Source organism: Cervus elaphus, chromosome 8 (genome assembly GCF_910594005.1).
Source record: "Cervus elaphus chromosome 8, mCerEla1.1, whole genome shotgun sequence".
Taxonomy (NCBI): domain Eukaryota; kingdom Metazoa; phylum Chordata; class Mammalia; order Artiodactyla; family Cervidae; genus Cervus; species Cervus elaphus.
The window spans coordinates 53,853,313-53,925,401 of NC_057822.1; the positions used below are offsets into that span (position 1 = coordinate 53,853,313).

At 39.8% G+C, this 72,089-nt stretch overlaps 1 protein-coding gene across 5 annotated transcripts; it reads right to left on the minus strand.

Annotated features, from left to right (window-relative positions):
* Positions 1-26,886: 26,886 nt before the first annotated feature.
* NABP1 (nucleic acid binding protein 1) lies at positions 26,887-42,094 on the minus strand. Of its 5 annotated transcripts, XR_006342439.1 has the most exons (8): positions 41,502-42,094; positions 41,068-41,206; positions 38,192-38,263; positions 36,432-36,507; positions 35,735-35,807; positions 34,063-34,506; positions 33,438-33,482; positions 26,887-32,153 (listed from the first exon to the last, which is right to left on the minus strand). XR_006342439.1 is itself a non-coding variant. In XM_043910532.1 (6 exons), the coding sequence occupies exons 1-6, from the start codon at positions 41,590-41,592 to the stop codon at positions 34,337-34,339; spliced, it is 621 nt and encodes a 206-aa protein (XP_043766467.1). In that variant the 5' UTR covers positions 41,593-42,094; the 3' UTR covers positions 33,160-34,336. The 5 variants fall into 5 exon arrangements, 2 of the variants coding, with proteins under 2 accessions (XP_043766467.1, XP_043766468.1); XR_006342440.1 differs by lacking the exon at positions 33,438-33,482; XR_006342438.1 differs by lacking the exon at positions 26,887-32,153 and having other exon boundaries at positions 33,160-33,482.
* Positions 42,095-72,089: the final 29,995 nt, after the last annotated feature.

The following is a 72,089-nucleotide window of genomic DNA, read 5'->3' on the forward strand; positions in this document are numbered from 1 at the left end:
TTATTTAATTGGCGGTTTGTTTTTTAGATTCCACATTTAACTGAAATCACATTGCATTTGTCTTTTTCTATACGACTTATTTCACTTAGCATAATACCCCCAGGTTCATCCATTTTGTCACAAACAGCAAGGTTTCATCATGCTATGGCTGAGTCATCTTCATTGTGTAAATAACACGCACCACATCTGCCTTCACGCACTTTTCAGTGGACACTAAAGCATCTTCCATGTCTTGACCACCGTGACTGTGCTGCCATCAACACTGGGGTCCATATGTCTTTCTGAATTAGTGTTTTCCTTTGTCAGCAGTGGAACTACTGGATTGTATGGTAGTTCTATTTTCAATTTTTTGAGAAATCTTCATACTTTTTATCATACTGGCTCTACCAATTTACATTCCTACTAATGGATAGGTAGGCTCACTTTTCTCCACATCCTCACCAACACTTGTTATTTGTTGTCTTTTTGATAATAGGCATTCTGAAAGGTCCAAAGTGATGTTTCATTATGTTTTTGATTTGCATTTCCCTGTTGATCAGTGATTTGAGCAATTTATCATGGTTTTTCTTTTTCCCCTATCTGTATGTCTTCCTTGGAAAAAGTTTATTCAGGTCTCTGCCCATCTTTTTAATCAAATTATTTTTTCTTTTGTTGTGTGGGTTCTTTATACATTTTAGATATTAACCCTTTATTGGACATATGATTTGCAAATATCTTCTCCCATTCAGTAGATTACGTTTCTGTTGTGCTGATAATTTCCTTCACTGTGTAGAAACTTTTTACCTTGTTATTTTTTCTTTTTTGTGTTTTTTTTTCCCATTTATTTTTATTAGTTGGAGGCTAATTACTTTACAATATTGTAGTGGGTTTTGCCATACATTGACATGAATCAGCCATGGATTTACATGTGTTCCCCATCCTGATCCCCCCTCCCACCTCCCTCCCCACCCAATCCCTCTGGGTCTTCCCAGTGCACCAGGCCGGAGCACTTGTCTCATGCATCCAACCTGGGTTGGTGATCTGTTTCACCCTAGACAATATACATGTTTCAATGCTGTTCTCTCAAAACATCCCACCCTCGCCTTCTCCCACAGAGTCCAAAATTCTGTTCTGTACATCTGTGTCTCTTTTTCTGTTTTGCATATAGGGTTATCGTTACCATCTTTTTAAATTCCATATATATGTGTTAGTATACTGTATTGGTCTTTATCTTTCTGGCTTACTTCACTCTGTATAATGGGCTCCAGTTTCATCCATCTCATTAGGACTGATTCAAATGAATTCTTTTTAACGGCTGAGTAATATTCCATGGTGTATATGTACCACAGCTTCCTTATCCATTCGTCTGCTGATGGGCATCTAGGTTGCTTCCATGTCCTGGCTATTATAAACAGTGCTGCGATGAACATTGGGGTGCACGTGTCTCTTTCAGATCTGGTTTCCTCAGTGTGTATGCCCAGAAGTGGGATTGCTGGGTCATATGGCAGTTCTATTTCCAGTTTTTTAAGAAATCTCCACACTGTTCTCCATAGTGGCTGTACTAGTTTGCATTCCCACCAACAGTGTAAGAGGCTTCCCTTTTCTCCACACCCTCTCCAGCGTTTATTGCTTGTAGACTTTTGGATAGCAGCCATTCTGACTGGCGTGTAACGGTACCTCATTGTGGTTTTGATTTGCATTTCTCTGATAATGAGTGATGTTGAGCATCTCTTCCTGTGTTTGTTAGCCATCTGTATGTCTTCTTTGGAGAAATGTCTGTTTAGTTCTTTGGCCCATTTTTTGATTGGTTCATTTTTGCATTTGTTTACTTTTGCTTTTGTTACCCTTACCTAGGGAAACAGATTGAAAAAATATATATATTGCTACAATGTCAAAGAATGTGGTTTCAAGTTCTACATTTAAGTCTTTATTTTTACTTTATTTTTGCAAATGGTATAAGAAAGTGATCCAGCCTCATTCTTTTGCATGTAGCTGCCCAGTTTTCCCAACACCATTTATAGAAGAGACTGTCTTTTCCCCCACTACATACTCTGGCTTTCTTTCCAGTAGATTCATCAACCAACTAAGCATTGGTTTATTTCTGGCCTCTCTATTCTATTCCATTGATCTGTGTGTCTGCTTCTGTGCCAGTACCATACTTTTTGATTACTATAGGTTTGTAATATAACTTAAAATCAGGAAGTGTAATATCTCCAACTTTGTTTTTCTTTCTCAAGTTAGTTCTGGCTATTTGGGATCTTTTTGGGCACCATAACATATTTTAAGATTATTTGTTCTAGTTCTATAAAAAATACCACTGGTACTTGGATAGGGATTGCATTGAATCTGTAGATTGCTTTTGATAATATGGATATTGTAACAATATTAATTTCCAACCTATGAACATGATATATCTTTCCATTTGTTTGTGTCATCTTCAATTTCTTTTATCAGTGCCTTATAGGTTTCAGAGTACAGGCCTTTTACTTCCTTGGTTAAATTTTTTCCTGGGTATTTTATTCTTTCTGACACAATTATAAATTGTATTGTTTTCCTAATTTCTCTTTCTGATTTTCTCTTTCATTTCTGATTTTATTTAGTTGAACTTTCTTTTTTTCTTCATGAGTCTAGTTAAAGGCTGACAAAGTTTACCTTTTCAAAGAACCAACTGTTAGTTTCAACTGTTGCTCTTTTCTATTGTTTTTCTAGTTTGCTTTTTTTGTTGTTGTTGTTCTCTATATCTTTTATTTTCACTCTGAACTTTATTATTTCCTTCTACTAACTTGGGCTTTTTTCTTCTTCTTTTCCTAGTTCTTTCAGATGTAAGGTTAGATTGTTTGAGATTTTTCTTGATTTCTCTCTTTCTTATATAAACCAAATCATTGGGTAACCAAATAGTAGATGAAGCATGTTTCTCTTTATACAAGTATTGCAGCTAGCTAGTAAACAAAAAAGGGATAAAACAGTAATAGAATACTACCATTTTGCAACATCTAATAAACTATAAAACCTAGAAATCAATTAGAAATGAATTATAAATGGTTAGTGCCATCAGAGAAGAGTTGAGAGAAAGAGAGGCACCCAAACACTTGATAAATTTGACAACACACAAATTTTAAACTTTAAAACACCACAAAAGATGTCAAAATATAAATAAGCTGGAAAAATTTTGTAATATATGTATTAGAAAATAAGATAATTTCTGTAACACTCAAAGAACTCAAAAATCAGTTTGAACAAATAAAAATGCCAACAAAAAAAGCAGATGAAAACATGAAGCATCAGTTACCAGAAAAACAAATACAAGGACATTTATTTCAGCTTTGATAATAATAGATAAGTCTTGGAAATACATGTCCATCAGTGGTAAAAAATAAAAACATGGAGAGGAATGTATAAATTAAATAAAATTAAAAGACATATCAACTGATCACAATGTGTGGACATTATTCAAATGGTGACTCAAGTGAAAATCTTTTTTTAAAAGGGATGACATTTATGAAGTAATTGGAAATTTGAACATTGACTGAATATTTGATAACAAGGAATTAGTGTTAATTTTTTTTCCTGATAATGTTTATGTTTTTAAAAGTCCTTATCTTTTAGAGACTAAAATATTTATGGATGAAATGATATGATATCTGAAATTTGCTTCAAAATAATTAAGGGAGAGAGAGGTGTAGATGAGCCATGAATGGCCGTAAGTTTATAGACGGTGGAGTTGGGTACTGACTACATGTCGGTTCAGGAGAGTATTCTACTTTATTGTATATTCAAATTCTCATAATAAAATGGAGTTTTTAATGTTGTAAAAAACAAAAAAGAGAGAGTCAAAGAAGAGACAGTATAGTTTGATTTTTAGAGCACAGTTTTCAGAGTCCACTGCAGAAATTCAAATTTTAGCTCCACGGAGCAATTATCTCAGCAGGCACTCTCTCAGTTTTCTGATCTATAAACTGGAAGTAATAATAATACCCACCTCACTGGATTGTCCTAAATATGATCTTGAGATAACACCTTAAAACTGGTAAACAGAATATGTCTGATTTTGAGTTCAGAAAATCATGGCATAGATATAATTCTTCCTAGTATGTACACTAGTTCTAAATTGTTCCCATAGCATTTTTATCAGTGTAAGTAATCAGAATCCCACAGTAAGAAAAATTCCACACAGAGACTCTATTATTCTTGCTACAGGGGGTCATGATTGTGCAGGCCCTCACTCAAGTAGTTTCTTGGACAAAAAGCCAAGAAGCCAACAGCCAGTATCAACTTGCCAATCAGGTGAGTGAGCCAACCTGATTGGAGCATCTTGATTGCTCCAAGATTGGAGCCAGCTGCATCTTCCAGCCTCAGTTAGGTCTTCACACAGTTGCTAGCCAGTTAAGAACTGACTCAACTTCATTAGAATCCCTAAGCCAGATCCATCCAGCCAAAACACTTCTGAATTCCTGACTGGCAAAAATAACAAATGCTATGAGTGATAATAAACGTCATTTAAAGCCACTAAGCTTTGGAGTAATTTGTTATACAGTAATGGATAAATAATAGACATATAAAGATATGTGAACATTAAGATTCACTGATAAATACAAATTCAGCTACGAATTTCTAGTTTACATAATTCTTAAAGGGAAAATATGTTCTGGAGTACACAACAGAGAAGTTCCTTTACAAAATCATCAGTGGTCATGATTAATATATGGACCAATTAACAGTAGATTAAGTGTTGGCTCAAAAAAAATTATCATCTTGGGGCATATTATCTACTTGTTTGAAACAAAATGTGTTTTTACAAAGTAAATATTTGATTAAAACCTTTACCTATAATGTAAAGCACAAGATGTAATATAGATTGTCAGCAACAAACTGCTCCTCATGGCATGTGTAATTTGGGTTTGTGGTCAATTTCTTTTTTTCTCAAGTGATCTTAGTATTCTTGTTGGGACCATCTGGCAATACTATTTCCAAACATGCATTAGAAGTACCAGTATGGAACTTTACATGGAGCTATGCAAATAAGGTCAGGGATAGTTAGAGCTATAAACTATAATTGACAAAAGACTTTGGTTGAACAGAAGGTCTTCTATTTGCCAAGCACTGTGTTAGATGCTTGAGACAGAAAATTCAGTCAAGTGTGAATTTTTAAAAACTCAGAGTCTGAGAACTCTTAAGTAATAAAGTTATTGATACAAGGGACTAATCAATTCAAATGGGGAACCAAAATAAAAATCAGGGGCCACAAAGAACTAAGAAGACAGGGGCCTGTCAAGAGTTATGTGAGTTCCTTGCTGAAGAGAGATTGGAGGTTCAGTTAACACCATCATGATGCCTGTTAGTTTTAGATTTTTCTCTAATATAATTACAATATTGGTTTTTGAGTAAACTCTACTTTCAATTAACTCTCATTCCATGGGGTGGGTTCTATTATTCTTAGTATTTCCAATAACTATAGAAATTGTAATTGTAAAACATTTATACAGAAATATGTATGTCACACTATTTTAGTTGCTTAGTCGTGTCCAAGTCTGCAGCCCCATGGGCTGTAGCCTGCCAGGCTCCTCTGTCCACAAAATTCTCCAGGCAAGAATACTAGAGTAGGTAGCCATTCCCTTCTCCGGGGGATCTTCCCGACCCAGGGATTGAACACGGGTCTCCTACATTACAAGCAGATTCTTTACCAGCTGAATCACCAAGGAAGCCCACTATAGTTAATTTTTTAAACCTTTAGAACACGAAAAAAAAAATTTTAAAGAACTAATTTAGTAGATGTACATGCCCTAAACCTACTAATTTCTCTCCTAAGGAGATATCTTGAAGAAAAACTTCACACATATGCGCAAGAAGAAAATATACTTGGCTGTGTTGTTTATAATAGGCAACACTCGAAAGTTTAATGGGGTATTAAAGTATAATTTCTTTCATTGCTTTTAATTTTAGGGTTTGTCTAGTTGTTCTCACTTGTTTATTTTTCAAATTATCTTTAGATTCAATTTGTTTAGCTCTAGGGGAAAAGTTCTTTGGCATCTTTATTGGTTTTGCCTTAAACTCACATACTAACTTGAGAGAGTTGACATTTCTATGAGGTTAAGCTATTCCATCCAAGAGTAAAGAATATCTTTCCATTCTTTTTAAGTAATTTGGGTTTTTTCTTTCATATAGTTTGCAGAGCCATTCCTCTCTTACCCTTAGATCATTGGCATGGGTGGCGTCAAACCTAATCAGACTGAGGAGAAAGAGTGGGCACATGGCCCAGGTTCTATCCACCAGAGCAAATGTCGGGTTCAGGACCAGATATATGACCCAACCTGGACCAATGAGCATCATCAACTGGAGAACTGATTCTGTATCTATAAGGAAAAAGAGACACTCTGCTAGGTTTGCTGAGGTGATAGAATGTAAAGCTCCAGTTGTTTGGAAAGAGCCTAAGAACAAAGTCAAAACCAAGGAAAAGACAAGACAAGGGATGGGATGAATCAGGTGTCTGACAACAATCCTTGTACACCAGGATCCAGCCTTGCCTGATCATGTACCTTGGAGTCAATATGTTTATTTTTCTTTAAGACAATTAAACTTTAATTTTTATTCCATGTAACTGAAAGAGACATCATGACTAATATAATACATTTTAAAAAATTATTTTGGAAGTCCACGTAGAGCATGATTCCATTGTTATCAAATCATTTCTGTTTTCTACTTTGTTCACCCTCATTTAACTTTATCTGGATCAAAGTCTTGAGGTAGGGGAAAGACATAGTGTGAGATGACCAAGCCCCTTTCTCCTTAGAGAGCGCTCAGAGGAGCAGTCCACACACATCGTTTTTCTTCAAACTGTTTTGTCTCTACAGCTCGACAAGAAGGCCTTTGCTTAGATTGTGTGTGTGTTCAGGCGCTCAGTCATGTCTGAGACTCTTTGTGACCCCATGGACTGTAGCCCACCAGGGTCCTCTACCCATAGAATTTTCTAGGCAAGAATACTGGAGTGGCTTGCCATATCCTCCTCCAGGGGATCTTCCTGACCCAGAGATTGAACCCGTGTCTCCTGCACTGCACGCGGATTCTTTAACACTGAGCCACTGGGAAGCCCCTCTTTGCTTAGAGAGATGTAGTTAAACTTACAGTAAAGGTTTCAGCTCTGGAAGAAATAGCCTGGTCCTTTACAGCTATGGGACACTGTCACACACATAAGACACCTGACAACAATGTCTGTCACACCTTTTTTTTTCTGAACATAAAAATCAGTCTTCTGGTTATCATTTTACAAAGCAAAGATATGCTTTGTATTAAACACATACAAAGGACAGAAGGTATGAACCTGGAGCTACTGTTTCTAAGTAGTTTAAATGCATGCAGCCCAAAGCTACAAGAGATCTTTAATATACCTGTCCTCGTTTCACACATTCTGCTGCTTCTGACTTGCACCACAAAACACAAAGAGCCCAGCAACATAAGAAATCCAGCAAACGTGCAGACAGCATTTCCCAGCAGGGGCCTCAGCCGCTCACAGCATGGGGCTCTGCCTCTCAGAGATGTGGAAAGCCTGTCACAGACTAACTTTCCAGCTGATGCTGCAGCCTTCTCACATTCTGGATAAGCATTTTCTATACTCTTATTTTCTCACATGAATTTCACAGGTGGTTCATATGAATCTGGCACAACCTAGTCATCTGAAATTTCCAATGAAATGACATTTCTATCTCTGGAAACATGAAGTAAATGTGTAGATGTATTTGAGGATTTTGCCTTAAATATTATGCAACATATTCCAGTTATATTGTATCTTGGCAATCATAACCTTGTTTTCTAAGTTGTAGATTATATAACATGTACTCTAAAAAATGTATCAGAATCACTAAAATTTACTTCCATCCATTCCTCCTATTTTAAATTATTAAGGATTTATGATGTACTCAATTTCTTGAATTTGCACTAGAACTAACTCTATTCCATTCTTCCTTTTTTTTCCCTCCCCTTTCATTTTCCTCTCATTTTTATCTTCTCCCTCTAGTAGTCCTTCCTTCTCATTATGCAAGTTCCTTCACTAGGCCCTGGATTAGTGTTTCGTGTGTGTGTGTGTGTGTGTGTGTGTGTGTGTAGGTGATAGAGTTTAATCAATCATCAAAGGTACATAATCTGTTATATCAACCTACCCTAAGGTAGGTTTGCTTACTGAGAGATTTAGGGTGTCTTCATACATCTAGAGGGATTGTGGAATAGGCAAATCAGGAGTCTATTTGCAGCAGAAAAAAAAATAATTTCTTTAGGAAAAAACTCATTCTAAGGGGAGAGTAAAGAAGCACAATTTAGTGGTAGGGGTGAGGGTGGTGAGTCCTAGAAAAAAAAGGCTACAAGAAGAGTGAGAAAGCAGGTGATGTCACCATCACAGTTGAGTAGGAGACCCCAGCTTCCACCCCCCAACAAAGATCAACAATTAAACAACTATCTATGAACAAAAATAGACCTGAGGGAGCTTGGAAGTCCACTGAAGAAACTTCAGCAGCACGGTGGGACAAAACATCTTCTGAGAATAACCACACACACAAGAGGAAGAAAGAATAGCTTCATTTTCCCTGTATCATCCCATTCTCTGGGCCTACACTGCAGAGCACCAAGAGGGAACTCCCTGGCTCAAAAGAGTGCTTCCCACCAGGAAAGTGGGAACAAGGTGAGTGACTGGCTTTTGCAGACTTCCCTCTCTTGTAAGAGGGTCATACAAGACCCTCTTAGGTCTCAATTCACCTAGAGCCTAACAAAGCTAAGATATCTAGAAAGTGAAAGTGAACTCTTTGCAACCTCATGGACTCTATAGTCCATGGAATTCTCCAGGCCAGAATACTGGAGTGGATAGCCGTTCCCTTCTCCAGGGGATCTTCCCAACCCAGGGATCAAACCCAGGTCTCCCACACTGCAGGCAGATTCTTTACCAGCTGAGCCACCAGGGAAGCCCAAGAATACTGGAGTGGGTAGCCTATCCCTTCTCCAGCGGATCTTCCCGACCTGGGAATTGAACCTGGGTCTCCTGCATTGCAGACGGATTCTTTACCAACTGAGCTACTAGGGAAGCCTGAGACAGCTAGAGACAGCTAGAAATAAGGAAGAAGAGCAGAGGCTAACAGAATCAGACATGCAGTGAGATCCATGAAGCGGGGGGGAACCATGCAGGGCAGGTTCCCAGCAGCTGGTTCTGCAGAAAACCCCAGCAGCAGTTTCTTTTCCTAAAGAAACCCCAGTTCCTTTTCCTAAAGAAACCACGGCCTCAAGGCTGCACAGGCCCCCCACATGTCTCACCACTGCGGTTCCCCAACAGGGTTTTCCACTTGCAGACAGCAGCTCCCCCCCTCTCCCTCTCCAGTCCTTCCGGCTCCCTTCCCCAGCAGAGCTGGGATCAGGACTGGTAGCCACACTGGCCTCTGCTGCGTGTGAGTGTGAGACAGTAGCCTCCTCACCAGCCATTGCCCCGACAACAGGACTGCGTTGGGACTACCCCCTCCCCCGCCCCGTCACAAGCTGTCACACACTGACAGCCAGGATCGCCAGCCCTGATTGCGGCCCGACCTGGCCTGCACTGCTGGCTTACCTGCAGCTCGCCCCTCCAGCCGTGCCCCTGCATGCCCCAGCCAGGCCCCATCACAGGCGTCACTGCTGTGTGCACGCCCACGGGGACACCTACCGCCCTAGGAGAGCACACTGGCCACCAGGGCCCCCACAGCTACTAGCGCACCCACAGCCGGCACCAGCACTCACTGCTGGCCCTGACTGCAGTGTACAAGCCTGCATCCAGCCCCTACCACGACACGGCACCTGAAGTGACCCCTGCGGTCAGGTGTATGCATACCACCAGTGCTGACCACCGCCGATGCCCTGCCCTGATGAGTGGAGGCCCCGCTAAAGACCCCAGCGGGCCTTACAGCCCCTGCAGAACTCCCGCAGTGTCTGCCGAGGACCACACAGCTGTCAGCGCCATGGACCCAGCATACCAAGCCAACAAGACGTTATAGCTCCCACCGACCCAGAATCACCACAAGCACCCACCTGTGGTGTGGCGATCTGTACCACTAGACCCCAGCTTACAGCATGCTCCAGCATGCACCCACCCTGAGGTATAGTTCTTTCCACACCAAAGTGAGTCTATAAAGTCCTAAAGAGGGGACTGCTTCTTCAAATGTGCAAACACCTATGCAAGGCTATGGGGATCACGAAGAACTAGGTAAACATGACACCACCACAGGAACCCCGTAAACTTCCAGTAACTGACCCCTCCCCCCATGGAGGTACATCCATTTCCTGACAAAAGATTCAAAAAAACAAAAACGGCTGTAAAGAAACTCAGAGAGCTATAAATGAACAGAGGCAGACAATTTAACAATTGTCCATTTGAAATTATCATTTGAAATTTGCCAGTCAGATGAGGAAAGAGGAAAAAGAATGAAAAGAAATGAAAAAAGAAAAGAAATAATCCATGCATTACTGGCATGTCAGTGGAAGAAGAGACAGAAAGGACAGAAAGCTATTTTAAAAAATAATGGCTGAGAACTTCCCAAAACTGGGGCAAGATCTGGACATATAAGTTCATAAAGCTCGTAAATTCTCCCAAAATGTAAACCCCAAATGATTTCCTCCAAGAAACATTATAATAAAACTGTCTAAAATAAAAGACAAAGAGAGAACTTTGAAACCAGCAAGAGAAAAGAAACTTGTCACTTATAAGAGAATCCCCATAAGTCTATGAGCAAATTTCTCAGCAGAAACTTACAGGTCTGAAAGAATGAAATGATAAATTTAAAGTGCTGGAAGAAAATAATTCCAACTAAGAACACTTCACCCAGCAAGCATTGTCCTTCAGAATGAGAGATAAAGGCTTCCAAACAAAAGCTGAGGGAGTTCATCACACTAGACTTGCCTTTCAAGAAATGTTGAAAGGAGTTCTTCAAGTTGTAATGAAAGGATGCTAATTAGTAACATGAAAACATATGAACATATAAAACACACTGGTAATGGTAAATATATAGAATACTTCAGTACTGTAATATGGTGGTATGCTAATCACTTTAGTATAGAGGACAGAAGTATTAAAAATAGCTTTAATGACAATAATTTCTCAATAGGTACACAACATAAGACATGTAAATTGTGACATCAAAAACATTAAATAGACCATTATACTTGTAAGATATAAACCTCAGAGTAATCACAAAACAAAAACCTATAGTTGATACAAACAAGATAAAGAGAAAGGAACCATAGTATATCACTCTGGAAAATATTCAATTCACATTGGAAGACAGAAGGATAGGAAGAAAGGAACAAAGGAATTAAAAACAATCAGAAAAAAAATTAACAAGATGTCGTAAGCAACTCTTTACTTATCAAAAATTTAAAAGTAAACTAAAGTATCTAATCAAAGGGCATAGTGTGGCTGTGTGACTTAAAAACAAACTGCTGCCTACAAGGGGCTCACTTCCGCACTTCAGCTCTAAGGACACACACAGGCTCAAAGTGAAGGGGTGGAAAAAGATTTTCCATGCAAATAGAAACCAAAAGAGAGTGGATATAGCAAAGGCTATACTTAGATAAAACAGACTTTAAGTCAAAGACTGTAAAAACAGAAAAGAAAGTTATTATATAATGATAAGGAGTTATTTCATCAAGATGTATTACAATAAACTATAGAAATATATATGCAACCAATGTCAGATTACCTAAATATATTGAGCAAATATCTAAAATATCTAAAGGGAGTAATGGAAAACAATACAGTAAGAGTAGGGGCTCCAAGACCTCATTTTCAACTATGGATACATCATCCAGACAGAAAATCAGTACGAAAATATTGCACATGAACTGTACTTTAAACCAAATGAACCTAACAGACATTGAAAGGTTGTTGCTGAATCACGCAGAGAAGCCGGGGTTCTTGGCCTCTGGAGGAGAAGAATTCAATCCAGGGCCAGAGACGAGGCTTGATGGCTCAGAGCTTTTGGGTAATAAAGTTTTATTAAAGTGTAAAGGAAATAGAGGAAGCTTCTGACATAGACATCAGAAGGGGCAGAAAGAGTACCCCCTTGCTAGTCTTACCAATGGAGTTATATACTCTCCAATGAATCCAAAGAATGTCTGGAGGTTGTAAAGACCTCACCAGACCTACTCCCATAATTTACATTTTAAGATAACGGAATTAGCCAGAAGGTTTAATCCAGAGACTGTTCTCAGGCAGGATACATTATTGTTATACAATCTAAGGAATGTAGAGGAAAAAAAAGTTTGTCCTTTCTTCCTCCTTGAGAATTCCAGACCCCTCTCTCCTTGGGGACCCCTAGACTTCTTATCAACCTGCCTAGGAAATGACTCTCTCAACATGTACAGAACTTTCCATCCAATAGTACCAGAATACACACTCTTCTCAAGCACACACTGAGCATTCTCCAGGATAGATCATATATTAGGACACTAAACAAACCTTAGCAAACTTACAAAGGTTAACCGCATGCTGAGTATATTTTCTGACCACAATGGTATGAAACTAAGAATCAATAATAAAAGAAATACTGAAAAATTTCACAAACATGTGGAAATTAAACAGCATACTCCTAAACAACCAAGGTGTCAAAGAAGAAATCAAGGAGGAAATTAAAAATTTCTTGAAACAAAAGAAAATGGAGACATAACATATCAAAACTTATGGGACACAGCAAAAGCAGTTTTAGGTAGAACTCCTCGTCAGAAGCTGAGAAGGGCCAAATAGTGCCTGTAATACAAGTCATTATTATCCCAACATCCAACACAATACCTGACACATAGTAGGTGTACACTGAACATTTATGGAATGGATGAGTGAATAAATGGATGAGAAATGAATGAGTGAACAAACTAGAAAATATCAAAGTCACTGAAAACACATTTTCAACTATGAAATAAACTTCAAAGACTGTCTTTAAAAATGTATGCAGGGAATGTTTGTGAACACTTAAAATGCCAATCAAGGTGACAGAACAGTCTCAAGGAGGCAGAATTGGCATTTGATTGTAAGTAGAATCCTAATCAAGTATATCAGACTCATGTTTGAAAGAAAACCACATGAATAGAAGTTGATCAACCACATGAGCAGGCGGGCGGGGGGGGGGGGGGGGGGGGGGGGCGGGCGGGAGGGAGGAACAGGATCCCAGAGGAAGAAACATAGAGGAAAAGGAATTCTGACTGAACACTACAATTCTGAATTTCTGGTAACATCATCCCCAGTGTACCTCAAACTGTTCCAGCTGTGGTACATTTCTTGAATCAAATCACTCCTAATATTTGCAGTCCTTGCTCACCAATCTTCTGCCAAACCAGGTATTTTTATTTCTTGATAGTTACTATGCTTCCTGAAATTTGACAAATTCATACATAGGAGACAAGACTCTCTGAGCCAGGTTAATGGCACTGTCTCAGGGTGCTGGCAAAATGAGATTTCTGAGCCCTAGGGTTGAGGAGTAGCAACACCCTGATGGTAGTGAAACCCAAAGAGTGAATGCCACAAGCTGTGGAAAGTGGTTGGTGGCAGGCTAATCTTCTAGAAGTGTCTTCTCTTCCCTGCCAGTGCATTTGCCAATATCATCTGTCCCTCCCAGAGAGCCAGAAGAGCACAAGAGGAAAATGGTGAACACTTAGCAACCAGTGGCTTGTAATAAACACAGAAAAACATCTTGGGGTCCCTTAAAAACGTAAAAAGAATTGTTAAATCTCTGGATTTTTCTACAAAGAAAATAGAAGCAGAACCAAAGAAAATCCATGTTGTATCTATTCCTATGATATGACTCTATACTTTGTTGGGCCTGTGTCTCTGGGAAACTTTGTTTACACCATATTTAGCCCAAATCTAATAAAATTCAAATTCACTTACTATTTGTTTCAGTGCATCTCACCAAATCACCAATTACCTCCAAATCACCAAGGTCACCTTGCCCGTTGATTATCTTGCTATCTCTGAAACATTTGACATTGTAGATCACCAGCTCTTAATGGAAATTTTTTTCTCATTAAGCACAATGATAGGACAACATGCTGTCTCTCTCCCTAGCTCTTCAGTGGCTCCTTCACTAATTCCAGCTTTTCCTCCTTATGCTCAGTGGAATTTGAGTCTTCAGACCTCTTCTCTATCTTTACTCCTGGTGAGTCCTGACCCATTCTGACTTGTTCCACCACACTCAACCAATATTAGGTTATTGAGCAGTCCCTATGTGGTATGCTATCTTCTTCCTCACTGTGACTCAAGCTTCACCCTGACTCATGTCTGGAACATTAGATTCATGCCCTTAACAGAATTTCTGGACATTTATGTGTTGATGGCCTACCTTCACCTCCAACAAGGCACAGTAGTAAAAATGCAAATCAAAATAACTTAAATATAAATGAAAATCATTTGTTCAAGCCCAGGTGTAGAGTAAATTTCAGGATTCTGGCTTCTCTTCTGTCTCCACCTCAATTCTGGCTTGTTCCATAGGTTACATTAATACTCAAGCAGACTATTGGCCTTAGCACCCTCCTCTTAGAACTCTCCACACCATGAGAGCCAAATGGAAGAAGCAAATGTGCAGGCTGAAGCCCAAAGGGGGAAAAAAAAGATGAGTCAGAGGCGCAAAGGGGGGAAAAAATAGATGTACAAGATAAATCACTACCTTGTTCACCCATTGGGACTACAAGAGCAGAAATATTGAAGGCAGGAGGCTGGGCAAACTGGCACAAGTTGTGAGACCCCACGCTATGGCTTGAATCTTATTTCAGTGGATCTAGAACTTCCATAGCCATTCTGTTGTCAGCCACACTGACAGCCCCACCTTGCTCCTACCAAAACAGGCTCTCTTGGTCCTGTGACGTTCTGTTCTGACGTCCTGAGCCCTGTTCTCAGTTGTGGCTGAGTGTAACACATGTACAATAAATCATCTCTCCCGCTGGAAAATCCTCAGGTGGACTTTCTCATGGTAAAAAATGGTTGCAGCAGTCCCAGGACTCAAGTGTACATCTCAGATTACAGAAGATAACCTCTCTTCCACAGCCACTAAACAGAAGCAAGTGGCTTTATCCTGACTGATGAACAGGGTCAGCATCTATCTCTGAATGGTCACTGTGGCCAGAGAAACGCTTTGAAGCTGTTGGTTAGGCCATAGCTCCAGGCTCCTTCCTGACGCTTTGAAGCTGTTGGTTAGGCCATAGCTCCAGGCTCCTTCCTGAATCAGTTACTGGGGTAAAGGGATGTGATTATCATGATTCTGTTCAGTTCAGCTCAGTTGCTCAGTCGTGTACGACTCTTTGCGACCCTATGGACTGCAGTACGCCAGGCTTCCCTGTCCATCACCAACTCCTGCAGCCTGCTCAAACTCATGTCCATTGAGTCAGTGATGCCATCCAACCATCTCATCCTCTGTCATCCCCTTCTCCTCCTGCCTTCAATCTTTCCCAGCATCAGGGTCTTTTCCAATGATTATCATGATTAGCTTAGGCGAAGCAGAGCCTTTCTCTGGAGCAAGCGGTAAGTCAGTCCCTCGAAGAGAATGGCTGCCAACTAATGGGAGAAGGGTAGAACGGATGCCAGAGAGTCAGTCAAGAGTTTTAGCTACATCTTGTTTATTTGGAACCCACAGAGAAAGAAGAATTCTGTACAGTCAAGTTTCCAGACAGCTACAGGTTTACTGGACTCCTTATATATATTAACCGACTTGAGTGACATAGTTCAAAAGTATATTCTTCATATCTGCTATTATTAACAGAAGTATACTGAACATAAAATTAACCATTTAATGATGACTTGAGGTCATGATATTGAAAATTTATTATTGTACCAATTACAATACAGGGACTGATCCCAGGAATTACTGAACTGTGCGTTACTGTCCATGAAATGATACAGAGCACTACACACTTGAACAAATTGTATCTACTTTTTACAACTTTTCTTTCTCTTCCTTTTCTTTCATTTGCTGCTTCTAATCTATAGTGGAATTGGGAACCACATACTGAAGGTTTTAAAACTGCATATAATTTAAAGTAAAAAGAAATCACCTAGGTGGAACTATGCCAGAATGCAAACCATGGTTGCCTGTAGGTAGGGGCATTAACTTGTTTTATGCATCTTTGTTTCCTCATTTTTTCCATAATGATTAAGCATAACTTTTATGATCTCTCTCTCACACACACACAAACACACACAAATACACTTACATGCCACATACACACCCCATACACACACACACACACACATGCACAACTAAAAGTAAATAGGATATGGATGTTGCCTTAAAATTCCCCAAGTGGAAAAATGTCCCAGCTACTAATTCTTCCAGCCTGTGACAGATCGTCTAGCAGATTTCAGGCCTTGTTGTTGATTCTCTGTTGCCTGGTGTGTTCTGGGTCAGGGAATATATACGCTTGAGGAGAAGAGATTATAGAAATGTCAAAACATACCAAGGGGAAGGTCAGCTACCTACCCGCTGTGAGGCTTTGACCCAGCAGCTCCCCACCAGCAGGGACCGGCCCCCAGCCTCACAGACAGGGAAGACCAGTTTCGCTGGTGCCTGGGGCTGCACGGTTAACGAGGGTGATGACTCAGCGCCGTGCAGACTCACGCCCGACATGTGTGCTCCTTGCCCAGAACATCAGTTTAGTGACAGACAATGAAAAAAGATCTGCTACTCAAAAGGAACTTCTCTCCTGGCATAGAAACCATACGGGGAGCCAAAGTATATTTAGAAAATTGATTTGGTGGGCATAAAATTAGAACAAATTATGAAGTGCCATAAGGTTAAAATAGGCTGGTACATCCATCCATCAACAGGCTGGGATCACAGCTGCCAATCACACCAGACTGTCTAAGGCCTCAGACCATTTCAAACAATGCTTTTTGGACACTGCCAAACTTTGTCTTCATGGCTCACCATTTTATTTGTTTCATTACCACATAACCCCCTTTCTAATGAGCCATTCTTTCTTTAGATGAGCTAATAGAGTCACAAGCTATGGATAAAGATTATTGCTCTTAAAGTTACTTATCATACTTCCCTCTAAATATAGCTCTTTGAGAGTAGTTTTCAACTTCCAGGGCTACCTCATGGTTATCCCCCACTCTACATACTACATTCAGCTTCTCAGAGAACTGAAATCCAAATCGAAAAGAATTCAAATAAACATAAAACCAAACTCACTGTCTTACCCACAGCTCCTCCACCAAACCAAATCAGTTCTCAAAACTAAGTTATCTTTTTAAAAGCATAAAAGCTCTTCTTTGACTTTTCTTTCCCTGTTGCCCCTTATTCTTGAGGTGGCAAGTCTTGTTTACTCCTCCTTCTCAATGTCCTCCCCTGTCCATTGCTTAATTTCCATTCCCATTGCCCCACTTTTTTTGGAAAAAAAAAAAAAAAAACTCAACCTTAATTACTGCCAACAGTCCAGTAATTCCTTTCCTTTTCTTCCTATTTCCTCTCTTTTCCTCTCATCTGCATATTATCACCCTATTAATCTTCTAGAAACTTTCTCAAAATATTTAAGGACTCTTCATGACACAAAGAATGAAGTGCAAATGCTCTGGACTAGTGGTCAAAGTTCTCCCAAGTTTGGTCTTTATGTTTAGCTTCGCTTTCTGTAACCCCTCAAGAAGGATCTGCATTTTAGCCTTTGTACACTCACTGCGGACAAATGAAAAAGTCAAATACAGACAGTGCTTATGTTTTGCAAGGCAAACCTATAGAGAAGAAGTCTTAGAAATAAACACCAATAGATACAGTGTGCAGATTTTCATTTTAACCTAGTCAACTTTTTAAAAACATTTCCTGTGTTTACGTTCACAGACACATACACACTTTCATAGAACCATGGCAAGTTACCAGGTGATCAACAAGTATTCACAGCTACAGTCATGCTTTTGAAGGAAACCTAAACTTGTCCAGTGTAGGCCTTAATCCAATAACAACTTCAGACAAGAACTGCATAACTCATATTGACTTGTGACCTACCATCATTCAGAAATATCCTGGAACGTAACTATCTCAGACATTTTACATGATAGAAATTCTGCTCATTTCTAATGCAGGATGTGACCTTGAGGGACATAACACGATCCATCAGGTTTGATCACCTTTCAGTAAGAACCCAATACAAAGTGATCTGAGCAATAAAGGGGATATTTTGACTCATGCAACTCAAAACATGGTAGGGTTATACCCAAGTATTCAAATATGAACACAGCTCAACTCTGCATTTCCTCATGCTTTATTCCCCAGTAGATCCTTTCCAGAAAGAAGGAAAGATAGTCACCAGCAGCTCCAGTCTTAGCAACCCCAGCAAAAAGATGGTGTCACTTTCCCAATGGTGTCAATAAACATGCTAGGGTGGATTCTTCTCGGGTCAGCCTGTGCCCATTAATGAACCAGTCACTGTGGCAGGGGAATACATTGTCTTGATTACCCAGGACTGTCTCCCATACTCCCGCTTCCTGCTGAAGACACAGGCTGGGGTCAGCCCCACTGTACTACATGGATTGAAAATGGAGGAAATGTGGTTATCCCAAGGAAAATCAAGATGCTGTTGTCAGAAGAAGTGAGAACAGATATGAAACAAACAGGTTAATACTAGGAGTAGATTCTTGCATTCATGGGCATGCCTATTATCTACTACTATCATATATTCATTAATGAGTCCTGCAACCTTATAATCAAATTTTAAGATTAACTTTAGTAATTTGCATCAATATTTTTAATATACATACCCTCAACCCGGCAATTCTATTTCTAGGAATAATAGCTATGCTATGAAGTGTTTTCCTACATGCCCTCCACTGGCCTGTGTACATTGCAAATGTTATTTTATTTATTAATACAGAACTCTAAGATGGAGTGGTATTATCTCTATCTTTGAGCTGAAGAAATTGGGCTGTTAAGGTACTTACACAAAGTTGCACAGATAATAAGAGATAAAGTCAGAAGTCTGCCTTCAAATCTTTACCACTATTAGTTATTTCTCAGCAGTCTCTGTGGCATATAGTCTCATGAATTTATTCTAAGCAAAAATATGACAGGTGAGAAAAGATGAATATCCCAAGAGGTTATTTATAAATATTTGTCCACAGAACTCAAATGTGAAATAAAGTTTCAATAAATTATATCAACCTAGATGTGTCCCCTCATTATCTGTAAATATATACTAAGTTTCTACTTTATAAAATGATAAAAGATTAATGACTCTTAGGGGGATGGCTGTGAAATGACAATTTTGTTCAAACCCGCTATCTAAGCCACGGAAGCACGCACAGTCAAGGTTAATCAAACACAATAAGGCCTTGTGCATTGTTCATATCTATCACCGTGTCAGTTTACCATTTAGGAAGAAGTTGGATACTTAATCTCTACAACAAATCAAAATATATCTTTATATATTATAGCTGTCTACTGTCAGGCCACAGAGAGTTTTAGGCTAAATTATTTAACCTTGATGACACTCAACACTGGAACATTCCATCAGATGGAAAAGTGAGTGGCTTGGAAACCCAGAGAGCTACTGGTTTTACCTCTCGCACCAAAGAATGAGAAGCTTCTGTTAGCAGTCAGAGACATTCACTCTGCCCTAGTCCTCAAATCATAGCAAAAGATAGGGCAGGACAGCAATGGCCCTGAAGCTCACAAAGAGCCTAGACCACTCTAAGGATGGCCGGAAACATAGCCACATTGGTCTAGGGTTCTGACAGTTGCCTGGACTAGCTGGCATGAGGGGGGAAACTCAATACTTAGAACTCCGTAACACACAGAAATTTTTGATGATCAATTAGTTTATAATCCCCCCCTTCTATTTACCATACCTCTATTTCTCATTATCCTCAGGAATATATCCCTGGTAAATAGAGCCCTAAAACACTCCTGAAAAGCACATGAAGGAGAGGCTCATTTGCACAAGAGTAATGATTTAGTCCTGTGAACTTTTCATTTGCATAATCCCCTTTCCTCCCCACCTCCACCCTTTGTAAAGTTCTTTGATATTTTTTCCTCCAAATGACGTGGGTTGGGGAAAAGAATTAAGCAAGCATCAAAGTTCTCGCTCCTGTGTTCTCAGCTATTACATTAATCTTTAAGGTTTTTCTCTCTCATTTATTAAAAATCAGTGACTCATCCAACTTTACACATAAATTCACATCAAAGTTAATTAGAATCTTGGTAAGGCTAATGTTTGTCTCTTCCTTTATTAATTCCTAGAAGCTTGAATCAAGGCTTTGCATGTGACTGTGGAAGAAAGGAAAATAGAAGCCAGTGGAAGTAGACTGACCTGCCAATGCTTCACAGGCAGTGTTCGCATGGCTGGGTTCAGAGTCGGGCCCAAGGTCACTTGCTCTGAAGGAGGACCAGGCCTCCACGTAGCCCAGCTGATGGTCAGGACAGCCTCCTCTGGAACTGGGGTGAACTCTGACACCAATATGAAAGAGGGAAGATGGCGGTAACAATTAAATAACGGAGGACAGAACGTTGCCTGCTGAAGAATTTTTCTCTCCCTCCTCTGTGATCAGAAAAAGCAGCCAATCGTTCTTGTATATTGACTTTCTCTTCTTCCTTCCTATAAAGTTAAAATTATATATATATATATAATGCAACTTTACAGAACTTCTACAAGAAGCGGGGGGAATAACTGCAAGGGGTAGGGGGGGTACAAGATGGAAATGATTATACAGCAAGACATTTCCACATTTGGAAACGCATACCAAAAGCATTTCCATACCTGAAAACAGAATATAGAATACATGAGTAGGACAGGGGGCTCAACCTAATGTACTTATTAGTGAGAAACTGACAGCACCTGCTCTGGGATTTTTTTGCATATTAGTTTTGCTTTTAGGAGGTTTTCATGAAAATCACATAAAACAAACTGAGAACACAAACTTTCTTCCCAAACCATTCTTGAAAGTCTTCCAAAGCATTTTCTTATTTTAAAAACTTAGTTGCTTTATGTATTAACATTCCAAAGTCTAAAGAATATACAACAGGAAAGTAAAAATCTCATACTAGTGCCCCATAATAAGAGGCTTGAATCATCCACAGATAAGACACGTTTTTGTCGTTGTTCAATCACTAAGTCGTGTCCAACTCTGTGTGACCCTATGGACTGCAGCACACCAGGCTCCCCTGTCCTTCACTATCTTCTGGAGTTTGCCCAGATTCATGTCCATTGAGTTGGTGATGCTATCTAACCGTCTTATCCTCCGCCATCCCCTTCTCCTTTTGCCTCCAATCTTTCCCAACATAAGGGTTTTTTTGTTTTTTTTTTTTTTTTCCCAATGAGTCAGCTAAAGTTTTAGGGCATAATAAACTTATTTCACATTAATACATTTGGAACTACTCTTTATAAAGCCATATCATTCCATGCTATATGTAAGGAGATAATTTGAAGTCCTAGAAAAACTTAAAACCCAAAGAGTTAATACTGAGCTTAACCCACACTGGAGGACTGATGCAGGCACTTCAGCTCCCACCTGAGAGTTCCAGCAAACTCCACCCCAGCCCAGCGGCCACCACTGCTCTGGGTGTGCACCTGCTCCCCGCTAACCCTTGGCCCACCAACGAACACCCTACCAGCTGGCAGCCCCCTGAATCCTTGGTGAGTACTGAGGATAAAAAACTTCTCCGTCCTTTGGCCTGAGGACAGGCTAGAGGAACCTGTCTGACCCCTTGCTAGAGGAATCTCAGCAGCGCCCGGTGGTGATAACAATTCAGTGCAGCAGCACGTCCCCTTATCTCCTCAGCTCTCTCCTTCCCCAGGATCCAGCCAGCAGTGAAGGATACTTTCTGAGAACAATCATGGCATTGTATTCAGTGCTTCCTACCTTAACCCTGAGGACGAAGACTTTCTTCCAGGTCACTTTCCACGTGCTCAGATTCTTTCCTCCCAGGAAGTTTCTGACCCTTTCCCACCACCTTCCTCTCCCCTTCAAAACAAGCGTCAGGCAGTCTCACCAGCTTGTCCAGAGCTGATGCTCCTGAGCCCCAGCTTAAGCTTACTTCCCAGGAGGCTCTTCTGCCTCCAATGAACAAGAAACCCAGGCAAGCCGAAACCCCAGAGGAACTGATAGTTCCAAGGAAGAGCCCAGGAAGAGGACAGGGAAGGTAAGAGGCAGAATCAAGAGCACTTTCAGTCCTACAGAGAGACAGCCACAAGATTGCTTTGGATCACTGGGCACTGGGAAAGACTGAAGGCGGGAGGAGAAGGGGGCAAGAGGGTGAGATGGTTGGATGGCATCACCGACTCAATGGACATGAGTTTGATTAGGCTCCGGGAGTTGGTGATGGACAGGGAAGCCTGGCGTGCTGCAATCCATGGAGTCAGAAAGAGTTGGACACAACTGAGTGACTGAACTGAACTGAATGGATGCTTCACTCCATTACACAGTATGGCTAAAATGTAGGGCTGGGGATGGGCACAAATACATTGTCACACAAGAGAAGGTAAATCAGACTTGGGTTTGAAAATTTACATAGACAAGTTCAAGTACTTGTGGCAATTCTGCCACATTTCTACTCGTGACTGTTTAGTCTCTTTGAGACATGAAAAGGTTGTTTTCTAGCATCCTTTGGCCCTTCCTTCCCTAGATGCTACATTTAAACTTTCTCTTCACTTTCCAATGCTGAACCCACCTGCTCTTAAGAATCTACTGTTGTTTTATATGAAACAAAATGATAACCATTAAATTTTGACACATCCTCTGTGCAACACTATTTCAACACCAATCAATGAGACATCTGTTGTGATTCAATATGTGTAACAGAAATCATCAAGAGGAGCCAAGTTTTATACAGGGATAGGATCTAAAGTCAGCATGTAAAATCAAACCATGTAGCAGCTAAAGTTGTTAACCCCTTAATTTAGAGTGCATAACGTTATGTATACTTGCCCTACTTGGTAATATATATCACTTTCAAATGATTCCATTTAACATAAGTGACATGAAGAACATAATTTTCAATATTGTTTAATTTTGTAAGAAAAGAGAGTGAGAAGCTGGTATTCTTCATCGAGTTCTGAATGAGGTAGCTTGTTTGCATTTAGAGTACACATTCTATTAAAAAACAAACAAAAAATGAAACCGTGTCTTTAAGGGCTAGAATCCCACAGAGCAGCAAGATGTTGCTCTCTGAGAATCACACAAGAGCTGAGACAGCGCAGGGGAGCAGCAGTTGTTGGTGTCATGGTGGATGCACTATTAAAATGAATACTTTTGTCTTTAGCTCACTTCTCTTGCTTTTACTGTTGTGGAGGCTGTTGGTTTGCTAAGCCAAGCACTTTTAGACAAATTCCAATAAATTAAATGTATATGTATATGTGTATGAAATGCAACCCCACTGTAGAGGAAAAAACATATATCAGGTTGATTACCCAGTAGAGTTTACTTATTTGCCTATTTAAGCAAAATATGAAGTTTGACTCCTTTTTACTGGGCGACTAAATCTCCTACTGCCACTGCTGCATGCAAAAAAGATGCCCATATTTACACACGAACACATAGCATACTGCCACCACTGAGGGGGCAGACTATGACACATCTCCCTCCAAAATCTCCAGTCAAGTTTTCATCAACATTGTCCCACAAGTCGTCAAACACCCTGGCATCTACAACCCTCATCCCACCTTGCCTTGTGGCCAGATGTCTCATCTACTTCCTTGAGTCCCTGAGACACTTATGTTGTACCCCCAGTGACTGTGCGCGCTGCACTCCCCTGGGGCCCCACGCAGCCTGCCCTGGGGCCCACGCAGCCTGCCCTGGGCCTTGGCCCTGCTGCCCTCGCCATGACCAGCGCTTTGGCCTTCATCACCTTTCTGCCCCCAGCACTGTGCTAGTCTCAGCTGTTGCTGCATTTGCTGAGGGAACAGTTCTGCTGGCTGCCTCTCCCCACAAAAGGCAAGAAACAGAGGAAAGCAAAACATTCTTGGCTACCAGTCAGCTCTCTCCTTCAAGAGTTCAAGGTCTGAATTTCTGGGTTATAAGGAATCAAAGATACCACCTTAGGAGGGAAGAAGGGACCTTGTCAGCAGAGGGCATATTTCAGGTTGGTTGATGATGGGAAAATCATTAACATGAAACAATAACAACAAACAATCACATAGCACTTAGAAAAAACACTCTAGGCATTAAATGCTTAGACACACATTAACTCATTTCGAACAATTATTTTGGTCTCTTTCAATGCTAAGAACATGTTGGCCTCCTAGCCCCACCCTAAACTTTCCAATAGGAGGGAAAGGCCTGTCTCTGTAGTCATCAGCAAGAGTGACAGTTCTGTCTCCACAGTCAGGGAACACCCAGGCCTCCCTGTCCCTCACCATCTTCAGGAGTTTGCCCAAGTTCATACAAAAAGTAAAATGAACCCTTATATACCTGTCCTAACTTCAATAATTATCAACATGTGAATGATATTGTTTCATCTATACCTACAGGACTATCTTGAAGCGAATTGCAGACATCCTATTATATCATCTGTAAATACCGCAGTATGTGTGCTAGTTATCAACTTAACACTGTGCAGCTCCAAACCCACCCTTCCTTGTTCCAGGGTGTGATCCTGAAGCTGCTGAGTCACTTCAGTCGTGTCCGACTCTGTGCGACCCCATAGACGTCAGCCCACCAGGCTTCCCCGTCCCTCGGATTCTCTAGGCAAGAACACTGGAGTGGGTTGCCATTTCCTTTTCCAATGCGTGAAAGTGAAAAGTGAAAGTGAAAGTGAAGTCGTGTCTGACTCTTAGCGACCCCATGGACTGCAGCCTACCAGGCTCCTCCATCCACGGGATTTTCCAGGCAAGAGTACTGGAGTGGGGTGCCATTGCCTTCTCCGGATCCTGAAGCTAGACCCTAGAAATATTTCTCTTTTGGCAAGATGTTAAGCTTTGTCATTAGAGGACATCAGAGAGACACTGGAAGAGGAAGGGGCATCTCTTCCAGCTTCTACTGCGTTCTCCACGCTTATCTGTGGTCGAGGGCAACCAAGCTCAGGAGCTTAGCGGGGCACTCACCTCCCGTTGGGTTTCAGGGGCACTCAGCTCCCGTTGGGTTTCAGCAGCGCCCGAATGGGTGGCTTCCTGATGAGTTCTGCTGGTATGTTGGCCAATCTCCGGTGAGGCTCACAGGTGAGCAGCTGTGAGACCAAATATTCTCATGATTTCATGTGTATGTGTGTGTGTATACACTACATATAAAACATTTCCATGATTCTAAAATTATAGTCACAAAATATATTAGTGAAGTTTCATTTGTGTCCCCTTCCTTTTTCTTTAAGAAGTAATTTTTTATTGCCAATTCTTCCATTTAAAAAAATTAAAGCAAAAATATTCACATTCCCCTTCCCTAAAAAAGTAGCACATATATGGACTATTTTGTACTTTGCTTTTTTCCCCACTCAAAAACATATCCTGAAAGTCACTTCATAAATGTAGAGATACTTCTAGTGCAGTTGCTTAGTACTCCCTGAGTGAACACACTGTACTGTATTCAACCATTCTTGAACTGGTGGACATCTGAGTGGTCCCGTCTTTTGCTATCATAGGCAATGCTTCAGGGAACATGTCTTTTCATTTGTCAGAGTATCTTTAGAATAGTATCAGTTAGCTTTTGCTATCTATAGCACATTACCTCAAAACTTGGTGGTGTAAAGCAACCTCATATATTAGCTCAGCATTCTGTAGGTCAGTGATTTTTGCAGAGTTCAGCATGTGACTGACAGTTGACTTCAGTCACATGTTCCCACTCATGTGACTAAAGTCAGCTGTCATCTCAGTTGGAACTGGATAATCCAAGGTAGAGTCATTCACATGGCAGGAGGTTGGTCGGCTGTCAACCAAGATGCCAAGAGTGGCCTCTCACCACCCAGTAGGCTAGCTAGCACTCGTTTATACGTTCTTGTGCCAATCTCAGGGTTCCAGGCACATTAAGAGAAACAAGCCCCAGTGCACGAGTACTTCTCAATCTTCTGTTTGCATTAACTTTGCTACTGTCCCAGGGTACTCAGACAAGCCCACTGTTTGGGGAAGAGAGTGACCACCCAAAGATATGCGTACAGGCAGAAGTATTCTAGAAGTCATTTACAATCCACCAAAAGGACAGATCCCCAGGGACTAGGATGTTGGGTCACAGGGCAAATTCCAATGTAAAACTTCCAGTTCTCCCTACCCCTAACTCTAGGGATTAGACCATTTGTGTTCCCTCCCACTAGGAGTGCAGTGCTTGTTTCTTGGTGTCAACAATTTTCAAACTTTTATATTTTTGTTGATCTAAAAGCGAGTGATGGATCTCAGTGGCAATTTAACTTACATCTCCCAATATAAATGAGATTGAGCATTCTTCGCGTATGCTTAGGAACCATTTGAATTTTTTGTGAACTGTCTATATTTCTTGTCCATTTCTTTCATAGTAATTGGTCATCTCTACTTTTACAAGCTTTTTATATATTAGGACTTTTAGACCTTTATCAGTGATATAAATTAAAATATTTTTCCCAATTTGTCTTCATGGTTTTGTTTTTTTAAACCATGTTTCTGGATTTTGAGTCATTGTTGGAATAACTTTTCTCCATCTCCAAATAATGAGAGGATTCACCCATGTTGTTCTATATTTGTGTTTTGAGAGGGGATCTAATTATGCATTTCCTTATCAAGATACCACCTTTGTTGTAGATTAAATTTCTTTAATTGGGTGTGTATTCGGTTGACATTTAAAGAATGACTAATTCCAAGTGAAAATATGACTTAGTCAAATTCTGCATTCTTGTTCTCCATCTCAGCCTCTATCTATAGCTGAATTTACACTCCCTTTTAAAACTCACACCCCAACTCCTGTCCACACTGCCCAGTGAGTCAGCAGGGGCCTCCCAGTTTCCATATTACTGGGGTAGTTGAAAGTATAAATTCCTGATTGTATGATCTCAGGCAAACTGCTCAACCCTCCTAAATCTTAGTCACTTTTATCTTTAAGCTGTGAGGATAAGAAAACCTTCACGGGGTCATTTAATAGATCAATGAGATAATGTAGGGAACTCATGCCCATAGTAAGGGTGCAATAAATTATGGGTACCCATTAAAGAAGTGGAGAGACCAAGTAATAGAAAAAGGCAAGTACCTAAGACTGAGAAATGTGGGCTTAATGCAGAAAAAACTTTGTTGGCAGTGATTACTATGTGTGTATACATGTGTACATAAATTGAGAAAGAACACACAATAGTGTTTTCTTCAGTGTGTTTCACTTGGGGATGCTTCCCTATAATCTGAGAATGGCGGGCCTCTGCTTGGCAAGGAACTTTCACACACCGAGTATCCCAGCTTTGAAGCCAAATGATGGAAAGAAAAGGCAAAACCGTTAAGCAGAAGACACTTCTGGTCAGCTCATGCCTTAAGAAATCAGTTTTAGACTCAAGATCTGCTAAACAGCTGAGCATTAGACCTGCAAACACTGAAGTTCCAGTGTGTCTCTTCTACTCCTGACACTGCATCCCAGAGGACTTCATATCATATCCTACCAGAGGCTCCCCCTAATCCCTGACAGAGCTGCTCTCGGCAGTGGTGTGTGCCAGGTAACCAACTCCTTTCAGTCACATTCGTAGGACTGCACTGCTCAGCTGGTCTTCATTCCAGCAGTTTCTGCCCCAAGAGTCTAGGGTGTCAGATGTAAATGTTGAGGGGGAAAAAATAGATGCTAGTAGGGGCAGAGCTGGAGCTAAACTGAAACAAGGAGAGACTCTCAAAAATACCAAGGTCATGGAATTACACTTGTGAGGTGTGTGAGGGTGCTGGGCTTGGTTGTACTCTGGCATGGTTGAAACTGGAATTATGTAACTCAGTGAGGCAATTTAGAGCTGCCCTTGGTACATGGGAAACTGTTAGCTTTAAGCTGAGTGGTTTTTAAAATATCAGAAAAGTGACTGCCACTGGGTCTGTGGGGATAAGGAATTCACTTGGGAAGCTACATGAGAGAACATTCTGGAATGATGACAATGTTCTGTGTCTCCACAGGGGTTGGAGTTACACAGGTGGCATAGGCATTCATTAAAGCTCACAAATGTACACCTGAGATTTGTGCGTTTCTTTGTAAATTTTACACTAAAAATCCACCTTGAATTCCATTAATGAACACATATGCCAAAATAGTGAAATATTGTTCATTGATGTCTGTGGTTTAGTTGAAATGTATTAAAAAGACTAATGAATAGAATAGGATGAATAGATGGAATAAAAACAAGCAGTCAGATAGTAATGGTAATATCTCACTGGCAAGTACACGTGTCTACAACTCTTTCAACACATTTGAAATTTTTCATAATAGAATGTTGGGGAAAGTTACCTAATGCTTTATCAGAAGCAAACCGGCAAACTCTGGGTATACAGCAACACTGAGGGTGTCATTGGAAATAGAGAATCCCTTCCAATACCCTCTGTTTTCCCCTTGGTCACTGACTTTCTCCCTGACACAAACCCTGGCCCACACATTCTTCTTCCCCTGCACTTTCATAGTCACGCCTTCACCCTCTGGGAAAGGATGAATGGAAAAAAACAGTGCAAGGTACTCAGCTATTGGACAGATTTTGTGATGAAGACTCAATCCAGCAACTGTCATGGTAAATTCTCAGCATAGTACTTTTCTGCATCCAGAACTCTAAAAGCTTGTTTTAAAAAGGAACCTAATTGCAATTATAAAAACTGCTTAATATTCCAGATATTATAGAAAAGGTTGTCTCCTAATAATGGCATGGAGAAATGACCAGTATTTGCCTCTTATTTCCATTGCTCATGGGGAAAAAAACATAACACTTGTTGAGCTCTAGATATGGAACAGATGTTTTGCATACATTGGCTCACACAGTTCTCATCTGTCAGTATATAGATAGCCTCCAATTTCTCTTTTTACAATGAAGTTCATGACCATAGAGCCAGAAAATAGATCTAGGTCTCAAACCAAGATCTCCTCAGCTCAAACTATGTTCTTTTCACCAAAGCACACTGTCTCTGGCAATTAAAATAGGTTATGTTCTGCAAAGCTAACGTAACTCCAAGGACAGCAGTCACTTGGCCAGGATTTGACAAAATATCGTTAGTAAAGGAATAAAATTTATAAGAGCAGTTTCGTGTTCTACTTCCAACTGTTTTCACCAAACCACTGCCCACCCAAAGGTATTTTTAACAATTTACACTTCCCACCAGTATTATTGATATATATAACAAGAGTACAAAACTTGGCAAAAATTCCCATATTTTCTGACCCTTCAGGGAGCTATACAGGATTTAATAAAGCTGTTTAATTGAAAGGAATCTACTTTTGATGTCCATGTTGCTTGTTCATCAATTATAAACATATTGCTCAATTTCTCCTTATTGATCTTCCACACATGCTTAAACATCAAAAAAACTCCCATCTGATGGAATAATGGCAACTTTCTCCCACTTTAAGCCAGATTCCTAAATTACTGAAACAATTTAGTAACCATCCAGTAGATGGCACTAATTATGCTGACTACCCTGTTTTTATTGGTTTTCTATCTTAGTCTTAAGTCAAAGGTCTTACTCAGCTTCCTGTTAGGGTTATAAATATTTGAATCAAGACTAGCCCCACCAGGCAGTCAAACTATGCCTTGCTTATTACTCATTTATGAAAACTATTTATGATACCTGCCCCTCTGTAGAACAGGATTGAGGTCAATGAGGGTAGGTTCTGGAGGTATTCTCAGCAAAGTTTATCAGGCCTCCAATTCCACTACTTTTCAATTTGGCCAGCCTCTCTACACAATAAAAGGAATTGAGGAATGCTTTGGGAGACAGGAGGAAGGCAGATGGCTGCTGCAAACAGGCTTGCTGAAATAAGCAATGATAAAATCTATTTTAATTCTTTTTAACAGAAAACTAACGTTTGAAAAGGGATATTTTCACTTTGATCAATATAGGTCCAGAGGAAGCCACGCAATTCCACTATGGATGACCTGACCCTAAGATACTCTATTTGAACCTAATTCAAAACTCAAGCGTGCTAACAGAGGCTGTACTCAAACTCTACCCTGCTTGGAATCACCCTGCCTTACCCATCAATTCTGACTTTTGGAGGCGTATATGTCTAAGTACTATTTTTTATAATCTAGAACCTTGATATATTCTAACCTCACAAAAATAAACTGGTATGTGCATGTGTATATGCATATATTTCATATGCATATATTTCAAGATAAAGTTATTTCTGTGTTAATATCAAGGGCAGGAGACAAAAGTCTTCAGGGACTTTGTTTCAAGTGCAGCTCTCTTCAACCTACACTTACACATTCTTCTGGTGGAGCAGAGAAATAATCCATACACCTAACAAGTTCCTGGGGAAAATCTCATATAGGTTTATAAACCATTCTTTGAGAGTTTTATGCGGTATCAATACGTGGACAAAGAAACTGGACTCTTTATGTCCAGAAGTATAAATATTGTTGGCATGAAACAAAAATGTACTCAAATTTTGGTTAAAAATGGTTCAAGATCTTATTTTTAAAGACATGTGTTACTTATCAAGGCTTTGAAAAAGACAAATGGAATGTCTACTAGTCAAAACTTGTTAAAATGCTCGTTTTCTCTTCATCATACTGATGATCTCAGTGGTAAACAGCTCTTAGGACCTAATGTTCTTAATGAGGAAACATACTACATAAATGGCTTGTCAGATGGTCTGGACTTGATTCTCTCATCTGTGATCAGTGTTTTAAGAAACATCATTATACACTTTTAGCTCAGAAACCTGGAGTACTCTGGTCACAGCATTGGAACAAATTCTGGTGCATCCCTAATAAAGCAAACCTGAAGAGATTTGGAAAAAAACTTGAACACATCTGGAAAGTTTTTCTAGTTTCACAACATACCACTCAGGATAGTGCTGTTTTCCCAAGGTCACAATTAGGTTTCCTCAAAAGCATACCTCAACTGTTGGTCATCATGGCTACTTTGTGAAATGTGGGGCTGTTTACCCTAACATCTATTTAATAACTGGCTGGAACCTCAATACACAGATTGTCACTATGACCAAGTATTATCTGCTTTTACTTATCATTAATCCTGTACCAGAGAACAACTGTGATTCTCTTCTACTAGAAATGTTCACTTCCATTGGATAGGGGATAAAACGAATTAACAGAAGGAAAAGTATATTAAAAAAAAACAGCATCATAGCAAAAGCTACCCCAAAAACAAGTCTAGAGGAAAGAACAGAGTTTGGTGTGAAAAAGTCTTATGTTAAAACTGCTTTTCACGTGGTTTTCTTGTTTGTTGTTTATAGAACATTTGTGAATACATTAAAGTCTCTTTAAGTCACAGCAGCCTACAATTGGAACAACCTCTTATTATGGTACATTATAATGGTATTATTAAGGTATAAGAAAGGAAGGCATGTCAGTAACTAAATTGGAATGTCAGATCCACATTCCAGAACTTCTACTGTGTCTTAAGACTGATGTAAAATACTCTCAAATTTGTACCTTCTGAGAAAACTTTCTAGGGCCAGTTAATCACCTTCTGATTACAAGTTCTTTATAGATCATTGATTTTACTAAACTTGCATCTATTTGTTTTTAGTATCATTGCCTTGGAGTTATTACTCAATCCAGCAAATTAAACATTCTCTTAAAATGTTGAAAGATAAAACTACAAGTGACAAATACTCACTTCTCAGTGATACAATTATTTAGGTGAGCCTCAAGTTAAACTGTCCTCAAATTTAAAATGCAATTACTAAAACTACAGGAACCAAGCAAAAATGAGTTGGTGTAAATGTCCATGGGAAAGCATACTGCAGGCTTCACTAATACGCATCACCACCTTGTTTCATGGGCTCCATGTTTCCAAGTCTGTATTGTAGTAACCCCTCAAAGAACCTGCCCAGAGAGAAGGGGCCACCTGCCTAATGAGACTTCAATCCACTTCAATCCACTTCAGAACTGACTTATAAAAATAAAGTGGGACCCAAACCCAGTAGTGTGTATTTCTGTACCAAATGGCCTTTGTTTTCAGTAGGTGTTTAAACTTATGAAGTTGTTAGCTGAAAGCGCCAGGAAGGAGGAAAGGTAGGAAACTTTCTTCCTCTTAACTTCTTGATGAGTACTGTCCAAGCAGGCTGAGAAGGCAAATATTCATTATGAATTGTAACTCACTTTGCTTTGGTTTTGGAGGCTTCCCTTAAGAAAAAAGAAATTTGTTAATAAATGATTAAAAAAAAACCCACAGAACAGCAAGGTTAAATTATTGAGGCAAACATCAATCACAAAAGTAAAATGTAAGGTCTTTCTCTACTTAATCTCAACACATTAAAGGGTAACAATACCTCCACACCTAACTCCTGCATTTTTTTCTATTCTTGAGGTACGATTAGACAACAAACATTTGACTGCTTATTAGGAGCCAGAAATCATTCTAATCATTCACATGGAAAAATCTTAAATAACTCTAAAGGAGTAATATCACTTACTTATTTTTATAGTTATGGAACCTAAGGCTTACAGAGGTTTTAAGTGAACAGCTTGTCCAATACCACAGGTGAAGAGAATCAGGCCAGGATTAGCATCTCAGCAAGCCAATACCTGATTATTTTTTTTAAAACTCTAAAATTCTTTCTTTCAAAATCACTTTTAATACTAATCTCCCACAAATAATTCAGTCTTAGGGCTCCTACCCTTACTTAAAAGATTTTTTAAAAAAAACCAAAAAACTACTAATTTGCATTTTTTTTTAACTTCAAACATTTGTAATTTTGTGAACATCTTGAAAAAATACTAGTTACAAAACCAAATGAACTATAATAATCAGTATGTGAATAAAGGGAAAACTTATTTCTGTAACATATAATCCCCAGTTACTTAAGCACCATAAAGAAACTTCCCGAGCTTACTCATTACTTCATTCACCCCTTGACACTACCGACACAGTGCCTGATGTGTGGCAGTTAGAAACTGGATTAGAGCAAGTAAATATCTGGCGCAGATTTTTATATTCAAATGCCACCGCACTGTCAGAAAACAAAGCCTACTTAAACTACTTTGCTATTTGAGGTGGGAGAAAAAAGACAAGTGACAAATACAGAGCTAAGCAGTCACCCAGGCTGAAGTCATGACTACAGTCACAGAAAAAAAAAAAAAAAAAAGTACTGGCTCTCCACTGTAAACCATGAAAAGAGCAAAAATAAGGTAGGTCTGTTAACATTAATGCAAATTTTATTCAAGAGATAATTTTGAAGAGTTTAATTCTAACAAAGGAAAAATTTTCCAGTTATCCACCCTACAGTGAAAAGTGGAACTGGACACCATTTAACATCACATGAGTAACCTTTATATTTCTCAATAAAGCTGTATTTGCTTCCTTGGGAGAGCCATTTCTTAACTTCCGCTGATAAGGCTTTGTGAATTGTGTTCAGAAACTTTGACAATAAACACACACACACACACTCCCTTCAAATAAGTAAGTACCTAGGATTTTCACTCCAGGCTGATTTTCTGCAAATACCCAGGACCCTGTAAGATTGAATATAAATTCAATTTGAATTGCCTTCACTATTATATTTATCTACCATAATTTGTAAAAATTAGATCAATGTTTATTATGACTTCGTAACTCCCTCAAATTAAACTTTAATATTTGACACAGTAGTTTCAAAAAATAAACATTCAAGGCCTCGGGTTTAAATTTCCATTCAGTGTAACGCACAAAGCTGATAAATATTAATAGGACTACTTTAAAATAAATGTAGATTCCTTCTAAAAATTTGTCATAATACAGATCACATTGTGTTCCATAATTCTGATAAAGAATATGCTTTTCGGTAACAAAACAAGAGTTTAGGATGATTCAGTCCTTGGAAAATCTTAATGGCAGTCACTCAGTGAAGAAGTCAATCATTCCCTGGAGTCACATTCAAAAATTGCTGTTAACATTGACCAGATTTTTGTTTTTTTGGTGATTATTGCTTTAGTTGGCAATATCTGTATTTAAGACAAAAGAACGTCTCCCACTAAGCCTTATTTTAAATATTACAAAATTTATATAGAAGACAGACTCATAGAGGCTAAAATGCTGATGGCATAAGTAACTCACCCATGAAATGGGTGCAGGTTTTTTAGAGGATATCCAAAGATCTTTTTGCTCTAAAAATAAATGCCCCTATTCTTCAGAGTGTTCCCATTCTTCAATAGGAGACTCGAGCAGCTTAATAGTTCTTCTATAAAAAACAAACCACTCTTGTTAACAAACCAAAAACATAAAAAGAACAGATAAAGAACAGTTTTCACAGTTAACAATAAATAAAAGTGCATTAAGTGTTCAAGTAGGGCATATAGTTTAAAAACTACATGCGAGTATTTGGCAAAGGTCATCTTTTAAAGGCTCTCCGAGGGTCCCTGCCATTACTTATTGTGGTCATGACTGTTTGATTATTAGCTGTTCCTGGTAGCTGTGGATTTATAGGTCCCCGGCCATTGCTTCTACCAGCATATGAAAATTGGCATCCCCTCGCTTCTGGGCCAGTCTGAACCCCATTTCCTAAGAAAGAATATAAAAAAATCATCACCATTTTCAGACAGAATTACATCTACTTAAAGTTGTAACACATGCTATTAATGCTTATAAGAATATTATGGAAAACAAACACCTTTATTTGTAAACTACTGGAAAAAACTCAGTGTGAGTTCTAGGTTTTTCCAAATGTGTAATTACTTCAAATGTATTAACTTGATGCTTGTATCAATAAGGAGTGGGGGAAAAGAGCAACTTGGGCAACTAAATGAGAAGATAACAAAGTAGGAAAAAAGCAGATACTGTACTACCTGTATTGAGGGGAAAAGTACAAGCAATTGGCATTTGGTTCAAATAAGGTTAGTAATGTTTTGAGAGAGAGACTATAATTCTAACTTTCTAAAGAAAAAACAGCAAAGTGTCCCACAACATAACAATTATCAGAGCTGTGCCAAAGCACGTAGCCAACAGGTCACGTAAACTCCAGCCACACCATGCTGTGTGCTCAGTTGTGTCCAACTCAGCGACCCTACAGGCCTCAGTCCGCCAGGCTCCTCTGTCTATGGGGATTCTCTAGGCAGGAATAGTGGAGTAGGTTGCTACGCCCTTTCTCCAGGGAATCTTACCAACCCAGGGATTGAACCCAGGTCTCCTGCATTGCAGGTGGATTCTCTACCGTCTAAGCAGCCAGATAAGCCCTCAGCCACCCTAATGAATTCCAGTCACTAAAGACTTTTCCCTGTGTCTTTAAGAATAAAGGCTTCAAAAGACCTTTAACAAGGATATAATAGTCATTGACCTTTGAGGGTATTTGAGGGGTAAAGGCCAGCTATTAGCATATGAAAAACTAAGGTGAGCTATTAATCTGAGGATAAACTGCTTTCAGTACACAAAAATAACCAGTTATTCTGCATCTACTATAAATAATTACTATAGAAATTCTGTAAAAATCAACAAAAAATAGCATAATGCATCAACAAAACTTAATTTCTTAAGTCACTGTGTTCCCAGTAATTGGTCCAAATGTTTAAATATAGAATGTGCTCAATAAAAAAAAAAAAAAAAAAAAAGAATGTGCTCAATAAATTAGCTTAAGAGGGTATCTGTTTTTTCTAGAAAAATTAGTTGAGAATTCCCTCTTTCACAGTACTTTCCCTTTTAGTACTAATTTTTGCCTAAAGACAAGTTTTTTGCATTTAAGAGATTCCCTTAATTCTTATACCTGACCACAAATATGCCAAAAAAAAAATCTTACCCACTGGTCCAAATGTACCTGTACCCACATTGTTACTATTATTCATGGAATTATTCTTCTGTTCATTGTGTGCCTATTAAAAAAAAAAGTTTTCGCTTAATCAAATAAAGATTTAAAAATAAACATATAACATGTATCCATTCTTTTTTTTTTTAACTTTCAAGGTTTTTTAAAACAATTTTTAAAGTTTATTTGTAATCGGAGGATATTACTTTACAATGTGGTGTTGACTTCTGCTTGTACACCTCAAATCTGTGTGTGTGTCTGTGTCCCCTCCCTTCTGAGCCTCCCTCCCACCAGTCACCCCAGTCCCACCCCTCTAAGGCTGTCACAGAGGCCAGGCTGGTCCCTGGGTCAGGCAGCAGCTTCCCATTAACTGCTTTACACAAGATAATGTATATATGTTAATGCTACTTGCTCAATTTGTCCCACCCTCTCCTCCCCCCACTCTGTCCACCAGCCCATTTTCCTCGTTTTTGTCTCCATTCCTTCCCTGCAAATAGGTTCATCAGCACCATTTCAGATCCTATACAGACTCACAAAACACATAAAATGAAAATGACCTTTAAAAGATTCTTTTTAAAACTATCTCCATTATACTTAGGATATGAAGAGCTTGGCAACCTAGCCATAGAATTATATTACACAGTCAAATTAGCCTAATCATAAAAACAGACAACACATTTGGATTAATTACCCCTTTGTTCTGTTGTCCTCGATAATCTGGGTTAGGTTCACTGAAATTTGGCAATTCTGAATAAACCATACAAAATCTGAAAGACAATAAAGGACAATTTGAATGATTTCTGAAATAATCAACCTTTATATAGTATGCATAACTAACAGGAAGAAAGAACTTAGATGTCAATGAATTAAGCAAACAGCAACATGCTAACTAGCTCTATTCATTTACAACAAAACTTCCTAAAAGCTTTGTTTCATAAAAAAAAAAAAAAAAACTCAGATACTTGATTGTCTACAATGTCAGCAACATTCTATTTTGTATTTTAGTTCTAATTTTGTACTGCAGAAATTAAATGTCAAAGATCAAGGGCACAGGAACACATCTTTGTCCTGTTTTTCCACACAGGCTGACTGATGCCTCTGTATAGGGTTCCAGAGTGGTTTTTCCAGCAGTGGTGATGGATTTGCACTGATCCACTCACACACTCTCATCCACTCAGAGTCATTCTTTGATCAATCACTGTGAATCTGCAAAGATAATCATTCAAGGTTAAAAGTGGATTTTACAGGCATTAATAAAAGACAACTGGCTATCAAGAAAACAGTTTATCCCAAGACTTCTTATCAGCTGACTGTTGTGTATATTAATTAACATTACACATAAGCATTTTCTTAGCTCCTCAACCCATAAATTAGAATCAGTTTTGGTAACTCCTATACTGACCTCAACACAAAGTCACTATGCACTGAGTGACCTCCAGTGGTTCTTCATGTAACTGACCTCCATAATTATAAATACTGTACATGTGTGTGAAGGTTGTGTCAGAATCCTAATTCTTTCTGTAATACTGATGTTAAGACCTCTCATAGCACATTGCTCTAACATTACTCTAAATATGAACAAGAGTGAACTCTAATTTTCCTCCTAGCCAAAGCAGTGTTACCAGTTTATTATTTTTAAAAGCTAAAAAAACAAAAAAAAGCTCACAGATTGCTTAGTTTTCCCAAAGTATCTTATGCCTGCAGTGTAGAATACATTCTTCCTTTATTTGATTTCTGGTGCCATTTGTGGCTTCTCCCTTTAAATAACCTCTATTTTGATAGGCATTAAGTAGGTGTCTTAGGCATAAACCAAACAGAATGGACTTAATGGTTTGGTTCACTGCCTACACCATACTTTATGAGTCCCTCCCAAATGTCTAGGCCAGTGTGGAGACCGAACTACCTTTACACTCCTAGAGAGGATGGTTCCTCAAAGTCAAGGTGGAGATAACCAGGGAAGCTCACACTGTGGCAGCCTGTACAGTATCTAGACTAGATAAATACAGGACTTCAACTGTCACTGCTTCAAATCCTTTTATATACGGGTACATATTCACCCATAAACCGAGAAAAAGAAAAATTAAACTTACTGCCTAAAACTAACACTCAGCTTTTTAAATGAAAATTCACTAGATGACAGAGTTTACTTCAAATGGTACTTGTGACGCCTGAAAGATATACGTTCCCAAAGCCAACAGAAATGGTCCCACAGGGGATCGTCTCAAGTTCAGCTTCTCAATGCTCTCTGCCAGGAAACAGTGACATTCTCAACCACAGGGAACAGTAATAATAGCTGTTAAACCAGCACATACATGGAGTTAGGCTGCTGGAAGCACTCGGTTTACCAGTCAAAAAAGGTCAAGGAAGAGGTGCATACTTTACACCTACCAGTTATTCTGTTGATATTCTTTGTAATTTATTCAATTATATGAAACATATTTTAATACTTACTCCCCAATTTTCTGAAGTTCTCCACCCCTTCCAGTATAAAGTGTCAGACATCCTTTCCACATGGATGCATACCTAGAAAGAAAAGAAACATCAGTTCTGCGGAAATATGTATATTTCCTTCAACTTAGATAAATTTTTATACTGTAATTTTTGTACTGGTGTGCAGGTGGGGCTCAAGCCCTGTGTCTGCCATTGATTAACTTGCTACTTACTAAATAATAATGTGAACAAAAATCTACTGCCAAATTTTGATATAATTAAACAATAACTAACCCTAGAAAATAGACGTCTTTTTGCAAAGGAAGCATTATTATACTCCAAAGATCACATCTTTGGTCAATTAACAAAGGGAGAACTTTCAAACTGCAGAGACTTAGGCAGAAATTACTTTGTTCAATCACAGGACATATAAAATCTACACCCCAGTGTTTAACTTTACACTTACGTAATTGGTCTACCAGATATTGGTAAAATAGTTCTTCCTTTGCCTCTATAAAACACATGCTAGTATGTGTTATTCCTAAGTTACTAAAAATTTAGTAAATTTAATCAAGGAAGGGGCTAAAAAACTAAGATCATAATCTTACGCTGATTTGCTTTTCCAAATTCCCTATTGTTTTGCAACAACCTCTGAACATTTAAACAATTCTGAATTCAGATAGTATCATTATATAAAATAATCCTATACACAAATCTATGAAAAATATGTTAGTATTATAAAATAAGCCCAAGGCTTGGTTCTTTGTACAACTAAGTTTCATGATTTAGAAAGATAAATTATAACCAAGCATTATTTAAGTACAGTGATGGTTTATCTTTTAATACAAGTTAATAAAATTCTTCTAGTCTCACATTATGTATTTCTCTTCATTTAGTAAATGTTATTTATTAAAGATTCCATTCATCACTTTGTTACACAAAAAAGTGACTGAAACGGTGCACTAATATCTTCTCTTATTTAAGTAAAAATTAACACCTATTTTGAGAGAAAATTTGGTTAACTGCAACTAAAACATTTAACTTTCACTTATTTCAGGAATGAGATCAATGTTTGCAGGATCTTCTGATATGTGTGCCAATATTCAAATTACCATTATTGAGATGTATACCTTTCTTCAAAAGCTTCTGTTGTTAGATTCAACAAGAACTTAAGGGACTTACAAATGGGCCAGACTCCACGGGATGTTACTTTAGTAAGTAAGGTATGCGTGCTAAGTTACTTTAGTTGTGTCCGACTCTGTGACCCCATGGACTTTAGTCCACCAGGCTCCTCTTTTCATGGGATTCTCCCCCCGGCAGGAATACTGGAGTGGGTTGCTATCTCTTTCTCTAGGAGATCTTCCCAACCCAGGGACTGAACCCATGTGTCTTAATGTCTCCTGCACTAACAGGCAGGTTCTTTACCACTAGCGCCACCTGGGATTCCCACTTTAGAGAAATGTTGAGAAAACATAGTAACTTCAACATTAAACAGAAGTTAGAAAATAGTAGATCTCTTTGGTTTTCAATGTTCCTTTACACTGTACTCCTAGGTAACTATACTCCTTAAGATCCTGGAGATCCTACTTGGCTACTTAGTTTTTCCAGTTTTTTTGATGGACACATCTATGTATTTTCTGTGACTACAAAATATGTGATAATCAAAATGAGAAGCTGTTTACAGTGTATAAAATAACTTCTAATCACTGGATGAGATACTTTGGCAGTCAAAAAACTTTAATTATGCTAATTTTCACCCTACCCTCTCTGGCAGAAATTCTCTTTTGTTCAAGTTAAAAATGTGGAAGTTTAAAAGACTTAACCAGTGTCATAATGAGTCACAGTGTATGAGAAAAAAATGTCTAAGTTCTGACTCTCACTTCCTTCTTTGATGATACTCTGCCTCACTTCCTGAAGGTGCTGTAAGACCTGTAAGATACTATCAAAGGGCTCTTAAGTTCCTACTTTCAGGGTGATCCAACACTTTTCTGAGATTCTATTCACTTTAGCTTAGTGTTAGCTTCATCAGTCTCCACCCACTTTTCCTACAGTTTTGACCAATGTCAAACTTACAGAATTTATAATTCTGTAAACCAAAAAGGTTCCAAAATCTAAAGATCCTTCTCTAGCATTTTATCTTCCTAAGTTAAAATCTTGGTAAATGCAGTCTAACTACTAACCTCCCCCACTCCCCCCCCAAAAGAAATACTATTTTTAAAAGCCAATCTGCCAACTAACTCTTTTGGACAGAGGTATCATAGATATCTTTCTGTCAAACATTTTCTGCACAACATTCTGGTTTTTGTGCAACACTGACCTTACAATAGTAGGCAAAAGGAATCATTTTCAAGAATGTACCTTCCAGATATTGTAAACTTTCTTTCAACTTTTACATCCTTTTACAAATTTGACACACTACAAAACTGGCTAAATTCTCCAGCTACAATCTCAACTTAAGTACACACGGTCTAAATGTGTATACAAATAAAATACGGGTAGGACTTCAAAAGTTATTAAAAGGAGGAAAAGTTGGAGAAATAAAGTGACAACTACATTATATAGTTAATGAAAAAAGATTAAGCATTAACTGTCAGTTTTAATCTACTTAAAAGACTGAATAATTCTAGAGTGGTATTTAAAAATCTACCTAATTTGTAAACAAGGTGTGGCTATTTAGATTCCCAGCTGAAACTTTTTAAAGGCAAAAGTGTTACATCCCAACGCTGTCCACCATCTCAGGTTAACATCGATGGGTCTCAAAAATCCTCGGAGTGGCCCACAGAAAACCCTAAACTTTAACCAGAACTTGCCAAGGTGCCGGGCGTCAGTCAATTCGGATTCTGCAGACTCCTACTTTGGAGGCGCACTCATTCCCCAACCCTTTTAAGCACACCTACCCTCTGGTCAACCGAATAATATCCCCTGGCTGTATAAGACCTCCGATTTCATCCCACACGGAAATAGTGATGCTGCCAGTTTTATCTGCTACTTTGCATGATCTCACTTCATGGCCGTCTTTGGTTTTGGTCACGCGTCCTGTGAAGATTTAAAAATCAAAAGGGGGAGGGGTGTATTAGATAATGAGGACTTCCAAAAAGCTAACTCCTCCTCCAGGATCAAACTGCACCTGAAAGGTGGGAAGAGGCCGAGCCTCGGGTTCTCGCCGCAGGCGGGCTACCGAGCCGGCGGGGGCCCACGGGGCCACGTGGATGGGGGAGGGGAGAGGCGAGAGAGGAGAGGGGGAGGGGAGCCCCCGGCTCGCAGCTGCGGTGCCCTTCCCTCCAGTCCCGGGACGCACAGAGCGGCGGGGCGGGCTGCGGACCCCACTTACCTATCTCCAGGACAATAAAGACGACATTTAAGTTTTTCAGTCCGGGCTTAATATCTTTTATAAAAAGAGGGGGGTCCCTGACCCCGTTCATATTGAGGCAGGTGCGGCTACGCTGCGGAGACTCGGGTGGGGAGGGAGCCGGACAAAGCTTCCCACCCACCCCGGGCCAGGGGCGAGGGCGGAGGGGCGACCTTGGGCGGGGGTGGCGAGAGAAGGGGCAGAAAGAGGTGAGTCAGGGACCGAGGAAACCAGTCCAGACGGCACTGAGCCTAAAAAAGGGGAAGAAAAAAAAAAAAGCGCTCACAAGTTTAAAAGAAAAAAAGACGAACCACTCCGCACACCAACCCCGCTCCCAACGGGGCGACAGGAAGGCAAGCGTGAGAACTGCCCCCTTCTTTGGATAAAAGGAAGAAAAAAAGGCAGCAAGAGGACGCCTCTGTCCTGAGTCCCGCTGACACATAGACACGGGCGCGTGCCCTGTCCGTCCCGGACTCCAGGGAGGGCTGGGCTGTGACAGCGAACCCGGAGCAGAGACCGAGTCACTACACACGCAGCGCCCCAAACACCGACTGCGGAACGCGCCCGCGCGCCGGCAGGACCCTCGGGTCGCCCCGCCCCTTGTGACGTCACACGGCGTCGGCACGCCCGACGACCCGCCCTCCAGGCTCCGGGGAAGGGAAGCCAGGGAGCAGAAACCATCTAGCGACGCGCGCGCAGCTTCCCGGGCTCCTCCCTCGTTCTTCCCAGCGCTGTGAGCGCGGGCCCCGCCCCCTCAGCCATCCAATCGGCTCTCGGCCTCACCCCACCCTCCTCGCGCTTCCGCCGTCGCTACGTAGCGTCAGTTTTACCCATCCGCGTCTGCCTTCGTCGGGTTACTGCCGCTGGCTGTGGAACTTCTGCGCTTACTTGCATTTTTTTCCCCCTCAGAGTTCAGTCTTCCACCCCCACTGTTTAGTTTCGCCGTCACGAGGACCAGTTGCTCTGTTTTAAGATCCAGCGAGTACATCAGAAAGTACGCAGTTGAGTAAGAACAAAGTTTAGGCGAGAGTGGTTCTTCTGGGTTGAAAGAAAAAGAAAGTAGGGGTGGGTCCTTAGATATAAAGCTGTGATTTTAGGGCCGGAAGAGAAGTTAGAGATCAGTTTAACCGGCACATTTTAAAGCATTTTGAAACTGAGTCCAGAAAGGTGGGGGCTTCCCCGTGGCTCATCGGTAAATAATCCGCCTGCAGTGCAAGAGACACCGGTTCTGTCCCTGGGTCGGGAAGATTCCCTGGAAGAGGGCATGGCAACCCACTCCATTATTCTTGCCTGGAGAATCCCATGGACAGAGGAATCTGGTGGGCAGATTCCCATGGACAGATTCCCATGGACAGAGGAATCCATAGGGTCGCAAAGAGTCGGACATGGCTGAAACGACTGAGCACGCAGACACGCCAGAAAGGTGAGGTAGGTTGCTGAAGGTCACCTAGTAACTTTGTGAGCAAGCAGGACGTCAGCACAAGTTGTCCGACTTAGACTTCGTATTTTTCACTCTATAGTGCTAGGCAGATAAGTTCTTTTGCAGATTTATTTTTCCTTACTCTGCTGTCAAATTACAGCATTTCACCATTTTGCTTTTCTTTATGCTTGTTTTTTAGTAGACTTATTTTTGGGGGGGGGGGGCACAGTTTTATGTTAACAGCAAAAGTTTCGAAGGTACATAGATTCCCCTTACACTCTACACCTGCACATGCATAACCTCTCCCCATTATCAGTATTTCCCCCTGAGTGGTACCTTAGTTGCAGTTGATGAATCTACATTAATACGTCACCCAAGGTCCATAATTTATCTTAGGGTCAGCTCTTGGTGTTGTACATTGTATAAATGTATAATAATACATTTATAATATTATACATTGGATAAATGTATAATGTGTTTACACCATTATAGTATCATACTGAGTAGTTTCACCAACCTAAAAATACTGTGTGCCACCTATTCATCGTTCCCTTCCCCCTAATCCCTGGCAATTACTGATGTTTAAACGTCTTCATTTCCCAGTATGTCATGTAGTTAAAATCATAGAGTATGTAGTTTTTTCATATTGTCTTCTTTCACTTCTTTCACATTTAAATTTCCTCCATGTCATGACCTATCAAGTCATGCATTTGTTTTCTACATGCAAAACAACTGTAATAGCAGTGGGAAACCCTGAAACATTATAACCTGGGGAGGGAAAAGAGTAAATTTTTCTTTATGTTATGTAGTGAAAGGGACATATGCTTTAGAAACAAACCTGAGCTTGAGGTAGTTACCAGCTGTGTGACCTTTAGGAAAATTGACTAAGCTTTCTGGTCGTAATTGAATCATCCAAAAATAAAAGGATGCCAACTTCACAGAGCATCACATGGACTCATAAATTAGCCGATGTGTGTGTGCGCAAGCTAAGTCGCTTCAGTTGTGTCCGACTCTGCGACCCTATTGACTAGCCTGCAGGCTCCTCCGTCCATTGGATGCTCCAGGCAAGAATACTGGTGTGGGTTACCATGCTCTCCTGCAGGTAATCTTCTGACCCAGAGATCGAACCTGCATCTCTTATGTCTCCTGCATAGACAGGCTAGTTCTTCACCACTCTGCCACCTGGGAAGCCCCAAATTGTCCAATAGTGCCTAACAAATAGTAGATACTCAAGGAATATTTTCACCCTTGCTATTCTATAATTCCGTGATTGCTAATTTTTATCCCCATTTTACAAATAATGAAATTCACCTGAGACCACATAGCCAGGGAAAGCCAAAAAGAAAGAAAGTGAAGTCATTCAGTCACTTCCAACTCTTTGGGACCCCGTGGACTGTAGTCTACCAGATTCCTCCATCCATGGGATTCTCTAGGCAAGAGTCCTGGAGTGGGTTGCCATTTCCTTCTCCAGGGGATCTTCCCCACCCAGGGATGGAACCCTGGTCTCCCACATTGAAGGCAGACGCTTTACCCTTTGAGCCATCAGGGAAGCCCAGAGAAGGCCAAACTGAGTTTTGAATCTAGGCAGTCTTGACCCCAGAGCCCTCCAGCCTAAAGGTAATTTTTAGAGTTAAATTGCAGTGGTGAAATTATGAGTCAAAAAGCAGACTAAAGAAATAAAAGTATTAGCAGCAAGATGGTGCTTTAGAGAATTATCTCATTAACTATGTGAAATGTAACATGTTAATAAAGAGTATCAGAGAATCTAGTTGGCAGAAGACTTAATTTTTCCTTGAATCTTTCTGAATATTTTTATCTCAACCACACCATTTCCCAAACATCTACAAACAAGCAGCATAGATGTATTACAGCACAAAAAATGAGTTTCAATGATAATCACATTAGCAGGAGAGTCAAGACATTCTTAAGAAACTTTCAGTTCATGGACAAATAAGGTCTAGTGTGCCAAAGACACTGATGTAATGCTGGAAAATGGTGTAAAATAATATTATAAGCATGATTTCAATATCAAATAAATAATGAAACTTGTCAGTTAATGGCAGAACTACATCCAACATTAGGGCTCCCATAGACTGGATCAGAAGCTCTCATTCTATCATTATTATCTGATGTGACTTGATGCTTCAACTAGGCTTTTCTCAAGCTATATTCTTCAACACAGACCAAAAATTCTCACAGAAGCAACATTTAAATCATACCCTCTTTTTTTTTTTTTTTTTTCCTTAAGGTTTAACCAAATCTTTAAAATATTTATGGACAGGAAACCAGTTAAAAATGTTCCACTGAGTTGTGGCCCTGAGTTTGGGCAAAGAAAGTTAGCCACTCCCTGAACCCGGGGTCATTTGTTTCCAGAAAGGGGATTAGGTAGGACTCCTCAAACCAATTTTGCAGACATTTATAAATAGGAACCAGCTACTTGGGAAGCCAGCCCCACAAAAGCAGAAGCTGGTGCTCAGAGGCACAGCCCAGCCCTGTCCTTCCCCCACAGGACAGAATTCAATCGAACATCTCTCACTTCCTTCCCTACTAACTCAGCAGTTCTCAGAAAGGAAATGGCAACAAGTGCTTTCTCATTCACCAAAACTAAAGGCAGTCTTAAGAAATAGGCTGGAGTGGGCATTTCAGTAATTCTTCAACCTAGGTCAGTTTTAAACTATTGATCACTCCTCAAGGGTGGTGGTTAATTTATTTAAAAAAAAAAAAAAGGTATCCGGAAGAGTGACTATTGCCACCCAGATAATCTTTCTTAATATTACCATTCAGTGAAATAAATAAAGATTCATCACTCTGCCCAGCCAGTTGGATCATAAGGACTATATTGCTGATTCTTTACTATAGTTACAAGATTACTTCAAGGTGTTGCTTCTAAGACTAGTTTTCTGTGGTGTTTCCTCATATTCATAGCCCAAACATAGACTTATTCTGAGATGGTGATAAACCCAGAACCTCAACACCACTACTCTGCATAAAGAAGATATTGCTTAGTGAGATCCAGAACAATACAGAAGTGCATCCATTAAAATCTTGTGCATAAGTTTGGCCGGGACCCACGACCCATGCTTACTACTAGGTTCTGGTTTCTGGGACCCCAATGGTCATTTTCACTTTCTTTGTACTATCCTTCTATTTTAAAGTATTACAACATCAAGAAAACACCTGGCCAAGGCCTGTTTGATACTAAACATATTGTCTGGTGAAATTAACAATTAAAAAACTAACAAGAACTACAGTGTTCTCACATTACAGAGATAATCCACTTTGTAGCATAATTGGCAAGGTCCAAAAAAAGGCCTTGTGTGCTCAGTTGTGTCTGACTCTTGGTGACCCCATGGATTGTAGCCCAACAGGCTCCTCTGTCCATGGGATTTTCCAGGCACGAATACTAGAATGGGTTGCCATTTCCTCCTCCAAGGAATCTTATTGACCCAGGAACCAAACGCTTGTCTCTTGTGTCTCCTGTATTAGCAGACAGATTCTTTACCACTGTACAACGTGGGAAGCCCAGTAAGTGCAGTGACATTTTATCTGATCTCTAATGCCTAATTGTGTGGGGGCAGTGAGGTTTGTTTGTGAGAAATAACTCTGTAGTTTCCTTTGGGAAGAAATGCATCCCTGAATGAGTTAATTCAACTCAGCTGCATTATCTTTTTAATGACAGAGTGAATAACTTTGACTTCTGTGTTCTAAACTTTCAAGTGTACCACAGGTGTAAATGTCTGCCTGGATTTATTGTTTATTCAGCTGAAAAAACAAAATATTATTGGCAACTGATTGAACTCAAAACTAATAAAACAAAATTATTTCTTTATTGGTGGAAGGTTTATCTAACTGGAGTATATATCATACTCCTTATCCTTAAAAGGATGTTGTAGAAAATACTACAAATCATGCACATAAATTGAGCATAAGAAGGCTTCTGTAAAATCAAAAGTCCTTTTCATACTGTATACCTAGACGCTTTAGAATTACTTGTTGTTTGCTAATGTTTCTCAGCATCCAGTGTTGCTGTATGTTACTTAATGTTTGTGTCCTTAGTGTTTGTGTTAAAATCTAGTCACCAATGTTTTAGTATTTGGAGGTGAGATCTTTGAAAGATGCTTAGGTATAGAAGACCGGAGAAGGCAATGGCACCCACTCCAGTACTCTTGCCTGGAAAATCCCATGGACGGAGGAGCCTGGTAGGCTGCAGTCCATGGGGTCTTGAAGAGTCGGACATGGCTGAGCGACTTCACTTTCACTTTTCACTTTTATGCATTGGAGAAGGAAATGGCAACCCACTCCAGTGTTCTTGCCTGGAGAATCCCAGGGATGGGGTCGCACAGAGTCGGACATGCCTGAAGTGACTTAGCAGCAGCAGTAGCAGGTATAGAAGACAGAGCCTTACAGGTGTAATTAATCCTCTTATTAAAAAAAGACACCAAGGAGCTTCCTTGCTCCTCTCATCATGTAAGGTCACAACAAAAAAGACAGATGTCTGTGAGCCAGGAGGCAGTTTCTCACCAGATACCAAATCTGCCAATATCTTGATCTTGGACTTTCCAGCCAACAGAATTGTGAAATATTTATATTTCTCAATTACTATTGTTTAAGAATTAAGCCACCAGTTTACGGTATTCTGTTATAGCAGCTCCTACAGACTAAGACATTTATAAGAAATAATAAACAAATGACAATTTTATTAAAAAAAAACAAACAGCTCTCCTGGTTTCAGAGTCCTGTTTCTTGCTCTAGCTGACCCTACAATAAGCATGTGACATTTTGCCCTAACATCAAGCCTGACACCTGTTGGAGTGGAAGACTTGATGACCCTTTATGAAATTTTGATTTATTATCTGTTTCTCTATAATAAAAAAAAATATGTTTTCTTATTTCTGAGCATTATGACATTGATACATGTGCTCTTCTTTCACACACATGTGCACGCACACACCAATAAACCATAGGAAGAGATGGCAAATATTTCTATAATCTGAATAAGAGATTTTCCTGTATGAACATAGAGTATTCCAGTTGTAAAGATACTTATAGATAATGTACTCTAACGACCCTTAATTTTGTTTGTGAAAAAATACAGGCCCACAGATGTGAACAGAATTACCATCTACAGCCCCTAATGAATTAATGGATCTCAGTACTAATCATCAAAGGCTGCTAATATATAACAAGAGAGACAACTAATCCAAACCAATTAAATCAGAATCTCTGAAGGTGGGATTCAGGCATAAATATATTTTAAACCCCTCAGGTAATAAATATGTACAACCAAGTTTGAGAACCAAAATAGGTTAGAAGATTTCTGTCACTGTTATTCAGAATATTTCCTTTCTTTCTCATATACCTATTAAAAGTCTGGAACAGTACATATTTTCTTTATATCAGCTTGGAAAATCCAAGATAAACTGAGATAAATTTCTAAAAGTGAAGTTACTCAGTGCATAGTTAAGTCTTCTGATATGTATAGTTAGTCTTCCATATCTTCAGGTTCTGTATCTAGAGATTCAACCAACCTTGGAGGCACATAGGTTATATAGAACAGGGAAGCCTGATGTGCTGCAGTTCATAGGGTCACAAAGAGTCCAATACAACTTAGCAACTGAACAACAACAACAAATATGACCAAGACACTAAAGGAAAAATAGCTGCTGGGTCGGCTGGTTGATTGACTTTTAAATACTATGTAAGAAAGAAAAGCCAAGGAGAAACAAAGACAGGAGAACAGCCTTGTGCCAGCAGTGGGGTTGCATCAGTAAAACCAACATAGACAAATCCCTGTCTGTAGAACTTACATTCTAAGGTAAATAACTGGCAATAGACCAAATCATGCATGCATGCATTGGAGAAGGAAATGGCAACCCACTCCAGTATTCATGCCTGGAGAATCCCAGGGACAGAGGAGCCTGGTGGGCTGCCATCTATGGGGTCGCACAGAGTCGGACACGACTGAAGCGACTTAGCAGCAGCAGCAGTAAACCAAATAAATCAGTAAAATTTTATTTGTGGTTCAGTTGCTCAGTTGTGTCTGAAACTTTGCAATCCCATGCACTGCAGCAAGCCAGGCTTCCCTGTCCTTCACCATCTCCCGGAGCTTGTTCAAATGCAAGTCTATTGAGTCGGTGATGCCATCCAACCATCTCATCCTCTATTGTCCCCTTCTCCTCCTGCCTTCAGTATTTCCCAGAATCAGGGTCTTTTCAAATGACTCAGTTCTTCGAATCATGGCCAAAGTATTGAAGCTTCACCTTCAGCATCAGTCCTTCCAATGAATATTCAGGACTGATTTCCTTTAGGATTAACTGGTTGGATCTCCTTGCAGTCCAAGGGACTCTCGAGAGTCTTCTCCAATATCACAGTTCAAAAGCATCAAAAGCATCTCTGGTGCTCAGCCTTCTTTGTGGTCCAACTCTCACTCATACATGACTGCTGAAAAACCATAGCTTTGACCTTTTCTTGGCAAAGTGATGTCTCTGCTTTGTAATATGCTATCTAGGTTTGTCGTAGCTTTTCTTCCAAGGAGCAAGTATCTTTTAATCTCATGGCTACAGTCACCATCTGCAGTGATTTTGGAGCCCAAGAAAATTAAGTATCTCACCTTTCCATTGTTTCCCAATCTATTTGCCATGAACTGGTGGGACTGGATGCCATGATTTTAGTTTTTTGAATGTTGAGTTTTAAGCTAGCCTTTTCATTCTCCTCTTTCACCTTCATTAAGAGGCTCTTTAGTTCCTTCTCACTTTCTGCCATAAGGATAGTGTCATCTGCATATCTGAGGTTATTGATATTTCTCCCAGCAATATTGATTCCACCTTCTGCTTCATCCAGCCCAGCGTTTCTCATGATGTACTCTGCATATAAGTTAAATAAGCAGGGGGACAATATACAGCCTTGATGTACTCCTTTCCCAATTTGGAACCAGTTGATCCATGTCCAGTTTTATCTGTTGCTTCCTGACCTGCATACAGGTTTCCCAGGAGACATGTGAGGTGGTGTGGTATTCCCATCTCTTGAAGAATTTTCCACAGTTTGTTGTGATCCACAGAGGCAAAGGCTTTAGCATAGTCAGTGAAGCAGATATAGATGTTTTTCTGGAATTCTCTTGTTTTTTCTATGAACTTACAGATGTTGGTGATTTGATCTCTGGTTCCTCTGCCTTTTCTGAATTCAGCTGAAACATCTGGAAGTTCTTGGTTCACATACCGTTGAAGCCTAGCTTGGAGGATTTTGAGCATTACTTTGCTAGCATGTGAAATGAGTGTAATCGTGTGGTGGTTTGAACATTCTTTGGCATTGCCCTTCTTTGGGACTGGAATGAAAACTGACTTTGCCAGTCCTGCGGCCACTGCTGAGTTTTCCAAATTTGCTGGCAGCACTTTCACAGCATCATCTTTTAGGATTTGAAACAGCTCAGTTGGAATTCCACCACCTCCACCATCTTTGTTCACAGTGATGCTTCCTAAGGCCCACTTGACTTCGCATTCCAGGACGTCTGGCTCTAGGTGAGAGATCACACCGTCATGGCTCTCTGGGTCATTAAGATCTTTTCTGTATAGTTCTTCTGTGTATCCTTGCCACCTCTTCTTATCTTCTGCTGCTGTTTATATAGTGCATTAGAAAGTAATGAGAACTGAGGTGGAAAATAAAGCAGAGTAAGGGGTAGGGATTTATCAGAAATGGCTCAAGAGATATTTGAAGATACAAAGGAGGGAAGGGAGCTACTGAAAAGGCTCAAGCTGCCTGACTTTTTTCCAGGAACAGTAAGCCATCTGCTGGGATTGAAGCAGAGTGAGCTAGGAGAGAGTGTAAAAGATGAGGATGAGGAGGGGGCATTATCACACATGAAGACTTCAGGATGTGGTCAGCAAAAACCTGGCATGCTAATCTGACTTAACGGCATCACTCTGACTGCTGGGTGGAGAATAAGAGGAGCAAGTGTGGACGCAGGGAAATCAGTTAGGTTATGTATTAATCCCTGGAGATGTGCCCTGGCTTGCACCAGGGTGGGAGCAGCGATGATGGTAAAATATGATCAGCACCTGGATCTATTTTGAAGATAGAGCCAACAGGTTCGGTCTGGCTGGAAGTGGAATATGAGAAAATGAGAGGAGTTAAATTTGACTTTCAAATTTATGGCCTCAGCGCCTGGAAAGATAGAGTTGTTACTCACTGAAATGGAGACGACTACACTGCAAACAGCGTAGGGGGTTGTGGAAGATCAGGAGGGCCATTTAGACATGAAAAACAGGGAGGCAGGAAGAACACAGCCAGGAGAGTGGTGTTCTGGATGCCAGATGAATCACATGTTTCTGGGAAGGGGTGATTGTTGCATCAAGTGCTGCTGATCACGTGAGAGAAAACTCAGTTGATCATCGGGTTCAGCAATAATGAAGGTCATTAGTGACGTGGACAAGAGCAGTTACAGGGGAGTTTGTGGGGATGGAAACCTCGATGGATTGTGTTCAAGAGAGAACAGAACTTAAGGAATTAGAAATGTTAAATCAAGTGTATATAGCTCCTTCTGGAGGGATTGTTGCAAAGCAAAGAGAAATGGTACAATAACTTGAGAGAAAACTGGGATGAGAGTTTTGTTTTTTTTTAAGATGTGAAAAAATATGTGACTGGGGCTGAAGGGAGTGTTTCACTAGAGAAAAGGAGAAATGGGAATTTCTGGAGGTAGGTTCTTATCTGTGAATAGTTGAGAGGGGTGGGAATTAGTGCCCTTGTGAAGGTGTTAATGGGAACACAGAAGATTATTCTCCAACAGGAAGAGAGATGCTATTGGGTGGAGTGATATGGTGATGTAAATGTATGTAAATCCTCTTCTGATTGCCACTATAAGCAAGATCATCAAATTAGAGTGACGATGGGGAGATGCTGGATGAGAAGGTGCTACTAAATAGTTGTCAAGGAACATGGCAGAGTGATTGACCTAGGGAAATGTATTACAATTTTAGAACAGGACTAAAGTCTCCCATGAAAACAATTAACAGTAAACAAGTGCACACAGTTTTGTATTTCTCTGCAGACACACTCATCTATAAAGGTTTAGGCATAAACTAGGCTAAGAATTGGATTTAACCAATTCTTTTGACAAGCAATAGCAACCCTGGTTTTTGCAAAAATGTATGTTGTACAAATATTTCCCAGTTTGGGATTTGCCTTTTCCTTTTTATCTATGTATTTTTAGAACCACAGAAATTTTATATTTTTATATGGTAAAATCTATTATCTGTTCCTATGGTTTCTTTCATCGCTTTCTGGCTTGAAGGAATCCTTCCTCATAAAGAGATGATATACCATCTGAGCCACCAGGGAAGCCCATGAACTTCTATACCTACCCTAATTTTTTAGAGTTGAATTTTTCTCTTTAATCTATCTATATGTATTCTGTGATGCAAAATTTTAATAAAGTAGTTGTCAAAAAGTTCCCTTTTCTCTACATTAGTTATTAAGAAAACAGTTCCTTACCCTTCAGTCAGTTCAGTTCAGTCACTCAGTCGTGTCCGACTCTTTGCAACCCCATGAACCGCAGCACGCCAGGCCTCCCTGTCCATCACTAACTCCCAAAGTCCACCCAAACCCATGTCCATTGAGTCAATGATGCCATCCAACTGTCTCATCCTCTGTCATCCCCTTCTTCTCCTGCCCTCAATGTTTTCCAGCATCAGGGTCTTTTCAAATGAGTCAGCTCTTCACATCAGGTGGCCAAAGTATTGGAGTTTCAGCTTCAATATCAGTCCTACCAATGAACACCCAGGACTGATCTCCTTTAGAATGGACTGGTTGGATCTCCTTGCAGTCCAGGGGATGCTCAAGAGTCTTCTCCAACACCACAGTTCAGAAGCATCAATTCTTCAGTGCTCAGCTTTCTTTATAGTCCAGCTCTCACATCCATACATGACCACTGGAAAAACCATAGCCTTGACTAGATGGACTTTTGTTGACAAAGTAATGTCTCTGCTTTTTAATATGCTGTCTAGTTTGGTCATAAATTTCCTTCCAAGGAGTAAGCATCTTTTGATTTCATGGCTGCAATCACCATCTGCAGTGATTTTGGAGCCCAGAAAAATAAAGTAAGACACTGTTTCCACTGTTTCCATATCTATTTGCCATGAAGTGATGGACCCAGATGCCATGATCATAGTTTTCTGAATGTTGAGCTTTAAGCCAACCTTTTCTCTCTCCTATTTCACTTTCATCAAGAGGCTGTTTAGTTCTTCTTCACTTTCTGCCATAAGGGTGGTGTCATCTGCATATCTGAGGTTATTGATGTTCCTCCCGGCAATCTTGATTACAGCTTGTGCTTCCTCCAGCCCAGCGTTTCTCATGATGTACTCTGCATATCAGTTAAATAAACAGGTGACAACATACAGCCTTGACGTACTCCTTTTCCTATTTGGATCCAGTCTGTTATTCCATGTCCAGTTCTAACTGTTGCTTCCTGACCTGCATACGAGTTTCTCAAGAGGCAGGTCAGTTGTTCTGGTATTCTCATGTCTTTCAGAATTTTCCAGTTTATTGTGATCCACACAGTCAAAGGCTTTGGCATAGTCAATAAAGCAGAAGTAGATGTTTTTCTGGAACTCTCTTGCTTTTTTGATGATCCAGCAGATGTTGGCAATTTGATCTCTGGTTCCTCTGCCTTTTCTAAAACCAGCTTGAACATCTCAAAGTCCACGGTTCATGTATTGCTGAAGTCTGGCTTGGAGAATTTTAAGCATTAGTTAACTAACGTGTGAGATGAGTGCAATTATGCAGTAGTTTGAGCATTCTTTGGGATTGCCTTTCTTTGGGATTGGAATGAAAACTGACCTTTCCAGTCCTGTGGCCACTGCTGAGTTTTCCAAATTTGCTGGCATATTGAGTGCAGCACTTTCACAGCATCATCTTTCAGGATTTGAAATAGCTCAACTGGAATTCCATCACCTCCACTAGCTTTGTTCATAGTGATTCTTCCTAAGGCCCACTTGACTTCACATTCCAAGATGTCTGGCTCTAGGTGAGTGATCACACTATCATGATTATCTGGGTCATGAAGATCTTTTTCTGTACAGTTCTTCTATGTATTCTTGCCACCTCTTCTTAATATCTTCTGCTTCTCTTAGGTCCGTGCCATTTCTGTCCTTTATTGAGCCCATCTTTGCATGTAATGTTCCCTTGGTATCTCTAATTTTCTTGAAGAGATCTCTAGTCTTTCCCATTCTATTGTTTTCCTCTATTTCTTTGCATTGATTGCTGAGGAAAGCTTTCTTATCTCTCCTTGCTATTTTCTTTGGAACTCTGCATTCAAATGGGTATATCTTTCCTTTTCTCCTTTGCATTTCACTTCCCTTTTTTTCACAGCTATTTGTAAGGCCTCCTCAGACAGCCATTTTGCTTTTTTTGCATTTCTTTTTCTTGGGGATGGTCTTGATTCCTGACTCCTCTACAATGTCACAAACTTCTGTCCATAGTTCATCAGGCACTCTGTCTATCAGATCTAGTCCCCTAAATCTATTTCTCACTTCCACTGTATAGTCATAAGGGATTTGATTTAGGTCATACCTGAGTGGTCTAGTGGTTTTCTCCACTGTCTTCAATTGCAGTCTGAATTTGGCAATAAGGAATTCATGATCTGAGCCACAGTAAGCTCCTGGTCTTGTTTTTGCTGACTGTATAGAGCTTCTCCAGCTTTGGCTGCAAAGAATATAATCAATCTGATTTCAGTGTTGACCATCTGGTGATGCCCATGTGTAGGGTCTTCTCTTGTGTTCTTATATTGTTTCATGTTTTATAAACTCTAATTCCACAATATCACTTCTGAGTCACTGATTTGACTATTCTCAGTACTTAACATGCTTTAACTCTTATATATTTATAATTCTTCAGCATCTAATACGGTAAATATCAACCCCCAGCCCCCTTTTGATAAGCATTCTTTAACCTTTCTTACTTACTTATTTTTCTAGAAAAAAATTGTCATGATTCAAAAATAGGCCCTTCTCAGGGTTTGTTTGGAATTAAAAGAAGCCTAAACATTATTTTGGGAAATATCAATTTCTTTATAATATCCAAGTTCCCCATTCAGAAACCATGCTATCATCTTCTACACTAGTCTTAAATTTTGCCAGATTAACCACTCATTCATGAGTTTGTACATTTTAAATCCCCCTGAGATATAGTTTTGTTTTGCTTTTGGTTTTGCTAGAATGATTTCTCAAGTAAATTCCCCAGAAAAAGAAGCAGTACTTTACAGATCCAAAAATGTCTAATTTTTTTCTCATACACATATCATACCTTCTGTGTGCGTGCATGGTCAGTGATGTCTTACTCTTTGGGACCCTGCTGCCAGGCTCCTTTGTCCATGGGATTTTCCCAGCAAGAATACTGGAGTGGGTTGCCATTTCCTCCTCTAGGGGATCTTTCCAACTCAGCAATCGAACCCACATCTCCTGCATTGGCTGGCAGATTCTTTACCAATGAGCCACCTATCATATCTTGGGCAAGTGTAGAATCTTGAGATTGTAATCCTTTTCTCAGTATTTGTCACTAAGTCCAATGGATAGAATGTTCTTTGAAATATTACTATTAGAAGGGGAAAAAATGGAAAACAACCTAAGTGTTCAAAAGAAGAGATTTGGGCTTCCCTGGTGGATTGGTGGTAAAGAATCCACCTGCCAATGAAGGAGATATGGATTTGATCCCTGGTCCAGGAAGATCCCACATGCCGTAGAGCAACTCAACCCTTGTGCCAGAGCTACTGAGCTGGTGCTCCAGAGCTGGGGGACTGAAACGACTGCGCCCGTGCCAAGCAGCTGCTGAAGCCCATGGGCCTGGAGCCCGTGCTCAGCAGAGAAGGCCCTGCAGTGAGGAACCTGCACGTCCCAGTGAAGAGCAGCCCCCACTCTTTGCAACTAGAGAAACGTCCAAGCTGCAACAAAGACCCAGCACAACCAAAAACAAATAAACAAAGTTATAATAAAAGGAAGACATTTATTAAGTGAGTTAATGTACCCTTAGTAGAGAAGTCTATAAACTATTTTTAAGTTAGGTAAATACATATGCATGATAAGGAAATAAGTCCATATGGAATAAAGGAGGCTGCATGACAATATGTATACTGTGATTAGGTTTTTTGAGAAGTAAAATGGATACATTCATTACATGGATATATATTCATAAATCTATTTTCCTATCTATACACCTGGAAGAACATGAACTAAAAATTAGCAAACCACTAAGGGTATTAAAATTAGTATGGGTTGAAGTAAGAACTTTCACTTTTTATATCACATACTCTAAATTATTTGAAATTTTAAAATGCTGTCTTACTAACAGGGTAGAGATTTTGCAGCCAACATACCATTTACTTGACCTTTTCTATGCCTTTATATTATTTCACTTGGCACTGTTGACCACACTCCCTGTTGTACAAATGCTGGGTTAGGTGCCTCTTCTCAGCCTTCCCACGACACACTGTTCTTATTCCAATTTTAGAACTTTGCATTTTAATTTATAATTGCCAACTTAGTCGTCTACTTTCTCCAAGTGGACTGAAAAATCAAACACTTTCCCTGTTTCATCATTGTCCACATTACAGAGTGCCAGTTCAATGACTATTTGTTGAAAGTGTCTTGTAATTTGAAAGGGAATGTGTATTATCTGGTTCTGTGGAAAGTAAAAGAGGCAGTGCTCAGAAGGTAAAAAGGGAAGTGATAGAGGCAAGATGGAAAGTCCTGACGATGGGCTGTGTCCATTGGCTGAGCAGTTGAACTACCAGGTGAAAGGTTCCCTTCACTGCAGTCTGAGTAGATCAAAGGAACAAGGTAGAGATGTGTGGGAGAAACTATGCGAAAGGGGAAGGGAGGTAACTGGCCTTCTCCTCTGGGGGAATCCCACACTTAGGTAGAAAACTCCTCTGCTAATGTCTGTCTCTGGTGACCTACTAGTGTATGCATCTCATGTGGGTGGGATACACAGGAGTAGCATGGGATTTCTGAAGGGGAAGTTGGAAGGCAAATATGACTGTAAAAGCAAGAGAAAGCAGGACTTGCTTATTAGGATAAAGATTATGCTGTCCCAAGAAAGAAACACCAAAAAGTATATATCTATACGCAGAGGCTTAAATAACTTGTTTTTTCATGTTATAATAAGGTGAACAGTCCAGCCTGGCAGGGAATCTCTACTCTACAGATTCATTCAAGGACCCAGATTCCTTTCATTTATTGCTTCATTGTCAAAGTTCATGTGGGCAATTCGGGGTTCCAACCTGTGGAAAGGGAAAAGAGGAACTCCAAGGTAAGTTATTTATAGAGATGGTCCAGAAATTACATATAACGTCAGTTTACATATTACTTCCACTTACATTCCACCAACCAAAACTTAGCCACATAATCACATCTAACTGTGAAAAGAGGATGGAGGTATATAATCTTTAGCTGAGTAGCCATGTACCTAGTGTAATCTCTTTCTACAGAAGAAGGCAAGTATGGATTTTGGAGAAAAACTAGTTTCTGCCATATGAAGAAATTAAATATTGTTTTCCTAACCTAACTAATAAAAGTTGCCTCAAAACCCTGGTGGCCAACAAATGCTGGTCTAATGCTACTAATGCATGTGCGGTGCAAAACCCAAGGACAAGGAAGAAACTTAAAGCTAAACATATTCAATGTAAGAGACTATTTATTATGAGAAAATGTTAAAATACCTTTAATGATATGCACAGCATTTTAAATGTCCTTTTTAAAAACAGGTAAAATAGAACATTAGCAAAATTACTATCAATATACCCATTCCTCAAATTCTCTGTCTTTGTTTGTTGAGATTTTACTGATTCTCGAAATCCTTATCTAAGACCAATATGACAACCAAGCACAGAGGGTCAGCAGAAAGGCCAGTATTTAGGAGTGTGATCATCTCTATTTCTCCTTCAATACTGAAGGTGGCATCTCAACGCAGGATAGGTTTCTTAAACTCTCCGCACTGGACCTGCCATCATCTCCCTCTCCACAGCCGGTCAGGTCCCCTTTCTCTGGACTCCAACCGTATTCTTTATATGGTCCCACCACAGCATTTATCACATTGCATTGTATCAAAAGTTACTGTCTCTCTCTAGCTTGAACATGGTCACTTCAAGAATCAGGACCGTGTGTTCACTGAAGGTACTAGTTCTTTTTCAGGATGAAAATATCTGTATTAGTTTGGTAGGGCTACTCTAACAAAATACTACAGATTGGGTGGGTTGATCAAGTTGTCAGCAGGATTGGTTTCTTCTGAGGCCTCTCTCCTTGACTTCCAGATGGCCACCTCTTCACTGTGTCCTCACATGGTCCTTTCTCTGGACACATGGATCCTTGGTGTCTATGCATCCAAATTTCCTCTTCTTACAAGGACACTGGTCAGACTGGGTGACTATCATTCTTTGTACCAGTCAGATTGGATTAGGACTCTAATGACCTCATTTTAACTTGTCTCTTTAAAGTCCCTATTTTCAAGAACAGTCACATTCTTAGCTACTGAAGGTTACGACTTCAACATGCCAATTTTGGGGGGCAAAATTCAGCCCGTAACATGTTTATAATCTTTGTTGATTATCAAAGTAATCTATTTTTTTAAGTCAAATCATATAGAAATGTGTAAATAAAAGTCAAAGTTTCCTATCATCTCACCCCTCATGACAGTGTCTCCTAACAGTTAAGGATAATCAGTGTTTTTCATAAATGAATGAGTGAGTTAGCAAGGGGTGGGCTTCATTTTGTTGTTTAGTCGTTCAGTCATGGTCTACTCTTTGTGACTCCATGGACTACACAACGCTTCATGTTGAAAAAAAATGAGGCACCAAGAGGCTAAGCAGTTTTTTCTAGGTCATAAAGCTAGTTAATGAAAAGAGAACCATACCCAGTTCTACCAATTTCTCACCCAACGTTCCTTCTACTATCTTATGCTACTCTTTTTAAAAATTTATAATTTTTTAATAAAGATGTGTTCCTCGTTTTTAATGTTAAAGTCAGTAACCTGAAGATTTTATATTCTTCTTTAAAAGTTGCCAAACTTGGGAGTTCCCTGGCAGTTCATTGGTTAGGATACAGAGCTTTCACTGCTGGGGCCCAGGTTTCAAATCCTGTTTGGGGAACTAAGATCCTACAAGGCATGTAGTACAGCCAAAACAAAAGAGAAAAGTTGCCAGACTTAAGTACTTTTCATTTGTATTTGCCTTTGTCATAAGATCTTTCTGCAGCAAGGAATAGATATTCACTTAGATTAATTTTCATGCTCCTATTGATGAATAACAAAGCTTGTCAAAATTTAATGACTTAAAACAGCAGCTGTTTCATTTTCATGATTCTGTCAACTGGCCATCTGAGAGTGATTTCTGATTGCCTGGCCTGCCATCACTTATGTGGCCTCATTCACATGTCTGCCAGGTGGTGCTGGCTCTGTACTGGGGTGCTTCTGTTGCCGTCCACAGGGTTTCACATCCTTTTATGAGCTACACCAGGCTTCAGAGCTTGGTGATCTCAGGATTCCAGATGGCAAAAGTGGAAGCTACAAGATCTTGTACAGACTAGACTTTGGAACAGGCATTATGTTACTTTTGTCACATTCTGTTTGTCCAAGTCAGTCACAAGGCCAAGCCAGATGCAAAGGGGGTGGAGAGATAGGCTCCTTTTCTTGATGGAAGTTGCAAAAAAGTATGTGGACTCAGGAAGGTGTGAATCACTGGGGGACATTAGTATAATGCTTTCCCACAGCTGCCATTTCCTACAGGATAACATTCTGCTTGCTGACCTTCCTATCATGCCCACAACTTCCCTTTACACAAGTGAGCAAATAGTGTGTATGTTATCATGCTCTGTACTTTATAACTCTCCACCTGGCTTCAAGAAGTCAAACTGGAGATTCATGCTTGTATTATTAGGATTAGAGCCAATTTCAAGTGAGAGAAAACCATTCATGGCTTAAAGAAGATAAAAGTATATTTCTGACTCTTGTCAAAGAGGTAGGTTCTTCAGAATTGGCATTGGACTCCACATTATTTGGTCTCTTCTTTCTTGTTTTGCTCAATTGACTGTACCTTCCATCACCAAGGTTGCTCATGATCCAAATGGCTGCCAAAACCCCAACTATTACAGTTTTACCCAGCAGGAAGGAAAAAAAGGTAGGGAAAACAGAATCCACTTTTATAAGGATACTTCCTAGGTATTGGACATCCAACTTCCATCCATACCCCATTGGCCTGCACTTACACCACTACACCTATCAGCACAGGGGATTGGGTCTACATTCTTTATTTCTGATAGCTATGTGCCAAGCCAAAATTTAGGGGCCCTATTATTACAGAATAAGGAAAGAGTAGATATTGATGGATAATCCGCAGCCTCTGCCACAGTGCTCAGCCCAAAGGCAGACATCAGTACACTGTCCATGGGCATATAATGTGGCCTGGTATGAGACATATGCCCAACAGAGATGTGTTATCAATTATTCCTTCTGCAAACAGTATTTATTGAGTCTTTTGTATGTGCCAAGCACCTTTCTAGCTACAAAAAATAGAGCAGTGAACAAAACAAAGTCACTGCCTTCATTTAGTTATACTCTAGTTTGGAAAGATAGGCAATAAACAAACAATATAAAGTAAAAAATTGATAATTGCTATGAAGAATTCATCTAGAGGAAGGAGTAGACAGTTAAGAAATATGAGTGGGAGGGGATAGCTATTTTAGGTAGGTAGGACATGAATGAACATAACTATGCAGATAGCTGGAAGAAAAGGCACAGGCAGAAGGAACAGTAAGTACAAAGGCCTTGGAGCAGAGTGTGCCTGGAATGTTTGAGAAACAGTAGGGAATCTGGCAAAACTAGAATAAGGGGTGAGGGAGGGATAAGAGATGAGGATGAAGACATAGCCAGCATCCAGATCATAATGATGACCAAGTAGTAGATTAGGAATAAGATATTCTTTCTTTAGGAGCCTGAAAGCCAAGTTGTGTCAGATTTTCTCAAGATCATCCCCAGTTTCAACAATTTGCCTGGAGGACTCACAAGCTAAGGACTTAGCTTATAGTCATACTTTAGTCTATGATATGGACGGACACAAAAATCAGCAAAGGTAACAGGCATATAGGGCAAAGATTGGGGGAAGCAAGGTTCAAGCTTCCAAGAGTCCTCTTCCAGTAGACTCACACAGGAGATTTTAATCCCTCTAGCAACAGATTGTGACAGCAGGTATGGAATGCTATCCGGGAGCTCTTTACAGACTCAGTGCCCAACGTTTTTATTGAGAATTGGTCACATAGGTAACCTTCTTCCTAGCATATATCAATTTCTGACCGCCAGAAGGAAAGCAGATGCCTAGCATAAGCCATATTTTTTGTACAGTTTAAGCACAGTAAACCATGCTTCAGTTCAGTTCAGTTCAGTTGCTCAGTCGCGTCCGACTCTTTGCGACCCCATGAATCACAGCACGCCAGGCCCCCCTGTCCATCACAAACTCCTGGAGTTTACTCAAACTCATGCACATCGAGTCGGTGATGCCATCCAGCCATCTCATCCTCTGTCATCCCCTTCTCCTCCTGCCACCAATCCCTCGCAGCATCAGGGTCTTTTCCAATGAGTCAACTTTTCTCATGAGGTGGCCAAAGTATTGGAGTTTCAGCTTCAGCATCAGTCCTTCCAATGAACACCCAGGACTGATCTCCTTCAGGATGGACTGGTTGGACCTCCTTGCAGTCCGAGGGACTCTCAAGAGTCTTCTCTGACACCACAGTTCAAAAGCATCAATTTTTCAGTACTCAGCTTTCTTCACAGTTCAACTCTCACATCCATACATGACCACTGGAAAAACCATGCTTATCGTTTAGCAAATGGTCAGAACTCTGCAGAAACCTAAATTCTCAGATGCCAGTCAAGGACCACCCTTGCAAACAGATCTTTCTAAGAACAGTAGTCTTGGACCTGTTATTAACTCTTTTCTGCATAAAAGCACAGAGAGAGATCTCTTTGAAGCGAAGCAGAATATGAGCCAGCAAACTAAACAGAGACTAAGCAGACTCCACGAGTTAGTTCAGCTCAGTTGCTCAGAAGCCCTGAGATAAATAAACTGCAGAGTAGCCAGAGGGCAGAAACAACAGCAGGAGGAAGAAGCAGAGAACAAAGAAGTCAAATCAAATGAATGGAAGGGCATCTTGTGCAGGAAGAATAAGCACCCTTACATGATGACCACCCCAGTATTTCTTTGTGGAAATGGGAATTACAAGGTGATCCTGGAGACCAATAAACAGTGCTCTTCATGAGGCCTAACTGTTTCATCAAAAATGACCTCCCATATATTTGCTTCCTAGTTTCCTCTTGTGCATGCATGTGTGCTTAGTCGTGTTCGACTCTGGGTGACCCTACAGACCATGGCCTGCCAGGCTCCTCATATAGTAAATGCCCATTACCCAAGATTAGCGTCATGTCTATGCTCCTCATAACCTGAAAGTGCCTCATTAATACAACTGCTTTTTCAGCCATTCAAAAGACAGATGTTAGAGAGAAAATCAATATAGTGATCAAGGGATCACTGGCCAACAGGTTGAAGGACTCAGATTTGTAATATAGCATTAGCCACCCCATACCACCATGAAACTATGTTCCACTTTTATTAAACTACTCACAACTATATTAATAGTTTTTAATACAAAGGGGTGCTAAGTACACTTTTATCCTTTTAAAATTTTGATCATGTACTTCACTCTGTCTAGAATTCCTGTTTTTTTCATCCTCAGAAAATACCTAGCCTGGATGCTGTTCATATCCTCTATGAAGTGTCTCTGACCACTTCTCTACCCACATTTTCGTCTGCCGTCTTTTAAAAGAATTCTCCCCTTTGCACTCTTCTTTTAGCTACAGCTTTATGTTCCTGCAATAACACTTGTAAAACATCCCGTAATAGTTTCTGGTCTTACATTTAGATCTTTAATCCATTTTGAGTTTATTTTTGTGTATGGTGTTAGAAAGTGTTCTAGTTTCATTCTTTTACAAGTGGTTGACCAGTTTTCCCAGCACCACTTGTTAAAGAGGTTGTCTTTTTTCCATTGTATATCCTTGCCTCCTTTGTCAAAGATAAGGTGTCCATAGGTTCGTGGATTTATCTCTGGGCTTTCTATTCTGTTCCATTGACCTGTATATCTAGAGGAGAACATAGGGAAAACACTCTCCGACATAAATCACAGCAAGATCCTCTATGACCCACCCCCCAGAATATTGGAAATAAAAGCAAAACTAAACAAATGGGACCTAATGAAACTTAAAAGCTTTTGCACTACAAAGGAAACTATAAGTAAGGTGAAAAGACAGCCCTCAGATTGGGAGAAAATAATAGCAAATGAAGAAACAGACAAAGGATTAATCTCAAAAATATACAAGCAACTCCTGCAGCTCAATTCCAGAAAAATAATGACCCAATCAAAAAATGGGCCAAAGAACTAAACAGACATTTCTCCAAAGAAGACGTACAGATGGCTAACAAACACAGGAAAAGATGCTCAACATCACTCATTATCAGAGAAATGCAAATCAAAACCACAATGAGGTACCGTTACACGCCAGTCAGGATGGCTGCTATCCAAAAGTCTACAAGCAATAAATGCTGGAGAGGGTGTGGAGAAAAGGGAACCCTCTTACACTGTTGGTGGGAATGAAAACTAATACAGCCGCTATGGAAAACAGTGTGGAGATTTCTTAAAAAACTGGAAATAGAACTGCCATATGACCCAGCAATCCCACTTCTGGGCATACACACTGAGGAAACCAGATCTGAAAGAGACACGTGCACCCCAATGTTCATCGCAGCACTGTTTATAATAGCCAGGACATGGAAGCAACCTAGATGCCCATCAGCAGATGAATGGATAAGGAAGCTGTGGTACATATACACCATGGAATATTACTCAGCCGTTAAAAAGAATTCATTTGAATCAGTCCTAATGAGATGGATGAAACTGGAGCCCCTTATACAGAGTGAAGTAAGCCAGAAAGATAAAGAACATTACAGCATACTAACACATATATATGGAATTTAGAAAGATGGTAACGATAACCCTATATGCAAAACAGAAAAAGAGACACAGAAATACAGAACAGACTTTTGAACTCTGTGGGAGAAGGTGAGGGTGGAATGTTTTGAAAGAACAGCATGTATATTATCTATGGTGAAACAGATCACCAGCCCAGGTGGGATGCATGAGACAAGTGCTCCGGCCTGGTGCACTGGGAAGACCCAGAGGAATCGGGTGGAGAGGGAGGTGGGAGGGGGGATCGGGATGGGGAATACGTGTAAATCTATGGCTGATTCATATCAATGTATGACAAAACCCACTGAAATGTTGTGAAGTAATTAGCCTCCAACTAATAAAAAAAAAAAAAAAGAAAAAAAAATCCCGTAATTAACTTGTTATGCATCTATCTCTGAAATGAATTAAGTTCCTAGTATCTAGTACTTTGGCCACCTGATGCGAAGAGCCAACTCATTGGAAAAGATCCTGATCCTGGGAAAGACTGAAGGAGGAGAATGGGGTGACAGAGAATGAGATGGTTGAATGGTGTCACTGACTCCATGGACATGAGTTTGAACAAACTCTCGGAGATGGTGAAGGACAGGGAAGCCTGGCATGTGCAGTCCACAGGGTCCCAAAGAGTTGGACACAACTTAGAGACTGACAACAACCTAGCATAGTGCTTCACAAATGGTAATTTTTTAAATAAATGTGTATTTGGTAAATGAAAGAATGAATGAACCAAGAAACAGATGTATTGAGTCACTTATTGAAGAACTCTGATTCTGGAAGTAATGGACAAGACTCCTTGACCAAGACACTCAATTCTCGGTTCTCATGCTTGAAACAATAAATATCTATTGGGATGTTTTATTATTTTCCAAAGTTATATTGCTTTTGTGGTACATTATTTTTTTGAAGATGTTATTGTTTTATTGATGTTAAATAGCCATATTAACATTGATTTACATCATTTCCCTAGTGAGGAAGCTTTGAAGCTTTTTTTTTTTAAATTATGGGAGGACTTAAATATTTCCCAACTTAAAAAGCATGTGATAAATATACTCAATGTTGTGGAAATAGTATGTTTACACAAGTAAATAAACACACAGAATCACTCTCCTGCTATGAAAGTACTTCCTATTACTAGTGCCTCATATATGTATGTATATTTTTAAATTAAACTTATTGAAGGGGGTAATTTAAAGTAGTGTTAAGTATCAAAGGGGAATAATTTCAAGCTTTTAAAATCCACCACTTATGGCACTGAGAGTAATTTCCCTAAGAAGTTTTACAATAAAATCAGTTCAAAAAGCTGAGTCATGGTCATAGCAAACATCAAATAGAATCTAAACTGTTACTCTTTTCCCAAAATCTCTTTTGAGTATTGGGCTTTTAAAATCCAGTCATATGTTTTTATAGCTTTTCTTTATTTCCCTAGAGAGTTAATCAGAATTATCAGAATTAAGGCCTTTGCTTGAATGCTTTGATGACATGTCCTGGCCAGCTGTTAACATGCAGGAGTTTGCAAGAGCTAAAAAAAAAAAAAAAAAAAAGGATTCCCAGAAACTGAAAACAGATTTTTAAAAATAGCATAATCTGAAATTAAAGGTAATTAGATTTAATTTTTAATTTCCAACATTAGCCATCTAAGAGAGGGTTTGCAAAATATGTGTGAATAAGGTAGGGTATTGCCCAATTTGCATGTGTTTTTGTGGGGGTGGAGAGGAAACTAAAATGTTTTGATCATTTTCTTTGTGTCAGGTAGTTAACATACACTTTCATTTAATCATTACACACCCGTCTAAAATAGGACCCTGATCCACATTCCGCAGATGGGAAAATAAAGCTAGGAGAGAGAAACCCCAAGGCCACATAACCACTGCAGAGCAGAGCTGAAACTTCAACCTAGTTTCTCTGACTCTAGAGTTTGTGTCTCTGTTTGTGCCTCCAATATATAGGAGGCCAGGTTATCAGATCACAAGATATAAATAGCTCTAATTAAATGTAACCTATGCTGGATATCATCCCCCAAATGAAATTTTCTGCTTAAAAATTGAATTAAAAAAAAAAAATAGAACAGAGGTCAGCAAACTATGACCTCAAGCTTGTTTTAGTAAACGAAGATGTGCTGGAATAATGCCACACCCATTGCCAAAGGCTGCTTCCAAGCAAGGGCAGAGTTGAGAAGTTGTGATAGAGACCACTCAGAGCCCAAAATATTTACTCTCTGACCTTTTACAGAAACACCGTAGCAACCTCTGGAATAGAACCTTTGTCAATCAATATCCAGTGCTGTGTCAGGGAGTGAGGTTCAACATCAGACAGACACTTGGAAAGCTGTACTGCTAGGGAGGTGCTGGGGAATCTGTGGACTCTTCCCCATCCTGGAGGAAGCATTTCATAAAATGAGTCAATTCTTCTTGCCCTGACCTATTGTCCATCAAGGAATTTCATTACAAAGACTATTCTCTAGGTAACATGATAGCTGAAAACATGTAAGAAGAAAAACATTAAATAATATCATTGCTATAAAAATATAACCTTACCAAATTAGTAGAATTGAAATAGAAAACTAATACATACAGAAAAACTTTTCAGGTTTGGTTTAGGCTGCCTATTCCTGAACCAATTAAATATTTGTAAGGAAAATGGCATTACAGTGATTGTTTTCTGTTTTGTTTTGTTTTTCGGCCTTGTCAGGAAGGATCTTAGTTCCTCAACCTAGGATTGAACCTGTCCCCCCTGCATTGGGAGCAGAGTCTTAACCACTGAACCATCAAGGAAGTCCCTGGTGATTGTTTTATACTAATCTTGGCCACCACTGGCCATCCAACAATAGGACAACTAATCTTAAAGGTGGAATCAAATGGATGTTGACAGACCATCATCGTATTCACTGTAATAAACACAATTTTGTAATGGAGGGTCTGCTAAGATATAGCATAAAAAAATAGAATCCTAATTAAGCATACTGGTTTGTCACTTTTACTCTCTCATTTGACACGCACAGATTTAACTGATCATAAATGACCAAAAATGTTCATCATATAAGTTCAGTGTCATTGCTTGCCATTTCTAACGGGTATTTCTAAAAACTTATGAAATTTACAAAATTGAGAAAAACAGAAAAATTTCATGTATGTTTTTGGCTTCTGCCTGTTCCTCAGGTAGACATGTCATTTCCTATACACAAAATCACATCCTACAAATTACTGTCTTTTCTTTAATTCCATCTTTAATGAAAAATTTAATCTAGTTTATTTTTGAGACAATAACATGCTCACATGATTAAAAAATGTTAAGGTCAATTGTCTCTAGTGAGATGTCTTTCCTATCTCTGTCCCCAGTCACCCAGTTTCCCATTCCCCCTCCATCGCCAAAGTCAGCAGTGTCTTCTGTGTGATTACAGAAGTAACCTGCGCCTTTGTAAGTAAGTATGTATACATATTCTTTCCCTCCACCTCTTTTTTAACAATATTCTGCCCCTTGCTTTTTTTCCTTTATAATATGGCTTAGTGATCTTTTTATCTGATACATAGGTTGCTTTTCTTTTACAGGTCTTAATGATATTCCTCTGATGAATGTACTATAATTTATTTGATAAATCCCATGTTGATGGATATTTGATGGGCTTTCCTGGTGGCTCAGATGGTAAAGAATTTGCCTGCAATGCAGGAGACCCACGTTCAACCCCTAGGTCGGGAAGATCCCCTGGAGAAGGGAATGGCTACCCACTCCAGTATTCTTGCCTGGAGAATTTCATGGACAGAGGGGCCTGGTGGGCTACAGTCCATGGGATTGCAGAGTCAGATGGATATTTGAGTTATTTTTTTCCAATTTTTAGATATTACAAACAATGCTGTAATGTGTAAGCTGAGACGTATGTCATTTTGGGAAGATATCTATTGAATAAATTACTGCCTTTTCATTTCACCAACATTTTATTTTCACCTGATAAACAATTTTTGCACTGAGAATACTCACTAAAACACTTTAATCTCTTGTTTGTTGGTATAAAAGACTCATTCATGTCTGTCATAGACTGAAATTGCTTCCAAATTATACATTCTACATACTCATCTACACCAAAACTCTGCTGCCTGGCTAAGAACAATCATTTTCTTAGAATTTCACTTGCATTGCCAGAACTAGCAATTGGGAGACACACAAAATAATAACACCATTGACTGCCTGTGAAATGAGTTGAGAACAATACCAGAAAGTTGAGACACACATGCCAGGCAGTTTTCTGGCCTTGTTCATCAGCATAACAACTTATTTACTGGCCTCAGAAAACTCCTTTCAGTTCAAGTTGACATCTCAGCAAAGTCTCTTGGTTTGTGGCCCTTCTGGGGGAGTGTGTATATGTCCAAAACTTTGAAAGGTTTTCTTGTCAGTGTTTGTAAACTTATAAGCCTCTGGATCATAAGGATCTCATTATCAAGGGTCAAGAAAATTAAATGCATTGCTTTCTAGTTACCAGCCCAGAAGCCAATAGACTCTGAGCAAGTCCCAAGCAGTTTATTTAAAGTGGATTATACCACCTTCTTCAGGCTTCTCTGGTGGCTCAGAGGTTAAAGCATCTGCAGGAGACCTGGGTTTGCCCCCTGGGTCGGGAAGATCCCCTGGAGAAGGAAATGGCAACCCACTCCAGTATTCTTGCCTGGAGAATCCCATGGATGGAGGAGCCTGGTAGGCTACAGTCCATGGGGTCGCAAAGAGTCAGACATGACTGAGCGACTTCACTCACTTCACTATACCACCTTCTTATCAGTGAATGTTCAGTCGGTACCCTCAGGAGCTAAGTGATAGGATCCATAAGCTAACATTTGCTAATTTTATACACAAACTGGAAAATTCTTAAAGAGATGGGAAGACCACACCACCTTACCTGCCTCCTGAGAAACCTGTATGCAGGTCAAGAAGCAACAGTTAGAACGGCATGTGGAACAACAAACTGGTTCCAAATTGGACAAGGTATATGTCAAGGCTGAATATTGTCACCCTATTTATTTAACTTATATGCAGAGTACATCATGCAAAATGCCAGGCTGGATAAAGCACAAGCCAGAATCAAGATTTCCAGGAGAAACATTAATAATTTCAGATATGCAGGTGACACTACGCTTAGGGCAGAAAGCAAAGAGAAACTAAATAGCCTCTTGATGAAAGTGAAAGAGTGAAAACCCTGGCTTAAAACTCAACATTTAAAAAAGAAAGATAATGGCATCCGGTCCCATCATTTCATGGCAAATAGATGAGGAAACAATGGAAACAGTGACAGACTTTATTTTTTTGGGCTCCAAAATCACTGTGGACGATGACTGCAGCCATGAAATTAAAAGACGTTTGTTCCTTGGAAGAAAAGCTATGACCAACCTAGATAGCATATTAAAGAGAGACATCACTTTGCCAACAAAGATCCATATAGGTCAAAGCTATGGTTTTACCAGTAGTCATGTACAGATGTGAGAGTTGGACTATAAAGAAGGCTGAGTGCTGAAGAACTGATGCTTTTGAACTGTGATGTTGGAAAAGACTCTTGAGAGTCCCTTGGACTTTAATGAGATCCAACCAGTCCATCCTAAAGGAAATCATCCCTGAATATTCATTGGAAGGACTAATGCTGAAGCTGAAACTCCAATACTTTGGCCACCTGATGTGAAGAGTTGAGTCATTGGAAAAGACCCTGATGCTAGGAAAGATTAAAGGCAGGAGGAGAAGGGGATGACAGAGGATGAGATAGTCGGATGGCATCACTGACTCATGGACATGAGTTTGAGCAAGCTCCAGGAGTTGGTGATGGACAGGGAAGCCTAGCATGCTGCAGTACACAGTATTGCAAAGAGTCGGATATGACCGAACGATTGAACGAAAACATTTATTGAGCATTCACTATGTGCCTACTACTATGCTAAGAGCTTTACAGCATTCTTGTTTTTGAGTTCAGTTCAGTTCAGTCACTCATTAGTGTGGACTGCAGCACACCAGGCTTCCTTGTTCATCACCAACTCCCAGAGCTTGTTCAAACTCTGTCCATGAGATTTCCCAGGCAAGAATACTGAGTGGGTAGCCATTCCCTTCTGCATGGGATCTTCCTAACCCAGGGATCAAACCTAAGTCTCCTGCATTGTAGGCAGATTCTTTACCATCTGAGCCACCAGGAAAGCTCTCTGAAAGAAGGAACACTGTAAATGGAACCAGGTTTTATAAATCATTGTGCTTGATGTTTCATATTCTTTACAGGACACCATTTTAATGGGGAGCCCTATGGATGCATTATTAGGTGGGGATAGACTGCCACTGGCAAGGAAGCACTGACATGCAGTAAAAGTTCAGTTTGCTCAGAGTAGTCTCTGGAGTGTAATCACCACCATCACTCCTCCCAACTTTATGCCCCAACCCTCCTCCCTGCTTACGAGGCATGGGAAAAGCAAAGGCCAGGATAGATTTTTTGACTCTGCATTGTTATAATAATTAACTTTACTTAGTGGTTCATTAAGTATTGACATGCTCAAGGATCAGTAATTTCTAATCAATGCATCAGACCATCTTTAGTTGCTTATGGATTCTTATGAAGGGTGTTTAGTACTATGCCTTTATTCCCAGTCAGCTCTAAAAAGAAGTTTCATAGCAATTCCTTTTTCAAAAGAATTTTCTTGAGAGTTGATCATGGGTCCTTAAGCATAGACTGATGGCTATCTCTCACAAAGGTATAGTTTATCAAGGCCTAAAACCACTCAGACTAAGGAAGACCCCTGACTAATTGTTGTAAGGCGTGGGCAAGTGACATGAAATGCCTAAAAAAGTGGGTCAAACAGTTAATTACACACAGTTTAGCCAAGAGTTAAAAAAGAAGCAATCTCACTCTCTTTGATCTGTATCCAGTTTGAAACTGTCAATGGCATTAACTTGGTTTTTGTACCTTTGAGTTCCCACAGGGGACTGGGCTGGGCTGTATTATTTATGGCCTCTCCTAGCTCCAAGTGGAGCTTGCTGAGTGAAAGCCTGGGGCAGAGGGAGAAGAAAAGCCTGTGGGTGTTCCACTGCTTACAAGCCCTAGCTGAAAGCAGAAAACTGGGCAGCAATTACCATGCCCTCTCCATTATTTCCAGAGAATTACCCAGGAACATTACTGGAAATGAGCTGTCTTGTCCAGTCAGCTCCCACTCTCTCAGGAAGGCTAGAGCCCTGTGAATTTCACAACCCTTGCAGGTTCTTGGGAAATGCATTATGAGTTTCCAAATCTCTTGCTCAGCCTTGATAAAATTCCCAAGTGATTGTGAATGTGAAAATAAAACCCAACGCTGTTTTGTGCCTTGGTATTTATGAATAAGACAGGAATTGAAAATTGCATGTAAGTAACTTGGACTCCACAATCATACAGATTTTTGGCACTTGGTGGAAACCACAGCCCCTATATGGAAGAAATAAATATGGTTAATGATACAGGCTAACTCTTGTGAGTCAGAAACTACTGAAATACCTCAGTAATTCATGGAATTTTAGGGCTAGTAGAAACTTATAGGTTATCTACTTTGTACTTTCATGTCATGAATTTGAGACCAGAGAGATTAAGTCATTTATTGATGGGCACTCAGTTCATATGGCAGAAAGAATACTTAGCTTAGAACGAGAAAACATGAACTTGAGTCTTCACCCTGCCCCTTTCTGGTGGTGATTTTCAAACAAGCCAGAGAACCTCAATTTCTGTATTGGCACAGTGGAGTAACTTATGCCCCAAACAGACTGTGACTATTGCTTTGGTGGGTAGGAACAATGAGGTGCCCCCAGGAACTTGGGAATAATTTGGCTCTTACAGAGTCAAACTAGTAAAATTCACACACAATAGATGAGAAAGATACATGAAATTATAAATTTATCACAGAAGAGTTGTTTTTAAAATGTCTATTTTTCCCCTGATTTTATAGAGGGGGAATGTGTCCATTTTACCTGGGGGGGCGGGGGGGAGAGACAATAAAGGAGAAAATATGGATTACTCATGACTCATGGTAAATGCATGCCAGATGTTGTGGAAGAATTTCTCATGTACATGTAATCACACTGTATATACTTTTGGCACTTAGCGAGATACTGGTATAATCATTCAATGTATTT

Excerpts from the sequence above, each read along its gene's own strand:
- NABP1 (XM_043910532.1), bottom strand. The coding sequence starts at position 41,592 with ATGAACGGGGTCAGGGACCCCCCTCTTTTTATAAAAGATATTAAGCCC. Across the intron at positions 35,808-36,431 it reads GAGGACAACAGAACAAAGGG|GCACACAATGAACAGAAGAA; the intron begins GTAATTAATCCA and ends TTTTTTTAATAG. Across the intron at positions 34,507-35,734 it reads AGGTACATTTGGACCAGTGG|GAAATGGGGTTCAGACTGGC; the intron begins GTAAGATTTTTT and ends ATTCTTTCTTAG.